We start from the raw sequence: 72,089 nt of genomic DNA on the forward strand, positions 1-72,089 counted from the left end.
AACAGCTCTTAAATCCATCTTTTCATCATCAACCCATCGAGTATCACAAAAAGGAAGAGGAAATTGATTACTTTCGGTCACAACAGTAAATTCTTGTCTGGCAGTAAATTCCAGTCTGACAAGAAAATCATGGGATTTATAAAGAGCTTTTAAAACCTTTTTAATATCCCAGTCTGCTTTGTTTTCCCCAGTTTTGAATGATAGATGAATCGAATGAAGGCCATAAGATCCAGTTGGAATTAGTTTGTTAATGACATTTTTGGCACGACAGTAACTTAGAGTTGAAGGCCCAATTTGCATTTGGGCCATCCATAGATACTTGAATAAGTTTGGTTTTATTCAAAGATTTCAGACCCAATAAAAAATTATGCAAAAGATCTCTACTTCGACTATGTCCAATAAAGGTTGAGTCTAGGTAACGAGTACAAACACGGTTTAAAACACTATCCCAATAATTAACAACAAGATCCATCTGCTCCATTTAAACAACCGAGCCAAGACTTTCATCGAAAGAAACAGTATAAAAGTCTTACTTAGCTATATCTCTAATAAGAACTGATTGAAAATAAGGAGCTATTTCAAAATTTATATAATATGAGCACTTGTTTTTTTAAAGAAAGAACTTTTCAGCTACAGCACCGTCAGGAAACATTGACTTAAACAAAATCGAAAGTCTATCACTAGAACGAAAAGAAAATGATGCACTGTGGACTAGAGTGACAGCCAGGGTAAATTGTTCCCAAGGTCTAATTTTTTTTTTCAAATAGCTAGATATACATTAGTAAACACCATTTATGGTATTTAGAACTTCTGGGGGGTTGGAAAAAGTAAAAAAATTGTTGTTTAAAAATCAAGTTTTTTAAATCATAAAAATGTTTATAAATTTTCGACAAACTGCTGAAAATTCGCGAAACTGATAAATTGTGTAAAGTGTGCTGTTTGTCTGACACAGTTTGGTAAAGTCATTTAAAAACAAGTCCAACAACACCAGGGGAGGGGAGCCCATGGGGCACTGGCCCTTTCCACCCACCCCATCAACTTTTTTTCTAAAGGACCATTTTTATTTTATTTTTTAGAATTTTCTACTTATAGAGGACTTTTTTTAGAAATTGGCAATAGTGCCTCTCCACTTCAAAAATTCAAGATAATTACTGCAATTGAAGCAATGATTAAAACTTTTGTCAGGAACCAGTAAAGAGTTCAGTTTAGAGGGAACCAACTATCCTAAAAGTATATAATAACAACGCCAATAAAGAAGATATCCACAATAAAGTGTGTTTTAGTAATCTACGTATATAGTTTATTTTTTTTAATTATAACCTAATAATACATTTTAATCTAATAAATAGTTCTACTTTATTGACGTTCATACATTTTCTTAACTAAAAATATGGAAACTAAAAAAACTAAAAGTTTCATAATAACATGAGTATGTTATTGAAAAAATGCAGTTTTTTAAATAAACTTAAATGTATATTAAAATTCATTTGTACGCCAATGTTTATTGATACATAGTATAAACATGATATAGATTTAGACATTTAAGTATATTTTATATGTATGAACATGTATTGCACAAGTTATACATTAGACGAGTATACATATACAAAATACTTAAGTTTTTTAAAGTATGTCATACTTAACTGTACATTTAAGTGTGATGAGATTACATAGCATGGATAGACTATGTAATCTCATCACATAATATACATTGAGACATTTAAGTACTGTATATGTATGTATATGTATAAACATGTATCGTATAAACATATATTGTATAAGTTATACATTGCACGTACTTACATATACAATATGCTTGAGTTTTTTAATGAATGTCATACTTAACTGAACATTTGAGTGTGGTGAGATTACACAGAATAAGTAGGCTAAAACTTATTGTAACCTTTGTTAGCTTATTGAGCCTCTGAAATTACAAAATGTAAAGTATTGTATTCTATTTGATTTTAAATGCACAAGTGTTCAGAATAAGTAGTTATCCTGGATAGTAAAGTAGCTTATGTTGTGAGGGATCCTGCATTATGTAGCCTGACAAGAAGAGAACTCTCAACTCATTAGATTAACACTGCAGTAACTTTCCCGTTGTTGGAATTTAAAGATGCCACATATTAAAAATATTATAAATATAAGACTTTTTTTAAAAGCGGAAGATCCTGAAACTCATCTTGAGGAGTATCTAGTTCCTATTCCTGAGCTCAGTATTCTAATGTAAATAATAAACTTGCAGTGCTATTCCTTAGCTTACTGCCTTTGTTTGAGAAGTGGTTAAACATAAAATGAATAATGTTTTAAGGATAACAAGGTGTAGTATTTTATGGAAACAATGCAAGCACGTACCTAAAATAGATGGATATACTTGAGAGAGATATTAGTAATAATGAAAAATATAACTTTTTTCTAGTTTTAAACTTTCTTAGAAAGTTTAAATGCTCTTTAAAAAGCATACATAAACAATATACTTAAATGTCTCAATCGATATCATACTTATACTATAAGGATATGTATATCAATAAACATTTGCACATATATACAAATGTATTTGAATATACATTGAGAAAGCTGTAAGTTTTTTTTAAAGGTTTCATAATAACACATACATGTTATTATGAAACCTTTGGTTTTCCTTACTCCATATTTTTAGTTAGGAAAATGTATGTACGTCAATAAAAAAACAGTATTTATTAAAAAGTAACAATATAAAAAAAAAAAATACAAAACATAGAATTTTATTGTGGAGATCCTTACTCTCCAGTATCCCAGGTACTTCATCTTAGTTTTATTACCAATAAGACCAAGATAAAGTAACTGGGGCACTGCAGATAAATAAGATCAATAATAAAGTCTGAGATGATGTAAATGATATACCTGGTCAGGGGCGGATCTAGGATTTAATTCTCCTTTGGCAATTTTTTTGTGAAAAAATAGCCATCAGAAAAAAATTATTGGAAAGAGAGCTTTAAGATTTTTTCAGATTTTTATTTTGAAGATTTGCTAATAATTGCAAACAAACAAAAATATAGGCAAAAGTTTTTATACATGAAATTGACTTTAGAGTATCAGACACATTGTTTGGAATGGGATAATTAATGGTAGTCTAGTATATCTCCCAAAAACCACACTCTGCTTCTAAAGCTAATGGATTTCATGACACCATAAGGCAAAGAAATTATTTTATTAGAGATAATACGCAAGCCGTGGAACAAAGTTAAATTGTCATTGCCAAACCTATCAGAAAGAGCTAAATCTAAGTGATCAACTACAGGGATTGTTAAAACGCGTTTAAAATATTCTGATGTATTCTCTGCTGGATGATTATCGCAGTGGATTTGCCTCCCAACAGCTCTTCTTCGACATTCATCAACCTCAATTTGTTCAGCAATAACTTTGGCATCAAGATAACACTTATCATGAAAATTATCAATTTTGTTTTTAAAAGCCTTAGTTCTATTAGGCAAACAGAAAATAAGATCTATACAGGTTTGAATATCTAAACTGCTAGATTGTAACATCTTAGTAAGTACATGTTTTTCATCAAAAATAGCTCTAGTCACAACCAAAGAAACAATAAATTCAAAGGTAGTAATCAATTTAAATAAATGTAGCTGTTGGGAGTCTGCCCCGAACTTATTTCTGTCATTGCTTATAGCTTCAAGGGAATAAACTTTCAAGCCACCTAGTTTGACAAACATCTCTTAGTTTTTTTGTTTTTTTTAATCAAGACAGTGTTCTGAAATAATTGTCTCGAGGATAGAATTTCTTTTTATAGAAAAATTAAAATAATAAGAAACCTCTTTTATGTGGTTCATTACATTACAGAGAAATCGAACTTCGCAAGAATTACACACAGCTAGATTAAATCGATAGCTAAAACAATGAGTGTATAAAGCCTTGTTGTTTAACTTTAAAATTCGTGCAGCAACTCCCTTTTTTGTTCCAGCTACATCTAAAGCACAGTCATAACCTTGGCCTTGACAATTAGTAATATCTAAACCTAGGGATGCAATGGTGTCTAAAATGTTAACAGATAAACTTTCCCCATCTAAACCATTGTTGTTGTGTATCAATTTAAGTCTTCAACATTGTTATTACGACTGTCAACATACGCAACACTAAAGGCATTTGTGATTTGTTTGAAACATCAATAGCTTCATTTGATAAAATAGAAAAAAATTTGGCAGTCTTTTATCTTTTGTAAACAATTTTATCAGAAATTATCTCACCACAACAGAATATTAATTCATCCTGCATAGTTTTTGAAAGATATAATACATTTTTCTTGTGGTTTTTTAGATGATTTTCTAATTCAGTATCATTGCCTCTAACACGATAATTAAGAATCTCCATGAAGTTTCCAACATTACAAGAGGTACTATATTGCTAAACTTCTGAGTGATACTGAGAATCATCATTATGACCTCTTAGAGCAAGTTCTTGACGGCCACACAAAATAATAGTATTAATTATCGGCCCAAGTATTTTTTTATTCTCAGATATCTTTGCAAGGGTGTTTTGATCTATGATATCATGAATATGTTTTGTATCACCAGCAGCTTGCCTCATAACATCATTAAAAAGACTCTGCGTTTGAGAATACAAACCATTTATGTTCGGATTACAATGGCGTTTTAAGGCTGGGAAAGCATCATTAAAATTTTTAAGTGGTTCTTTAAACAACACTGAAACTTTGTAATTCTTTGTTGGAAAATCATCTCCAAATAATACACATGGCAAGCAAAATCCACCATTTAATTTTTTAGAATAACAAAGCAAAGAAAATGTCTTTAGCTATTTCATTGAAAAATTTCTATTGTTTTTGCCTTGTGGAAAATTGAAAGAATTATCTGGGATAAACACATTCTTTACTAAATGAAGAATTTTTTGACGAAACATTTTGTTACATTGTAACTCTCTTCGTTGTTCTCGAAAATTTGCAACATCAAACTCGTCAAAAGATTTATTAACAAAGTCAATTGAACATTCAACATTAGGTACAATCAAACATTTAATGGCATCACCACTGAAATTATCTTTGGCAGACAAATCTAATTCAGATGTTGTTGAAGCATTAGTAGCTCCTTTAGAGGATAAAAAATTCAAAAACAGTTGCTTTTTTTCCTTTGTTAGAGTTTCATCAAATTTTATTAATTTGGCTGGTATCATAATAGAAAAAAAATTTTTTTTACGTGACTCTTTAAAATCATAAACATATAATGTTCTGTCGAATAGGTAACTTACCTATTCGACAGAACATTATATGTATTACTTTGTTTGTTGTTGGCTTCAACTCGTTAACCCTTGGTTTTAATAACCTATTAAATGCAAAAACAAAAACGATCAAGTTCAAATTCAGGATAATGACAAAAAATTTGTAAAATTGACAACAAATGAAAGACCTAAGATACACATAAAAGATGACCATTGATTTTCAAAGCAATTATTAATTGGTTTGGACCGAACGCATTGTTTATTTTTAGTGAGATCTTGATCAACAAAAGTTTTAGACAACATCATCTTTAAAATGTTATTATAAGAAAAAAAATTATATTTACCACTGTTAATTATATTATTAAATATTGGATGTTTTGAATAAAAATCAGCATTAACAAACAATTCCATTAACGTGAGAACCCTTAAAATATCAACTAATGAATTATTTCCTACAATAACTAATGATACTGAGCTGTAGAGACAGTTACCAGATGAAGTTGATCTAAAATGAATTTAAAAATTTATTTTTACAATTAAAAATTACAATACTTACATATATATATCATATATATATATATATCATATCATATATATCATACATATATCATACATTATATGTGGCTTTATTATTACGGATTTCTTGATATATATATATATATATATATATATATATATATATATATATTTATATATATATAATTTAATTTATTATTGCTCTGTTCTTTAAGAACATTAAGCACTCTATTTGTAGAGTACATTAACATATATATATATATATTTATATATATATATATATATATATATATATATATATATATATATATATATATATATATATATATATATATATATATATATATATATGTATATATATATATATATATATATATATATATATATATATATATATATATATATATATATATATATATATATATATATATATATATATATATATATATATATATATGTATATATATATATATATATATATATATATATATATATATAAATATTAGACATCTTAATTTAGAAATTCAAAAAGAGCAAAAACCCTAACCTAATCTGGCCAATTTATTTAATTTCCAGACTATTCTCATAAATTATAACCCAATCGACCAAATTTTAATTTAAGCCACCATATTTTCTTTATTTCCAGACTTTTTAAGCCTAAACTAAAACCCAACCGGCCAAATTTTAACCCAATCAGGCTAACTTTTATAATTTCCAAACTTTTTAGGCCTCAGATTAGGCGAAATTTGTTTCGCCTTATGCATGAAAAAGCCATTCGCCTTATCATAGTTTTTAACACTATCGCTCATTTTCACGGTTTGCAACCTTGTTGTTTGCCAACTTTGTGAAACCGTAAAGAATAAAAAATTCTGAAGTTTCAAAAATGTAAAGTAAGATACACTTTAATTATAATACAATACTTCTCCTTAGGCGGCCGCCTAATCCGCCGTACTGTAGATCCGCCACTGCTGGTGATATAATAAGACCAATAAAGTCTGAGATGATGTAAATGATATACCTGTTGATGATGAAAGATGGAGAATCTGGGGATAGACCAATAATATTGGTTTACTGTAATATATTTTTAGGATTGTGGCTACCTCTAAACTTCACTAGTTCCAGACAAAGATTTTAATTGTTTCAATTGCAGTTGTATTTTTTTGAGTTTTAAATGACTTTATCAAACTGTGTGAGACAAACAGCACACATTTTATATAAACAGCCCGTAATTGTTTACGCAATTTATCAGTTTTGCGGATTTTGTCAAAAATTTATAAACATTTTTATGAGGAGGCTGAATAAGTGCGAATTTCATAACTGCGAATCTGCATAAGTGCGAAGCAGTTGCAAAGACTGGCATAAGTGCGAACTGGCACAAGCGCGAACTGGCATAAGTGCGCCGAAAGAATTTGCAAACAATGGCATAAGTGCGAATTGACATAAGTGCGAACTGGCATAAGTGCGAACTGGCAGAAGTGCGAACTTGCCAATTCGCCACTTATGCCAATTTGCACTTATGCCAATGTTTGCAAATTCTTTTGGCGCACTTATGCTAATTCGCGCTTGTGCCAGTTCGCACTTATGCCAGTTTTTGCAATTGGTTCGCACTTATGCCAGTTCGCACTTTTGCCAATGTTTGCAAATTCTTTCGGCGCACTTATGCCAGTTCGCACTTGTGCCAGTTCGCACTTATGCCAGTTTTTGCAATTGTTTCGCACTTATGGCAGTTTTTGCAATTGTTTCGCACTTATGGCAGTTCGCACTTATGCCAGTTCGCACTTATGCCAATGTTTGCAAATTCTTTTGGCGCACTTATGCCGGTTCGCGCTTGTGCTAGTTCGCACTTATGCCAGTTTTTGCAAGTGATTCGCACTTATGCCAGTTCGCGCTTGTGCCAGTTCGCACTTATGCCAGTCGCACTTATGCTGATTCGCAGTTATGAAATTCGCACTTATTCAGTCGCACTTATTCAGTCGTTTTATGATATAAAAACTTGATTTTTAAACAACAATTTTTTTACTTTTTCCACCCCCAAAAGTTCTAAATACCATAAATGGTGTTTAATAATGTATATCTAACTATTGGAAACTGGTGGTCACTCTGGTCCACTAAGGATGAAAAAACATTTTTAAGTGTCCATCTGATCTTTGCATCAATAACCGAATCTGACACAACATACGACTGAAGAGTGGAAACTTGAACTGTGTTTTCTGACAAAGTGGTTGTTACAACATGGATATTTTTTGACACATCGGTGTCGTTTTTAAGTAAAAAGACAAAACTCTAAATTTGGCTGAGGTATTTGTATCTCCACACATTAACCAAGCTTTATATTCTGGTATTTTATTCATCAAAATATGTTGAATTTATTATTTAATTTACTTAAACTTGTTCTAGTCTAAAGAAAATAAAAACAACTGACTAATAACATCAAATGGTAAGTACTAGTTAGTTACTAAAACCTAGCTACTAATCAAGCTCAAAAGAAAAACTGCTTTTCTAGAGTTCAAATGAGTGTTAAAAAAAAAGCTCATAATTAAAGAGCTTCTAAAATTAGATAAGTAATAAAAACCCTGATTATTTCTAAAATTTGACCTATTTTCTCTGATTTATTTGAAGACATCTAAATTCCTTCACTTTTCCCTGATCTGGTAGACACCCTGATACACAGGGGCGCCCAAAGCATTTTTTGATCTTTGAGATAGCAAACGTTCAGACATGGAGTAAACTCCAAACATTTAAATGTTTATACTTATGTCAAATAAGGATGCTTTGCAAAAAATTGCGATGATTGAAGCTTGGGAACAAAAAAGCCCCAAAAATTTAGCCTCACCTGCCCCAAACGTGAGAGCAACAAGTTGATGAAATATTTTTTGTATTATTTTCAACTAGACTTATATTCATCGATAAATTTTAAATTTCATAGTAAAATATTTTAGCGTTCAAAAATTATGACCATATTAAGTTTAAACCCCCCTCAATTTGAGGGGGTTGCAAATTTTATATTGTCATAATTTTTGAACTCTGAGAGATAATACTATGAAACTTAAAATTTATCGATGAATATAAGTCTATTTGAAAATAATACAAAAAATATTTCATCAACTTGTTGCTCTCACGTTTTGGGCAGGTGAGGCTAAATTTTTGGGGCTTTTTTGTTCCCAAGCTCGAATCATCGCAATTTTTTGCAAAGCATCCTTATTTGACATAAGTATAAACATATAAATGTTTGGAGTTTGCTCCATGTCTGGAAGTTAGCTATCTCAAAGACCAAAAAATGGTTTGGGCGCCCCTGTTTATACATACAAAACTTCTCATAAAATTAATAACTTATTTGTTTTATATACCACCATAATCTTTATGTAATAAAAAGGTGATGTCTTTTTTAACCTTTTTATCTAGTATTTTAACAATGCCTTTGAACAGTAGATAAAATAAAATCGAAAAAAAAAATCGATTACATGAAGTTTGCTTATATTGTCGGCCATTTTAGAATCTTTTTCCAGCTTTTTTTATGCTGCCCTCTTGCAGTAAACACAATTTATTAATATATTTTTTATCTTTATTAAATAAAATTTTAATATTGACAAATTTTAGCAAAAATTTATGTTGGATAACAACTCTCAAAAATGCCCGCCTAAACTAACAAAAAAATTACAAAACAATTAAAGTTGAAAAAAGTTTGATGTCGTGTAATCTGCACGATGCAATTACAGTTTACTATTTTTATTGTTTTACAGGGTTATTCCATAATTAAAACCACTTTATTCCATAATTAAAACCACTTTATTTCATAATTAAAACCACTTTATTCCATAATTAAAATCACTTTATTCCATAATTAAAACCACTTTATTTTAAAATATATAAACTTAAAAAAATTGCCCAAGTATGATACAAGAAAGAAAGACCCGAATTGAAATTACTAACGAAACGATTAAAAATGTTAAAAGATATTTAGATCTTGAAAAATCTAATAAAGAAATTCAAGAATTAACCAACTTATCCTACATTTGTGTACGTAAATTAATTAAAAAAATCAATGATGGCTTAACAGATAAAGAAATATTAGGTGCCAAAAGAGGGCCAAAATCTAAGGATAACATTATAATAAAAAATGAAATAGCCACATATTTAAATAATGACATGTTCAGCAAGAAATTGTAGAAAATTTAAATAATATTGGAATCAATCGATCACAAAGTTATGTAAGTAAAATTAAAAAAAAAAAGGGATATACTAGAAAGAGGCTAACTAAAGTACCAATTGAAAGAAATTCTCCGAGAATTTTAGACGCCAGGCAATTATTTGCAGGAGAATTAGCAAACTATAATTATGACCAATTAGTATATTTCGATGAAACAGGTTTTAACCTGCACACACTTCTAATTATGGATATTCATTGGTAAATCAAAAAGCATATGTTACTGTCCCAGCCAGCAAAGGTCCCACTGTAAAGGTGTAAATATTAGCTTGATGATGGTTATTAATATTAATTGAATAGTTTCTTATGAGTTAAATGATGGTACTTATAATTCAAAAAGATTTAAAAATTTTATTACACAAAATCTTAATCCATATTTCAGAAGCAATCCAAATCACGTTCTTATCATGGATAATTGTAAATTTCATCACAGCAGAGATGTGTTGAGATTATTAAATGAAAATCGGATTATATTCAAGTGTTTACCTAGCTATTCTCCCCAATTGAATTGAATAGAGGAAGTTTTTGGTAAAATAAAAACAATTTATAAGAGAAAGAAACCATTGGCAAAAACAAGAAACACGATAAAAGATCGCGTTAGCTATCTACTAGACACCCGCTCAGGTAGTTTTGCTAATTTTTACGAGCATCTTAGGCAATATTTATTGTTGGCGTTGTTTAGAAATCCTTTCATTTAAAAATAAATATTGAACTTGAAAAATTTATGGAAAATGTTTTTTATAATTTTTCATAATTTATTTGTTTCATTAAATAAAGTATTTATAATCTTGTAATAAAATGGTTTTAATTATGGAATAAAGTGATTTTAATTATGGAATATAGTGGTTTTAATTATGGAATAAAGTGGTTTAGATTGAGGAATAAAGTGGTTTTAATTATGGAATAACCCCGTAAATGCGAAATGAGGCATGTCTAAATTCACTTCTTTACGGAACACACATTTTTTTTATGTGTTCCACATATAAAAATATGTGAACCACAACATAAATGTATGTTTGTGTAAATTACAATATCATGAAAGAAAAAAAAATTTCATAAATATGTGGAACACACATATTTTTATTTGTGTTCCACATAAAAAGAAGTGAATTGAGACAATTGGTGAAATTATGTTTTAATTTAAACAATTAGTGTAATTAACTGTGTTAAGTGAGTCATTGAGTGCAATTATCTGTGTTACTTGAGACAATTAGTTTATGAGTACGTTTACTTCAAGAACAAATATTTTGGTGTGTTAATATAATAACAGACCAAAAAAAGGTTATTTTATTTACCTATAAAGAAAAAGAAATAGTTCATAATAGATCCCAATTATTTTATTTAAAGTAGAATAAAATGAACATAGATAAATATTTAATTGTATATAATTACAAAAAAAAAATTTTAATTTTAAAAACTATTATTTTAACTAATAAATTTTTTTATTAAAAAAGTATTTTCAGAAAGTTTCAAACATATCATTGTTTGGGGAAATCGAGATCTTTGTTAGTTGAACTTGTAACAAAACATGATTGCTGTTATAAAAAACAAAAAAAGTTTGTCTTTTAAACTTAAGTTATGAAAACAAGATAAAAAGAAACGTAAGTAGGGCGATATCCATAAAGTAGGCCAACACAACTTTTCCCGATAAAATTTTTATATTATATATATATATATACATATATATATATATATATATATATATATATATATATATATATATATATATATATATATATATATATATATATATATATATATATATATATATATATATACATACATATATATATATATATATATATATATACATATATATATATATTTATAATACTATACCTCTGTATGTATATATATACATGTGTATATATATATATATATATATATATATATATATATATATATATATATATATATATATATATATATGTGTGTGTGTGTGTATATATATATATATATATATATATATATATATATATATATATGTGTGTGTGAGTGTGTATATATATATATATATATATATATATATATATATATATGTGTGTGTGTGTGTGTGTGTATATATATATATATATATATATGTGTGTGTGTGTGTGTATATATATATATACATACACATATATATATATTGAAATATAATATAAATGTAAACAGTAGATATTTTTTATTATCAATTGTACAATATGTAATAAATATATATTATTATTTTCTATTGCATATATATTTTTTTTATAAATATAAAAATGTAAAAGAACTATTCTTATAACTCTTCTGGTCCTGCATCGAAAAAATCTTGACAAAAATTATGGATGAGCTTTCGGGATAACTTCTCCATTGTGTTTGCAGCAAAAGTTGCCCTCAATAAAGACTTTTCCATATTTTCTGAAGCCTTGATAAACAAAATTGTTTACTTAAAACTCTTATTTAATTTTGATTAAAACTTTTAATAAACAAAATTGTTTACTTAAAAGTGAATCTATGGTAAATCTCTCCAATAAGGGTTTTAAAAAAGCAATTAAAAAAAAGAATCCTAATAAATCAAAGATGTAATTAGTTCAACTTTGAACTTACATTTGTTCCCATTAAATCATTATTTAAATTGTTTTTATATACTTGACTCAGAGTCAAATTGGGGCTAAATAAACAAAATTATAAGATTAAATAACAATGATAAAAAAAATCCTTTATAACATTTTTTTTAAAATAAAATAATTGCTGGAAAAAAAAAAGACAAAAGAATTTTAACTTTAACTTACGATTCTGCTTTAAAGTTGGAAGTGATGCAAAACGTACAAGACTGTTTATTGTGGTTTAAATCGGATTGTCGTGTTTCACCATTTTGAAAATAGCTGTTAAAGTTAAAAGTGTTTTGCATTTGCAAATCCTTTGATGTAAAGAAATGATCACATATACATTGATCTTCAAAACAAGAATGAAAAGTTTGTATTCCTACAGATTTCTTTTTTTTTTCGTCTAACTTCTGAAGTATTTTAAATTCTTCTTCTCTTTCATTTCCTTGTCTAATAAACTTAAACAGACCACCGTCAAATTTGTCTGCAAGTTTATCAATTTTTTCACTTAGCTTATTTAATTCTGTCTGTTGTTCAAAAATATTATTAAGCAATTGTTTACTTGAAAATGAGTTTAAATTGTCACAAGAGATTTTATCTAAATGTAAACTTTGTTCCCCTTTAATTTTAAAGACTTTTGAAGAAGGAAAATTAGACATAGGTAATGGAGAATAAAATGATTGTTGGTCACTGTCGGTTGAACATACTTCATCTTCATCTGAATATTCACAATTCAAATATTTATGTACTGTTTTCTTCATGCTTTGAACAATACAGTAAATCTCATTGATTTGGTTTTGAAGTTTCTTTAATGGTGACCTGAAACACATAAAAAATTATTCAATATTCAAAATAAGATTTAAATGTAAGTAATATAATTACAAATAAAACTCATGACAGTTTTAAAAAGTCAGAACATTTTAAACTACAAAAGCCATCAAAAAAGTGGTAAAAAAGGTGAATGTCAATTATATTGAGCATTGAACTTTTTATTTAAATCCAAACAAACTTAACTCTTATGTGTAAATTAAAAATAAAGTATATGCTAAAATTTACTTGCAACTGACAACTTAATTATGCAGAAATATCAACAACCATTAGTTTATTTTATGACAATTTTATAGAAAATTTTATGTTTTTCATCTGAAAAGAGTAAAATCGTCATGCCTTTTTTTTAAGAAAAGCAAGGATATGTTTGCATCTGTCCAACTTTTGTTAGCAGCAGTGAGTAATGGTTTAGCAGTTTAAGCCAATTACCTAGCTCCAACATCATCTTTTAAGAGTGTTTTCAATATGTATGTTTATCATGTTCATGTTCTCCATGTTCATTTCCTTTGATATCTTCTTGGTTGATAACAAGCTGGCTTTGACAACCATTATTGCTGCTGGTGTTCTTTTAGATCTTGGTCTTCCACTGCCTTTTTTTGAAAACAAGCTTGAACACAAAAAAATGTTGCTCTATGTACACCAAGAACTTCGGTAACTTGATTGGGTGGACTTCCAAAACTAAGAAGTTCAAAGAAATTTAAACCTTCAAAGAAATCGAATCAGCACTTTATCTATTTATAGAATTCAAAAAATCTTGGAAGTTTTATCAGGGCTCTAAACAAATTTTAATTCAACAGTCGCATTTTTTTTGGCTTACCCAGTAGACTAATTGTGAGACACAAGGGTAAAAAAAAAATAGCTATTAAAGATACAACAGGTTGCTCAAGAATGTGTAAAAACAATGGAAAGAACTCTTTATTGAGGAGCTAAACAATACAACAATTTGTCACTTTTTTATTTATTCAGCAAAAGATTATTTTTAAAAAAGGTTATTGCTTTAAACAACTCTTAAAAAACTATTTAAGTTAACATTTTAAACACTTATTAATATCAATATATCAACTGACTATTTTAATTTGCTATCCTAACATGTTTTCCATATTGCAAGGGACACATAAATAAAATAAAAAAACACTGTACCTTAAAATAGATAAAGCTAATTAAGTATCTAAAAATACAAGGAAAATGGCAGCAAGTGTGGTGATTTGAATAGCAGTGTAAAATAATCAACAAAACCAAATTTATCAACTTAAAGGTGGCGCTAACTGCAGAAGCTTATTAATGGTCTCAAAACAATTTGCAAACAAGGAGCCACGCCTTTAAAAGCAGCAGAGAGAATTTTGAAAGGCAATCAAAGGTCAATATTTTTACAAATCAAGTAGTTTTAAACTTGAACTCATCTGCTCATGTTTTGCTCGGAATGAATATTTTAGACTGTTATTAAAATTTCTTATTTATGGCTGGTAAATAATAAGTATGCTATTAAAATTTCTTATTTATGGTTGGTAAATAATAAGTATGCTATTAAAATTTCTTATTTATGGTTGGTAAATAATAAGTATGCTATTAAAATTTCTTATTTATGGTTGGTAAATAATAAGTATGCTATTAAAATTTCTTATTTATGGTCTGTAAATAATAAGTATGCTATTAAAATTTCTTATTTATGGTCTGTAAATAATAAGTATGCTATTAAAATTTCTTATTTATGGTTGGTAAATAATAAGTATGCTATTAAAATTTCTTATTTATGGTTGGTAAATAATAAGCTATTAACTTGTTTTGTAACCTGATAACTCATAATAATTTTATATGATGCTTTGATTGTAAACACATTGCATTTGTTTCCACCATTTCCATGTATTTGCTCATTTGGCTGAAGCATCAAAATCTGTCCGTAGTTGTTCAAAAATGAAAACAAACTTGTCAAAACTGATCTTGTATAGTTTTTATTAACTTATTGTCATCAATAAAGACCCAAAGTGAACACTCAAAAACATCTGGCATTACATTTATGAACTGTGTAATCAATAATAGACCAAGAATAGATCTTAAGGTACACGACTCATACTTTTTTTTCTAATTAGAGTAGTAACTGTCAACAAAAACTCTTTGGTTTTGTTTCAAAAGGAATTCTTTTAGCCAGCTCTCTAATTTACCTTTAAAACCATAAATTTTTAATTTGAGAATCCATGTTTCATGACAAAATGCATCAAAAGTATAGGCAAAATCTCTCTCTCTCTCGCTCTCTCTCTCTCACTCTCTCTCTCTCTCTCTTTCTCTCTCTCTCTCTCTCTCTCTCTCTCTCTCTCTCTCTCTCTCTATATATATATATATATATATATATATATATATATATATATATATATATATATATATATATATATATATATATATATATACACTTGTGAAAATGCTGCGATTCAGTGCCCCACATTGAGCTAAAAGCTGTTTTCACTAACATTAGTCTATAACTTTTGGATGGAAAGTGCTATGGGGTTGATTAAAGACTTTTTGGAAAGGTTTTTATGTGTAAATTTTGGAAGAACTATATTTAGGTATAATTTAAAAAAACAAAATATTGAAAATTATTTTGTTTTCTTATAGGTTATAACAAAAATACATATAAATGTTTATCAATATGTGTGTACATTTTGTAATACAAAGGTAACATAGGTACATCAATCACAAAAACAATAAAAATTAACAAAAGAAGTACTAAAATACATAATTTATTCATATGTTAACATTTCAAAATGTGTCATCTTCAGATACAATGTTATAAGAGATATTTTGTTTATGACAATATTTATCAGAATGTCCTCATTCATACCAAAATTTGCAGAATGATTTTGAGTTGTGTCTCTTGTCAAAAAAACTTTGATCAGATGATATCTACATTCAGTTAATGGTGTCTGCTAAATTGACAATTTAGGAGTTTTTTCTTGAGAGTCTAGTATGTATCAATCTTTTATTTTGTTATTACCTTTTAACCCTGAATCATAAAGATTTCCCAAACCACTTTCCTCGTTATTCAAAATTAGCTCCCAAGTATGACCAATCAGTTTGTGAAGTGATTGTGTTATACTGATCCATGGTCCAGGTAAATCTACTTTTGTAACTTGATAAATAGGAATAAATAAAAATTTGTACAATAACTTTTATATTGATCCACATAAATTTTTCTTTATGAGGAAAATACTCAAAGAATTACTGAGAGCACTAATTCATCTTTTTGAAATGTTGCATGATATTTTTTTTTTTTATGGCCAATTATGGCTATCTAACATTTTGGTTCATATTTGGATGGGTCAATAGTAGTAGGTGACTGGGGTTGATATTTGACTGGGGCTGCATAAACATTTATAAATCCTTAAGCATATTTTTTTAATTCAAAATTCAAGTTATATTTTGTATATATATAACAATATATAAACATCATTATGATCATCATAATCATCAATAATATTATGATGATGATGACAATGATAACAATCATAATCATCATCATGATCATTATTGTCAACAGCATACAAGAGGAAGGCTAAAGCCTGATAATGATGATCATGATGATGATCATGATGATAATCATGATGATCATGATGACGATGATCATGATGATAATCATGATGACCATGATGATGATGATCATAATGATAACTATGATGATGATCATGATGATGATCATGATGATGATCATGATGATGATCATGATGATGATCATGATGATGAATATGATGATGATCATAATGATGATCATGATGATGATCATGATGATGATCATGATGATGATCATGATGATGATCATGATGATGATCATGATGATGATCATGATGATGATCATGATGATGATCATGATGATGATCATTAATGGCAAGGTTATTTGATCATGAGAATAACTTTCAAAGAAAGCAGAAGATGCAGATAATGAATAACAAAGCCAGGATTTAGTATTGAGCATCTATGATCTTTTAAGTTTCAAACCTTATGCAATTGTAAATAAACTTTTACTGCAGTATCAGTCTTGAAAATCACAACCATTTTACTATGGTATCAATTATAACAGTAACCGTCAATTTAGTACAGTATCATTCTTGGCAGACAGCATCATCATGGTTTTGAAACCTTCAAAACTATTATCCAGATGTTGGCATTCTTAACTACCTCAGTTCATAAATAAAACCACATTACATTAGTAATGTTTTCATACCATTGTGCTATCAGGGTAAGATCTTAAAGAACTGTGTTTGGATCTTTATTATAAACAATATAAAAAAATTAAAGTGTTAAACATGAAAATGACTAAAAATACATCAAACCAATATATGTTGTGATTTATCAAGCAAAAACTTATTATTAGTTTTATAATTGAAATCTTTGTTTGTGGAATTAGTTATTGTTTGAAGTGACAATAGCATTTTTTTTTTGGAATGTTTTAAAGCGAAAGGAAGAGTTAGTACCTAAAAGTTGAAATTTTAATAAATTAAATTTTAGTTGAAATTAATAAAACTCAAATCCTTACTCTGGTTTAATAACTCCTTCATCATACTCTTCAGTTGATTGATCATTAACATCTGAAAAAACAATTGTTATATGTAATTGCTTTTAAATGTTAAAACATCTACTACTTATTTAAACATTCAGTTCATGATTATTACAACAAATATGGTTTTTTTTAGTTTTATTTAGTTTATAACCTCAAATTAGTTTTTTTCATTTATGGCAGCAAAACAAATAAAATTAAAATATGAATGAAAAATAAAACTATTGTTGAAAACTAAAACTATAGATAAAAAATAGAATGCTTCAAAATACTAAAAATAAAAAAATTACATGATAAATCGCTTTCTAAAAATAGTGAATCTGACATTGGTTTTCTTTTTTTTTTTGTAACTTTATATGTTTTTACTTTTTTTCCATGTTGTTTGGCATAAATAAAGTCTTTCAAAAAACATAAACGCACTTGAAAATCTTTGTCAATTCCATTTTCTTTAAATAAATTGCTTGAACTGTCTAGTTTTTTAGTACTGGGTGTATTATCAATCAATGTTCCCAAAATTTTACCATTATGATTATTCAGCTCACTTTCAATAAAACCACTATCTTCTGTATTGTTTAAAGGATTTAAAATGATAGAACTTTTTTTAGCATAACATTTCATTTCATTATGATGATCAGTTTTAAAATCTGTAGATAATGAACATTTCCTTGAGTTCACAACTGAATCAGATGTTTTGCGCAAACTAAAATCAATAAATAACAATAACAGTAGTACAATCTAAAATGAATAAAAAAAAAAGAAAACTCAAGTTATATAAAAGCACATAAAGTTTGTTAATAATAATAGCTTTTTTATCTAATGGATCTTTTTTATTGTTTTATCTTTAAAAAAGTTATATGAAGCAACTTAAACAGAAAAATCATAAAATCAAAATATTTTATAAAAATAAAAATTTTATAACATCAAATAAAGAAAAATAACAAAATTGTATAAATTATTTAGTTTAACTGACAAAACTGACAGAAATTGATTTTGAGCCGATAAGAATCTTTTTTACAAGTTATTGATGAATTTGTAACAGTTTAACAAAATTAAAAGAAATAATAAGCTATTTGTCATAACTCATTAATGTATAAAAATATTGAATAACTAAAGTTACAATATTAAGAAAATTATTAAGCTATATTCTTAATAAAATACCTACTTTATATATATACAGATAAGCAGTTATAATAAAAACAAACCTACAATAAATTTTAATACATTAGGTTTACAATAAATTAATGAATAAAAAAGTATTAAATAAAGTATATATATACCTTAAAGTAAATATCTGTTAATTATGTTATTGATAGTTATAATCACAAAAAATAATTCAATAAAAACAATTATTAATATTAAAATTTACTATTATTAATACACACATTTATGAACAATTATTGATATTCCATACAAATAATAGTCAACAATATGTAACTGTAATATTTATACCCATTATTGATTATAATATAATTATTATTGATTATTATATAATTATAAGTCGAATATTTTGTGATTATTATTTAATTCAAAAACAACTTTAATAAATTATATAAATAGTTAACTAATTATAAATGACACAAATTAGAACATAAATACTTATTACTAATTCCACACCTAAAATAAAACACACTTATTGTAAAAAATACACTTACTGTGAAATGCACTTACTGTGAAACATTAGCAGCCTCATTACTATCTACTGGACGTAAACTCTGCGAAAGATATCTTGCATCAACTATACCATCTAACATTTTATAATCTTTGTTATTATTATTAAATGACGACATACCAGTCACAGATATCTTCTCAGATGATGTCTTTTCAGATTTTGATGAACAAGACTAAATTCAATTTTGTTATTGTTACTTTGATCTTGACAGGAAAATAAATTGAATGCCCTTTTCATAAATAATATAAAAATTGTTTCATAACAACAAAACACTTTAGCTCAAACTTAAGTACTTAAAATAACTTAAAGTTTATGAATCTTTTAAGAACATTATTTAGAGGTTAAAAATCATTTTAAATTAGCCTTAAAATGTTCTAACTGTTTGTTCTTGAATTTTCAAACCACCAAAATTTTTTTGCCAAAATCCAGTTTAATCATTTTTTCAAACTTTGTTTTTTTTACTTTTGGCTGTTGCCTGTAAATTTATTCCTTTTTTTTTTTAATTTATAAATTACTTTTCTTTTAAATATATTATTTTTTAAATATATAAAAACATTAAAAAAAAAAAATCTAAACACTTATACTTAACTTATTGTGTAAAATCATTTTCATACAAATTATATATAACATAGTTTTAACTGTTTTTGCACTGTGAAAAGGAGAGAATTAGCTTAAATTACAAAGGCAAAACTTAACTTAATCTACTCTAATTCTACAAGGCAAAACTAAATTAGGTTAAATCTACTACAAAAGTAATTCAAACAAATTAAGCAAACTTAAAAATATAAGGGACATATAAGGGTGGGTCGAATACTTTCTTTTTATCAAGTTGGGAAGCTGTAACATGAAAAAAGTTGCTCATTAATATCCTGATTCTGAAAAGTGTAATTTTTTACCAAACAGATAGTCTTCCACTCCCAACTTTCACTTTAATAAATAACAAATTTTTGTATTGTAAGCCAGAGATTCTTGTAAATATTTATACATAGGAACAACGTATTTTGTTATTCAAAAATATTGCAAGATAATGCTATAATAGTCATGATGCTAAAGTTTTTTAATAGTAAGTTTTTTATCAATATAACATATTTGAAATGCTATTAAAGTTGTGCAGAATAATATTTTTTTGATTGATAGCAAAGCTGATTTCCTTTGTTGTATTATCAATCCTAGATAATTCCAACCATGACGCTTTGCTTTGTATTATGATGCCATGTCTGGCTTTGTGGCTTTAAAACTTTGGAACTGGCTGCAGTTATATCTTTAATTGCCCTTTTTTCAGCTTATGAATGGCACAGTATATGAGACACTATAATTGGTTGGACATAAGTAAGTTGCTCATTAGAAAGGTGGGACAGCAGTGGTGGTAATATAACAGTACATTGTTTCCGATCAATCATTTTTGCTGCTAAATTCAGAAAAATGTTGTTCTTGTAATGTTCGTATTCCATCCCTTGCAACATTTAGACGTGCTTCAATGATTTTATCAACTGCAAGCCTACAAATCATTTGATCGCAATCAAATGCAAGCAGCCAGCAAAATATTTTCTGGATGTAGGAAGTAGCAATTGTTTTTCAGTACAGGCAAAATAACCAACTAATCTGCTTTATCCAGTTCCTGGTATAATTGCAAGAAATAAAATAAATTTTTGGCACCACTTTTACAAGTAGAGTTGCACTTGATGCAGAACCATAAAGGATCATAAACATTAATTATAAACCTTGTTATTCTTGTTATTCTAAAGACTTGGAAGAAACATCTTTTGACATATATAAATGCAAAATGTGGTCGGCTTTTGTTAACCATCTTGAATGATTTAAACATTCTGATTGACAAAATGATTTAAACATTCTGCTTTGAAAAAATTGGATATCTAGACTTCATTTATGACCAGCTTGTACAGCTAAGCATGCCTTTAAGAATTACAATTGATCCCAGCTTAGGTTTTTTTTAATATTTCCATCAGTATCCTAACCCTCGGAATCAGGAAAATTGAGGTCGGCAATAATTTCCCGACCTCAATCTTTTAGAGGTCGGCATCAGGTTGGCAAAAATTATTTGATACAAAGGTCTAACCGTAAAACATAGAAACGAGGTCAGCAATTTTTTGCCGACCTCAAACACTTTCAGGTCGGCAGTTAGGTCGGCATTGCCGAATGCCGACCCTAATTCCGAGGGTTGGTATCCCCAATCTTTTCTGATACTGGTAAGAAATTAGCTATAGGCAACTCTTTGGGATCATAGTCGAGAACTGATGTAATTACACCTGAGAAAAACAAAGGACCTGTAGTAGTTCCACCATCCACTGTTGTAAAGTATTTTATAAAAGGAAGCTCATTAAAATGTAGCAAGCACATAAGCCATTGCAAGGGCCTTCCTAAACTCTCTTCCAACTTTCTGATGATTCGATTTCTTTTTCCGCTATTATTATTTGTGTCATCACATACTAAAGCTGAAAGGCTTTCTGTTAAACTTGTATCTCTTATAACTGACAGAATCTCTTTTACAACATCATGTGAGTAACTACTATTAGGTACAACAATCTCCAGGTAAAGATACAACAACATAATGTTCTTCCTTGACAGTTCTTGGGCACCCTGAAGAATTTACCAGCATCCTGCCTTTCATCAAAACCAATACATAGTAGTTTCTGTCTGTCATCATTATGCTCAACATTAATATTCTTTCTCCAAAAAATCCTTTGACATCACAATTTTGTAAGATCAATCACTGTTGCTGAAGAAAGCATATTCAGATCTTTCAAAACTGCACTTACGATAAGGCATGCATCATGGTTACTAACTTTACAGAGATCAACTGCTTTACATAATTCCTTGTATTTGTTCATGTTCTGGACCAAAGAACAATCATCGTCTTTATCACTTGCTGAGTCACCATCAAGTAATTTAAACTCGTTGCAAGTGTCAGTTTTTTTCTGACTCACTTTCCTTTCTGGAAGAAGAAACATTTCTCACTTTCATTTCTGTCCCCAGATTAAATGAATATTCTTCTCTATATTTGGTTGAAACATGCTTTTTTTTCTGTCTTATTTCGAGTTTTTTAGTTGTTTCTTTGTCAATCCCACCTATCACCAATTCCCTGATATTTTTTGGTCAATTTAAAAACTTCCGTCAATAGCAGGGGATTTTCTTTTCTAACTGGGATTCACAATCAGTTTTTTCTCTCACATCCAGCAACATTTACAAGTACAAACATCAAATAGTTTTTGAAAAGAACTATCATTATTGTTTAACTGACGTTCCTTTAATTTGCGATATTCTTCAAGTTTATGTGTCTTTGAAATAAGCCTTTGTATACTAACTGCAATACTCTGTAAATCAATAGATGGATTAATTGCTTTTGTATAAATATCTTTCACTTCAATAGCTAACATTTTTACTGTTTTCAACATTAATTTAGGTTCAATGTCATCAGTCTTGAGGCTCCAGCACACTACGCATTGCAAAGCTCCAGCACACTTTGCGTTGCGAAGCTCCAGCACACTATGCATTGCAAAGCAGAAATAGAATTTGTTTAGGTCAGTTATGCCAACAGTTAGATCGGCATTGCCGAAAACTGACCCAAATTCCGAGGGCTGCAGGACAAAATTTAAACTCTTGAGCTCTAACTGCAGATCTCCTGCTTTGTAAGCAAGAGCTCTGACATTGCACCATGATTTTTTTAAACGATAAAAAGATAAACCACATATTAAACACCTTTTAAATATAGAATGTTTTGACTAAATAAACAAACAAGCAGTTTTCAAAAATATTTATAAAAAAAAAATTGATGTAAAAATAAGCTCACTCCTATTAAGGAGACCCAAAAACTGGGTACTAATTGGGTAAAAACTGGGGTGAAGTACAAACTTCATAATTTCAGCAACTATAGATTATTACATACGTACCACATTTAATTGCTCTTCAACTTTTTCATCTCCATTTATTGCACATGCTCCTTTCCCATTCCTAAAATCAACGCATCATTACATGAAACATTTAAAATATTTAATATATTTAAAAAATAAAATGAATAATTTTAGCATGCAATTCTCTACAAACCAGTTATCATGTTTAATCTTGCATAAGATACTTATCATGTTTAATCTTGCATAAGATACTCACACAGACAGCTCTAATGTAAAAAGTTACTTATGTTATGGTAAAATTGTTTTAAGGTTAGGGATCGGGACAAACAAATCTCAAATATCTCTAAACAATAACTCAAATATCTCTACACATTACAGTAACATGCAATACAAATTACTTTTTTAGAAAATCATTTTACTTATGCTAAACCTTTTCTAAGAAACATGATGGCTCTTTAATATTTATCTGATGTTTTCAAAATCATGCAATATATCTTTTAACACCAGTTAAAAAGATTTTCAAAATTTTTTTTCTTAAAACCAATAAAATACTAAATTTACAGGAAGATTTTATAAACCTTTCTGTATATCAGAACTAACAAGATTCTCCATTTCCTATAGCAGTCTGATGCTCTGAAACTATTTTATAAGTCTGAGTTGTTAACTTGAAGCCAATGCAGCACAAAAATTCAAGTTTGCTATAACTGAAATTATTGTTTCTACTGTTAATAAAGATTCATTACTTGATTTTTATTCTTGTTGTGGAAACCAAATATATACAACATTAAATAACTACTTGACATAAAATGAAAAAAACTATGTTTCTGTAACAAAATAATTTGCATTAAAAAAAAAAAACTGTATTATGCAAATTTTGTTGAGTGATGTATGTATATTGACATAATTTTATAAACCTGAATCAATCCTTAGAGATGGTATATATAAAAAATTACTTTATTAGAAAAAAAAAATTTCATTTAAAAAAATATAACATATCGATAAAACACTTAAAAAGATATATATATTTTAAATCAAAATAATAAACTATTTAATATAAGAAAAATATTTTGATATTTTATCTAATATACAAAATTATTAAAAACAATTTTGTTATAATTATATTAATGCTAGTCTTTATTGTAGAAATTGTCTTTATTACACACTGTGTCATATTTCAACCCTCAGGTTGTACTTTATCCAACTTAAAAAAAAATATATGCCATCATATAGATATTTATTAGAAAATTAAAAATTAAACAATTTAAAAATCTAAGGGTACATTTTTAAACTGGTAGGGGGGGTTAACCATTTATGCTAAAAATCAAATGTCAATTCTGTCATAAAAAGATCAAATGTTAATTCTGAATAATTATTATTTAGATTGATTGGATTTCCAAGAAGCGCAAGTCTGATTTATTACAATTGAAATTGATGAGAGCTTTTCTACCTCTCCAGAAAACATATTAAAGATCTGCTCTAAATGTCTGTCAATAATAGATAATATATACAGAAGATTTTTGAATATTACATAATATTGGTATAGTCAAATTATCATCAACAACATATATTTAGGTCATGGCTTAGAGCCCGTATGCTGCAAATCAACTGCTGTAAAAAATCTTACATCATTGGCATTAGAACAAGGTATGCACAGTGCAGATCAAGTGGCTTCTTCAATAATCAAGGAAATAATGAACATAGAACAAGTAAATTCAAGTGATTTATTTTATTTAGCCACCTGCGGAAAACCTCTGATAATAAGAATTGGTCATCCTGAGAACAAAGGAGACAGAGATCAAATCCAACAAATCTCTTTGAAACATTCAAGCAACTTCGAATAAATCTTGATCTTTCAAACAAAGGAAATAGAAAATTGATTTTTACTCTCAACAAGGCCACAAGAAAGAGAGTTATTCAGTCAGAAGTGACAAAGTTACTGTCAGATCTTGAATTAACTGTAAAAAATTATTACAGTGTTCAGTTCATGAAATTTGAAGTTGGGGATAAAAAGGTTGATAGAAACCTGGTTTTTGTTAAAGATTCTTCCAACTTTGTTATGAGCATTATAAGTGAGAGTGCGTTAAATCCTTTAAATACCATTGTACAAATTTCAATTGATAGAGGTGGAGGTTCATTGAAAACAATTGTTAACATCTTTGATGCAAATGAAATTGAAGTCAACAGTAATAATATAAAAAACAGATGTAAACGTCAGGGATCATACGAATGTATGGGGTCTGGTGTGCAACTTATGCACTTTATTGCTATTGCTGAAGATATTCCTGAAACATTTCAGAATTTAAAAGAAATTTTAGATATTATCCAACTAGATAGCCTGGATTTTCATATTGCATAGTATTTAAACTTGGCTAACATGATTATGGACTTATCTGGCCATGGTGGCATCCATGCATGTTTATATTGTAAAAATGAAAAGACTATAAGTGTAGGAATTCTAAGAACATTTGGAAGCTTTGATCTTCATCTTTCAGAGTTTCAGCAGGAGAAAAAAAAGAAACAGCACAGCTGTATAAAAATGTTATACGAAAAAGGCTTATTCATCTTGATGAAGATCCTGAAGTTAGACTGATAAACAAAATTTCTCCATCATCATTACATATATTTATGGGTTTAATTAATGTTCTCAGCAACCTAGTTTATACTCTCTGGCCAAACTTTAATCAGTGGCTGTCTGGAAAATACATTCTCAGACATGGCTATCATGGAGGAGGGTTTGGTGGAGTGAACTGTAACAAGATATTGAACAACCTTCAAGAGGTGGCATTCCTAAATGATTATCGACAGCTAATACCTATTATTATATGTTTCAAAGATTTAAAGTGTGTTGTGGATAACTGCTTTTGTGATATCCTTAGTCCCAATCTCAATCATTCTATTGCTAGATTAAAAGACTCATTTAATCGCCTAATAGAATTTTCAAAACACTATAATTACACCTTACCCATAACATGGAAGGTCCGCATCATGTAAGCCCAAATTGCTCTTTTTTGTGAAGAAAATCAATGTAGTCTAGTCAGATTTGCAGAACAAACTGGAAAAGCAATTCACTCCAAGTTTAAACCAACTTGGGCAAGATACAAAAGAAACGTAAGTCACAAAGACCATGGAGAGCTTGCATAAGGCAGTTTCAGACTTCTCATCAAGAACAATACCAATTAACTTTATAAATGCCATGTAGTAACTCAATTAAATAAAGATCTGTCAGAGTATTTAGCTTTATAGAATTTTCTATAAATTTAAATTATAGAAACTGAAAAATATCAAAATATATGTTGATTCTAGTTTTACAAATTTGGAGATGATAAAATACATTATGAAAATTTTATAAACTTGTTGCAAAATTTTATAACAATGGAAATTTTGCTAAAATTTGCTTTTTCAAAAGATAGAACGATTTGAAAAAATCCCTTAAGAGTAAAGTTAGCTTTTGTTTTTTGGCAATCGAGAGTTAACTGCTTTTGATAATAAATGAACAGAAGTAAAAAATTTCAGTCTTAATAACTATTGCGCAGATTTAATTTTTGAATGAATGAACTTTTGATCTTTAGATTGCTATTTTAGTTTGCGTGAGGAAAACGAAAAAACGTAAACTGTTTCAGAAAGTTGTGTTTCTTTTCCATATTCTTTTTGACTTTTAAAATAATAAAAATAACAATTACAATAATTTAATAAAAGTTTATTAAGTTCTGTTTAAAAAATCCATAGTAAGTGTAACTTATTTATTAAACGTAATTTTTTAAATTATACTTAATGATTAAAAAACATAACATTTTTAAAATTATGTTTACCATAATTATCTCTTCTTTAATTATCTTTAATTTAAAAGGCGCCTTAAAATCACTTTAAAAACGATTAACCATCAGTAAAAGTTAAATGTTTATACCAAAATTTTAAAATTAAAATAAAATACATTTATTAAATGCTTATGTTTTTTATTCAAACAGTTATTCCAATACAAGACGTAAAACTATTTTGTTAATTTTACAAATATTACGCGATTTAATAAAAATCGTTTAAAGTATTTAAACATTTAATTACTAATTATTTAAAACATTAACTACTAAAATTAAATTTACTAAAATATAATATAAAAACATCAACTCCCCCTGGCCTTACCAGAAAAAAAGCGGCATCCCCAAATAAACTCTGGGTTCTTCACTGCATTGAAAGCTTAAAATTTAAGCTATGCAATTAACATGTTTATTTTTACAAAATGTTTTCTAAAATTTTAAATCAACAAAACCTTTAATTTTTTGGACATTTGAAATTATTTTTAACTTGATTAAAAATAATATGAAATTCTTGTTAAAATGAAAACAACTTGTTAAACTTCATTATTTTCTTGTGATAATTATGTTTTCAATGTTATTCTATTTAAAAAACTATTATTTTTTCAAGTAGTCAAAAGTGTTAAAAACGAAATAAATTTTTTTTTTTAATTTTTCTTTTTTGATTTTCCCCCAATTTTAACAATTTGCAAAAGAATACACAATTAATTCGCATTTTCAAGCATTTCTGACCACTGTAAGACATGGAGACATTATAGAATATAAAAAATCAAGAAATTGAAAATTAAATACTCACTTTTCTAACATTCCATATAAACTTTCATGCAACTCTTCAAGTCTTAAACCAATCTTGTAAAGCTAGAAAATATATTAAAAACTTTTTCTTTGGCATATAATAAAAAAGTTTTTATTTGTTAAAAACTTTTTTAAACTGAGTTTTCATGAGTTATAAATATTTTTATAATTTATAATTTTATAAATTTTTTTCACGTAGAAGCTAATGTGTTGTTGTTTGATTGTAATGGTAATAAGTATTGGTTAATAACCAATGATAATCATGGTAACAAAACAACATAACCAACGATAACCATTTGTTATCATTGTTATCGGATTAAAATGAGTAAATAAATATTAAAACAAAAAAAAGTTTGGGAAATTTTTTTAAAAGACCATGTGAAATCTATAAAAAAAACCCACATTTATATCATTAAACAGAACATAGATAGGTATTTACCCATCACTTTATTCAATTAGCATATTTGTTATGTTGAAAATGTTGCTAAGAAGGTCTTAATTCAAACTCAATTTTCTTTCTCAGAAAGAAAATTGAGTTTGAATTAAGACCTTCTTTTTTAATTTTAATTTCAATTTTAGGGTTTAGGCCAAAATTAGCAAACTGTGAGCTGACAATGCTTAATTCGGATGATCCTATGAATTTTTTGACTAGTAATCAACAGAGGCTGATGAGATGAGAGGTTGGGACAGGTCTGCCTGACTATCAATAAGTCTTTATAATATTTTTATTTAAAATTATTATTTTAAATTTAGAATTAATATACATTATTTCACATAAATATTTCATATTATTTCACATAAATATTGTTAAGTATGTTCTTATAACTTCCTTATTCAAATATCATAAATTCAGATTATGTATACATAAAATTATACATGGATATATATATGGATATATATATATATATATATATATATATATATATATATATATATATATATATATATATATATATATATATATGGATATATATATATATATATATATTATATATATATATATATATATATATATATATATATATATATATATATATATATATATATATATATATATATGGATATATATATATATATATATATATATTTAAAATGGATATATATATATATATATATATATATATATATATATTAAATTTGTTGTAAAAAAACTAAAATTGCTCAGAACCAAGACAACTGAAACTTTTCTAGTATACTTTACCCCTGTAATCCATACCCCTGTGTTTATTTTTTCTTAATCGAATTTAAATTTTATATTTATAAACATATCGTAAAACAATAATATGACTTTTAAAGGATTTGTTACTGCTCTTTACAGCAAAAGAGATTTATGCCTAAAAAATTGAAGATAAAAAATGCAAATGCAAAAAATTAACTTGTTTTCTTCAAAAATGCATATCAAACAATATAATTCTGAAATCGTTTAAAACAAAAAGGCCATTACATTCCAAAAATGTGGAAAATATAATAAATATAGAAAAAAAATTATTAGTTCATGCTTGAAACAAAGCAAAAGAAAGATTATATTTAAGTAAGAAGTTAATTGATGAATTAAATCTATATCTTCAATCTCAAACAAGATCGAATGATTATGAGGTAATAATATAACAAACAAATCTAAGAATTACCATTATTATTAGTTTAAAAAAACTGAAATAAAGGAAAAATACTATAAATTGTAAAATGACATCAAGTATAAAATCGATTCTTTCTAATCGAATTTTAAAACCAACTAAACTAAATTTAACAAATTATAATCTAGATAATCAAGACAATCTAGATAATCTAGATAATCAAGATAATCTAGATAATCGAGATAATCGAGATAATCGAGATTAAATGGAAAGATAGCAAAACTACTGAACTACTTAATTTTGGTCAAAAATTTACATACATTACAAAAATTTACAAATTTAACATACATTACAAAAGAATATCCCTTATATAGACATAATCACTAATTTTGAAGCCGATTCTTCAAAATTAGTTAACAAAAATAATTAAACAAAACAACAACGTTTTTCTTTTTAAAACTTAAACTATTTTAGATATAAGACCAATTTTCTTGAAATTTTTATTATATTTTATTATAATTCCAATTCCAATTCAATTCCAAAATGACAAACCGAACATTTTATTTAATTTCTAAATGAGATTATTAAAACAAAAATGAAAAAATGAACATTTAAATTAAATTCTAAATAAAATAAAAAATAAATAAAAAAGGAAAATCAAACATTTTATTTAAAGTCTCCATTATAGCAAAATATAGAATGAAATTCAAAAAAAAATAATTAAAATAAAATGCTGCAACTGTTTTTTTGTTTTACAAGGTTTATGAGCAGCCAATATGCCACTAATTTTAGCCTAATTAGTGTATTATTTTCGCACATCATGTCCTTATATACACCATAGGAATTTTCTGGTGGTTTAAAAACTAATAATAAAATGTACCAAAGAAAAGTTTTGATTGTCAAGCTTCATTATCAAGATTCTCTTTATATTTTTTGAATAACCTTAATGTATAAACAGTCTAAGAAATTAGGCTAAAGCAGGTGCAATTAATATTAAAGCAAATCTACTACAGCAAAAAAGAAAATTTTATTTATATTATTATTCTTTATCTGAAATTATGCAAAATATGACAATTATGCAAAATATGACAATTATGCAAAATATGACAAATAGCAATTTTAAATTTGGCATTTGCAGGTTGGTAGCTATACATTCTGATCACTTGATTTTTTAAAATACAGAGTATTAATAGAGACACTTTTTCAGACAAAAAAAGAAAAAAATTCATGACATTTTACACAACAAAACAAACATCTATCTTACCTCAAACTCTAAATTATTTAATTCATCTATATTTTCAACCAAACTAATAAAAAAAAAAAAAAAAAAGTCTTTAATAAAATAAGGCACAAACAGAAGACCTGACGAGGTAAAAAATGTAGGTCTTTTGTCATTTTTCAATATTTCTCCATATTTTTATTTTATATTATATTTTAGCATGTGTTTAATTAAAATTAAATAAGCACACAGAGTGTCAGCTTAGAACCAAGAGGCTGTTTGTCTACATTTATATTATATGTATATAGATATATTTATATAGATATATTTATATACATTTGCTTTATACACAAGAAGTTCTGAGTTTGATTCCCACCACATCACTGGTAGTACCTTGTTCAACTTTTTTCTCAGTGCAACGAAAAAGTTAAACATGGTACTACCAGTGATGTGGTAGGAATCAAAAGTAAAAGTATAACAGATATAATTATATATATGTTTTATATATCCATATATATATATACATATGTATGTATATATATATACATATATATATATATATATATATATATATATATATATATATATATATATATATATATATATATATATATATATATATATATATATATATATATATATATATATATATATATATATACAGTGGTGTACACTGGAGTTTTAGATGTTTGAGTTTTGACACTTACAGGCATTGTGCAAACTCCAAACTTTGGTATGCTTATGGTTATATCAAAAAAAAGAATGTTTTGCAAAGAATTGGGGTGATTGGAGCTTGGGAACAAAAAAACTCTAATTTTTGGGCCCACCGAGCCCTTAATGTGGGAGCAACAAGTTTATAAAGTATTTTCTTTACTATTTTTGTCTAAATTTATATTCATCAAGAAATTTCAAATTTTATGCAATAATCTCTTATTTTTCAAAAACTATGACCATATAAAGTTTTAACTCCCCCTTAATTTGAGGGGGCTGTAAACATTGCAGGGTCATAAAAACTGAACACTAAGAGACTATTGCATGAAACTTGAAATTTGTTGATGAATATGAATTTAGACAAAAATAGTAAAGAAAATACTTTATAAACTTGTTGCTCCCACATTAAGGGCTGGGTGGGCCCAAAAATTAGAGTTTTTTTGTTCCCAAGCTCCAATCACCCCAATTCTTTGCAAAACATTATTTTTTGATATAACCATAAACATACAAAAGTTTGGAGTTTGCACAATGCCTGTAAGTGTCAAAACTCAAACATCTAAAAATCCAATGTACACCACTGATATATATATATATATATATATATATATATATATATATATATATATATATATATATATAAATATATATATATATATATAAATATATATATATATATATATATACATATATACATATATACATATATATATATATATATATATATATATATATATATATATATATATATATATATATATATATATATATTAGGCCTCGAAAATAAGAATATTGCGATTGCTTTCCTGACCATCGTGATTAGTTTTTCATTTCAAAAAAACAAATCGCGAAAATTTTCATCAAAAAATTTTCGCGATTTGTTTTTTTCTTCTTCTAAATAGCTTTTCTTTTAGATTTTTAATTTTTAAATTTTATTGTGATTTTGTAATTTTAAATTTTAATTTATTTAAAGTTTTTGTTTTTTAGTAAATTTTAATCCATAAAGTAACATCACGCTAAATTTAACTTTTAAATAAAAGTAACAGATATTTTTGCTTTCTTTTGTTCCTCTCTTGCGCAGAGACTTTTGTTCATTGTAAAGCGCTTTTTTATTTTAATTACTTAAACTTAATTGCTTAATTCTATTTTAAAGCTAAAATTTAATGTGATGTAATATCAATAAACTTCACACTAAATTTATCTAAAAAGTTAATCATATTAACAAATAAGTTAAGTTACTAAATTCAACCAATAAATATAGTTAATATGCCCAAACATTCCTAAACTGAGTTTTGTTCATGTTTCTATTGTTACTTAAAATGCTTTTAACCAGAAATTATTTTAACAAGAAATTTTGGATAGAATATGAAAAATGCAATACCATTTTTTAAATATTTTTATAATATTTAAAGCAACACCAAGGTATACATTTTCTAAAAATACCCAACTTTAATTTTAAGATTTTATTTAAAATAAAATCAATTTGAACAACAGAATTTTACTATTCTAAAATTCTCATGTTCACATAATCTTGAATTTAAAACTGGAAATTTTAAAAAATTTGTGAAGAGTTTGAAACAATTCAAAAAAAGAATTTTAGCCTAAAAATTTTGAACATTTTTAATGTTCTTATACAATTATTGTAAACTAAATTTAATGAAAACTGTTGCGATGTTTGTAATAACAGATTTTTTAAAAAAAGAAAATATACAAACAGAAATAAAAATGAAAGATTCAATAAAAGTATCAAAAATGTTCAAATTCAGAAAAAGTAATATCAAAATACTTTCAGATTTAAAAAAAAAAAAAAAGAATTAAAAAAAGAGATTTTCGAATCTTAACAAATTTATAATAAATGTAAGAGAAAAAAGGATGAAAAGTTAATTTCTTAAGCTAAAATCTCAAGGGCTTTATTCCAACGATAAACGAAAGAAAAAAAGTTAATTGATTGAAAAGTGAATTTCTTAAGCCGAATTTTCAAGGGCTTCATTCGAATATTGCTCATTCATTATAAGCTCTTTTTATGGCTATCTTTTTTATGCTGTTCAAATGAGAAATGCAATTCAAACAGCTTTTTAGTGATTAAAAAACACTTCATTAATATATTTACTTATTCTAAATTTGATCAAAAAATGGATTCAAATAAGTATCATAGGAGTAAACTATCCACAGTAAAGAAGTGGGAGAGACATTTTAATTGCAAGTTGGATTATGATTTAAATAGGCTTGATGTAATTAGATTACAAAGCAGCCTATGTAAAAAATTTGAAAAGCGTATAAATCAAACAAAGTTGTTTTCTATGACCTGGATCAAACCAGGTACAATATCAATAAAAAAAGACTCCCTGGCATCACATATAAACAGTGCAAATCATAAAGAGGTAATTTGAATTCATAGACAAACAACATTAAGTTTGGCATCAATTTCTGGGCATGCTATTAATAATAATCTAATTGGGTGCAGTTTGCGTAAAATGGCCACAACAGACACTGAATCCTTACGGAAAAAGTTAATATTGCATATAACTTGGTAAAACAAAAGCCCCTTTACAGATTATCCTCATTTGATTGCATTAAGGAAAAAAAATGGGGTCCATAATTTAGGAAATTCTTATGGTACCGACCGTGCAGCTTCAACATTTACAGACTACATTGGCACCATAACTTGTAAAAAATTAATTGAATGCTTAAAAAGTTGTAGATTTTACTGCACTCTCAGTGACAGAAGCACAGATTCAGGTGTATGTGAACAGGAATTAGTTTATATTCTTTATTTTAATCTTTTGCAAGAGTTGGCATTTACTGGTGTTTATAAACATCTATTAGGTGTAAACCTTGATGGAGCAAACGTTAATCTGGGAATTTATGCTGGTTTAGGTGCATAAAGGAAGGTTCACCTTGGCTGGAAGTCATACACTGCTTTAACCATTGACTTGAACTAGCATTAAAAGACGCATTCAAGAGATTAAATTCCTTTAAAACTATTATTACAACTCTATTATTTGTATCAAAATTCATCAAAGCGTTGCCATGAACTACAAGGATTAGTCGAAGCCTGGGGTAATAGCGTTCCAAAACCAACAAAAGCTTGCGGAACTCAATGGATTGATCACAAGTACAGAGCAATGAAAATTGCTTTATAAAATTATGGTGTGTTTATAACACATATTGAATCATTAGCTACAACAGACTCCCAAGTATCAAAAAGAGCAGAGTTAAAAGGATTTTTAAAGAGGTGGAAAAATGCGACAGTCTCTATTCATAAGTCAATATATCTCAATGTTTTATCTCCCCTGAGGCGTTTGAGTTTAAGTTTTCAAAGCAATATTCACGATCCAGTAAAAGAGTTAAAGAATTAAAAGTTTGAAATTAAATTAAACCGGTAAAAGAGTTCAAGAATTTACATGGACAAAGTCGTAACATTCTTGATATATTTGAACTATTTTTAATTTGTCCATTTACAAATGCGAAGGAAGAAGGAATGTTTTCCTGTATGAATAGAGTAAAAAATGACTGGAGAAGCTGTCTAGCGTGAGATCATTTGGAATCTCTACTTCAGATAAGTGAATTCAGATTGACAAATTTGAACCATATGCTGCTATGGACAAATGGTATAATGATAAAGTAAGACGTTTGTTCGCAAATTGTCATCCATATCCGGAAAAAAGAAAAAAGGTTTCTGGAAATTCTAACATAGATGCAGCAACAGTAAAAATTTCAGATTTAGAAGGTAGTGTAAGCGAGGAAGATATTTTATTTAAGTTGCTAACATTTATAACAGTTAAATATTTTTTAAATTTAGTAAAAGCATAATTATTTTTTGCTTCTTAGAAACAGTTAAAAAGTAGAAACATTCCATACCAAACATTAAACGAGTGAACAGAATACTATATTATAAATAACTTATATTAAAATAATTTAATTTTTAAAACTGTTTTTTCAAAAAAAATCTGAAATATAAATATTTATTTAGATAATTTATATAAGATAGATTTATATAAGACTCTATACTTATAAAAAAATAATTTGTCGTGTTAAAGCCAATTATTTTTTTTTGCTTTATTTATAGCAAAAAAAATTTAATGAAAACATCAACTTAAAAACCAATCAAATGAAAAAATTAATTATCAATAAGCAATTATGCTAAATATCTAATAAATTTACTCTTTTCGTTTTTTTTTATTTGATTTACTCATTTGGTCTATTGATTGTGCAGGTTCTTGGGAAAATATGAAGTTAAACGTTTTATGACAATAATTTAAGTATCATGTTACAACAATCAAACAAAATTAATTAAAAACTTTTAGCAATATCAATATTATTTTACAATATTACTTTTAAAGTAATACCGTTTTTAGTATTATTTAAATAATCTCTAAAAGTAATAAATAAGCTTCTTGCGCATTACACTATAACAACTCTATTATAAACACCTGCAAAAGGAGAATATTATGAGAAGGGCACGAAAAATTGTTTTTTTTTAATAAATGTTGATGTTTGTTTCTTTATTTATTGACAAACATCTAATTTAAGAAGTATGACAAACAACAGGGAAGACAATGCGGGGGATGGGGAATGGGGGAGGCACATGCCCCTCCCCCCCCCTCTTTTTTTTCTAAATTTATTTTTTTTAACCAAAGTTCTAGATATATAGGACCTTTTTTTAGAAATAGATGGTTGTGCACCTCCACTTCGAAATTCGTGTTGTCGGCCATTAATAAGCCAGTTAAGGGAGTTAGATTTTCAAATAACTTTTATTCTAGTTAATAAGATATATAATAATTAGATATATCAAAGTTGCTTATTGAATTTTATCAATTTTTTATTAATTCAAAACAATTTTTCACACATTTGCAAAGTGCGTGCAAATTAATGATAACTAATATGCAATAACCTTATGACTGTAAGCTGTTATTCATTAATACAAAATGGTGAATTTTTCTCAATTTAGTTTGTTAAATCTATTTACTTATAAAAAAAAACGGAAAAACTTGAAGAAATTTAAATAAAAGCGAACTAAAAATAAAATAAAAGCTGTTTTGACATTTCTTTTTTAAAACATTTTAAAATAATAATATAATATTAAGTATTTAATAAGTTATTATATTAAGTTATTATTAAATACCTAATATGATATTATTATATTTATAATATTAAGTATTTAATAAAAAATATATCATATTATTGGTGTTGTTAAACGCACAGTAAAAAATGAAAACTATAATGAACATAATAGTTCTATATATTCTATTAAACTATGTATATATTTCTGCAAACTTACAAAATTTTTCAAAACTTTAAAAAGGGCAAGTAAACATTACTTTAATTTAAAGATAATAAGAAAATTAAAAAAAAGTTTCAGCATGGTTTCTTTTAAAATAATTGCAAATGTATTCATTTTTAACTAAAATTTCCCATTCTTTTGTAAACGCATGTAAAAACCATGCTAAAACATAACTACTTTCTTCAGTTGCATACTTAATTGTTAAACTTAAAAGCAATGCCATTGAAGAAAGTATTACCACGGTTTCTCTTAATGTTGTTGAAAATGCGTTTTAAATTTTAAAACTTATTGTTTTTTATTAATAATTATGTTTTTTTACAATAAATAAGAAACTATCAATCACATAATTATTTGGAAAAAAAAATTGCTGAAATTATGCGCTCGTTTATAAAAATTTTAAGCGAACGCCAACATTTGCTTAAGTAAAAGTAAGGAAGCGTGATGTTCGTTTTTCTGTCTTTCCTTTAACAAATGTTCGCACATTCATCAATTTATTGTGCCCTGATAAGATATTATTAACATGTAATATTTTATTAGAAAATACTAATTACGAAATAAAGTACAAAAGATACGATTTGTACTAGCTTAACTCCCCTTACCGTTCAGTAGGAAATCATTGGGGAGGGGAGAATAAAAATCGTTGGGGATGTATTTGGAATAAAAATTCCAAAAAAAATTTTCGTGATTAGATTTTTTAGCGTTAATTCCAGCCCTATATATATATATATATATATATATATATATATATATATATATATATATATATATATATATATATATATATATATATATATATATATATATATATATATATATATATATATATATTTATATATATATATATATATATATATATATATATATATATGTATATATGTAAAATAAATATAAAATATGTATATATATATATATGTAAAATATATATATATATATATATATATATATATGTAAAATATATTTATATGTAAAATATATATATACATATATGTAAAATATATATATATGTAAAATATATATATATATATGTAAAATATATATATCAGCCTTAAAAATTAAGAAACATGAGGTTGGCAAAAATTTCTAACCTTAAACTGTTTGGCAATTTTCTGCAATTTTGATCAAATCATTTTTTGTAACAAATCATGTGGTTTTGATTACTACATATGATAAGTTACTTTAAAACAATAAGGACTAAGGGTGGGAGTAAAGGTTAGTTTTAGTCAAACTTACATACCTATTGAAAATATTAATTTATATATATATACATACAAATATTTTCAATAGGTATTTATTACAATTACGGACAAACAAATGCCAGAATTCAAAAATCAAACGAAAAATAAATGCAAAACGAATGAATTCTCAATAAAACAATCAGATGTTCAAGAAAAGCTTGAAAACATGGTCAAATTGAAATCCAAAGGTTACAACAAAGTGCTTTTGCTGTGCTACTCTCACTTATATTCCAAAACTCTTTTGCTGAAAGTCAAATAACTGAATTATGTAGAAAGTTAAATGTCACACCAATTTTTTAAAAAGGAGCAAACAAAAAAAACTAACTATAGGCGGTATCTCTCACATCTGTCCCTTGCAAAGTATATCCTAATATAGAATTGCATCAAAAATAACTTAATCACCAAAGATCAGCACGAGTTTCTTCTGAAGCAAAACTGTGCCACTAATTTATTAAATGCAAGAGACATACCAACAAACACAATTCCCTTAGGTTATGTCTTCAACATCATCTATACTGACTTTGCTAAGGAGTTTGACAAAGAACCTCACCAACTGCTTCTACATAAGCTTAAAGCATACAACATATGTAGAACTCTACTCATGTCGATAGCTAACTGGCTAGCAAATAGACAATAGAGGATAACAATCAGTAATCATAAATCAGATCGGAAGAAAGTCACAAGTGGTGTTCCACAGGGTTCAGTGCTTAGACCTCTATTAATTATACTTTATTTAAACAATCAGCCAAACAATATAGCACATCGAATTAAGATATGTGCTGATAAAAGAAAGATTTTAGATGTAATAAAGAGAAAGGGAGATGCTGTAATGTTACAAAATGACATAGACCAAGTAGTAGTGATCTGGGAATAATTGTTTCTCATGATTTAAAAGTAAAATATCAAGTAGAAGCAGCAGCAGCAAGAGCCAATTGCATGTTAAGCACTTTCAAAAAACCATGGAAAAGCCGGGCCTTTTCCATGCTGAACCTCTTGAACACTGTATATATCTGACAGCAACTTGAGTTTACCGTTCAAACCTCGTCTCCAGATCTACAAGAGATATATGTATGCTAGAGTGTATTCAACAAAGAACGACAAAAAAAATCACAGAAATCAAGCGTAAGTCATATGATGGGGAGCTCCTTATAATCTTGGACTCACAACTCTTGAGAAAAAATTAATCAAGGTGATTTGATTCAGCAATTTAAAATCATTCGTGGTATTAAAAAAATGGAATTTGCTGTACCATAGGTGTACGCACCATTAACATTAAATTACTACCAACGACGGTACAATAGATGATTGACTAATAAAATAGTAAAAAATTGCAAAGAGAGGAACCATTTCTTCACTAATTTAATAGTAAATGCATGGAATGCACATTAATGGCAAAAAAAACAAATAATAAACACAGCGCATGTCTTTAGGCTGTCAGCATAGCAGTGCCTGGTGTCGCACTACTTCATTAGAATTTTATATTTAATTTTTTATTGTATTAAATATTTAATATAAATTTCTAATTTCTGAATAAACAGATACAAATTCATATATAAAAATTTTAAATAAAGTTATAAAACTTTATAACTTTTTTTAGATTAAACTTTAAATAAATTAATTGCTAAATCAACAGCTAATTAAATAAGGATTTTTGTTTCAGAATTGACATTTTTTAAATTCATCTATAGGTCTTAAATTTTATTTAATATTCTTTTAGTGTTTGAAAGTTGTTACTATGTGAAATTTACAATTCCTTCTTTTTTATTTTATGGAGGTAGGAAGGGATGGAACTCAACTTTGTCTTGAAGCCTTTAAAGTCTAGTGTTGGTTTACCCTTAGAGGGATTTGTGATTGACACAAATCCCTTCCAGGGTAAACCAACACTAAAAAAGACAGAACTCAATATTAAAAGCCAATGTAGGAGGAATAGAATGAAACTTACTGATCGAAAAACAAGTTTTTGAAGAAAAAAATTAAATAACTGTTTTAATTGATATATATATATATATATATATATATATATATATATATATATATATATATATATATATACACATATATATATATATATATATATATATATATATATATATATATATATATATATATATATATATATTTTCACATTTAGACATTGTGAAAACTACAAATTTGATTATGTTCTTGCTTATGTCAAATAAAAATGTTTTGCAAAAAATTATGACAATTGGAGACTTAAATCAAAAATACCCCCAGAAAGTTTGCAGCCCAACCCCAAATGTCAGGGTGATGAGTTTATACAAAATATTCTAAATTAATATCTTCAAGCTTTCAATTTTTTATGTTTTATTTGCTATGTAGAGATTAGAAAATACCAAAGCTTCAAATTTTTAAATAATTAAGTTTCGAAGTAATTAAGCTTGAATTAAATAAATTTGAAATTTTAATTTTTGCTAAATTCTTTGTAGTGAAAAACTTTTAAATTAAAATAAAAACATATATTAATTTTATGCTTTTATTTTTTATTCATTTTATCATTTTTATTTTTTATTCATTTTATCATTCATTAAGACTTTTATTTTTTTAATTTAGTTTTATATATTTTTTTTAGTTTTTATTTCTCTTTCCAGTTTATAATTTGTTTATTTTTAATTTTAGTTTAAGTTTACATTTAACATTTATTCAGCGTGTTTTTTAAATGCGCTAACTGAATACAAGCAAATACCCATGGCCTATTTGTTAAAACAAAATATTATATGAGTAATCATGTGAGGCGTGTAACTGCAGGTGTCTCCTGAAAAGGCTTGTATCTAATATTTAATTTAAATTCATCAACAGCTTTTTAATTATACTATTAAAGGTGAAATTTAAAACCTGTTGATGAATTTTACTATTAAAGATAAATATTTACTAATTATTACTATGTAATTTATTATAATTACTATTATTTATTATAATTACTATTATTTATTTTACATATAATTACTATTATTTATTATAATTACTATTATTTATTATAATTACTATTATTTATTATAATTACTACTAATAATTACTAATAATGAAAATTTACTATTAAAGATAAAATTTAAAACCTGTTGATGAATTTAAATTAAGTATAAGATATAATATAAATATATATAAGATATAAGAATAAGAGACGCTTGCTGCTGCATGCCTTATATGATAATATAAGGCGTGCTCATATAATAATTTGTTTATAATAATTTGTTATTTATATAATATATATTTATATATACTTATTTATATATACTTATATATTATATATATATATATATATATATATATATATATATATATATATATATATATATATATATATATATATATATATATATATATATATATAATTTAGAGCCCCTATAGTATTAATTATAAAATATATTGAATGACGCGATATTCAATTCAGAATAAAATAACACTATTATTTTATATAACCATGTTATATTTATTATACAGTGTTCTCATACTTTTTTTTTACTGATAACAGTTTTTCTTATTAAGCACTAGTTAACTTTTATAAGTAAACCAGTATTTAATAAGAAACTGTTATTTTTAGCAAAATTAATTTTTTCTAAATTAGTTTTCAGATTCAAGCTATGTAAAATATAAAAATAAAAAGTTTGAAGTAATCTTAAAATAAATCTTGTAACTTTTTTTTGGCATATTTTTATGTAAACAAATGTAAAAATAATTTTTTTTTTAAATAAATAACACGAGATTAAGGTTTTAAGAATGTTCTTGCAAATAAAGTTTGTTTATCTAAAAATAATACATAAAATTTTTTTTTTTTTTGTTGTTTATATACATTACTATTCTTTTATAAAAATAAAATAAAATCTTAAATTTTATATTTATTTTAATGCTCCTTTTTTCCTAAAAAAAAATAAATAATATAAAATAAATAAATAATAGTTAAACCTTGTCTTACTTTTTCTTTTATTTGGACCTGTTTTAATTGCATATAGACATTAAAAACATTATTATGTAGATAAACAAACTGATGTTTTACAAGTGTCTAATATTAAGACAAAAATACCTTTGAAAAGATTATATACAATTAGATAAACTTACAAATTGCTTGACTCTTCTTTTTTGTTAAAAAACTGCAGTTCATTCAACATGATAGTGTAATCTTTTTTGACAATCTCAAATACTTCTAGTAATTCAAAATCATTGTCAAAAAGACTTTGAAGAATACCATTATGAATACATTGAACATTTTCTTCTAAGTTTTTTACACGCCTTACTAACAATTGAAAAGTTTCTAAAAAATCTGCATCTTTACAAGTTATAGAAGATCTTGGGAGTGAATATGTTCGAAGCAAACACTTATTTTCTTTTTGTGGTAGTTGCAGTACAGATTTGGATAGGTTTGAATCCTTTATAACATTAGTGTTATTGTTTATTTTTATACGATAAGTATCAATTGTATTTTCTGCCTCGGCATGTTTTCTAAGCAAATTATCATATTTATTTTGTAATGCTGAGTAACACTGCCCTATTTCTTTTTGTTTTTTAACTTCTCGTACTAAACATTCTTTGATTTTTTCAATATTATCAGGAATGGAATGAGAAAACCAACTACCAGCATTGCTTATACTTGAATTTTTACTTGATCCTGACAAAAACATTAGATGTCTAATCTAAAATATTTATCAGAAATAGTTTAATGCTTTGTTTGACTTGATAATATTTGATTTTAAAAATTAAAGAAATTTTATAAATTTTTTAATTGCTTTCACTCACTTTTTAGAGAGCTTCACAGTATTAATTTTATTCTCACATATTATTATATTATTACATCATATATTTTTTGAACGAATTTTATGTAAAATTTTAAGTTCAGACAAATAAATAAATAATTACTATTTACTTTTTGTATCCGTTTTTAAACTTATTATTTTTATCCGCTTTATCTTTTTTATTCAAAACTCTGCAAAAAAATCAGAGCGTGATTTCCCCATAGTTACCACGTGCTTTTAGCACTATGGCGATAATTTTTTATTTCATTATTTTTGTTACCACATAAAATGCTTCAAAATGTTATTAATTTTTATCAATTGAACAAAAAAAAATTAAGTTATACGATATATTATAAATAGAGTTATAAATATATTATAAAGAGTTTCTTACGGAGTCATTAACCAAAAAGTCTACTTTTAGCACGAAATCTTGTTTATATATCACTTAATTAAATCTTATTTATCGCTTTCAAGAAATCCTAAATGCAAAAGCAGGTGGAAAAAATATCATGTTGTTTTTCACGATCTTTTTCCTTTATCAAGTGGATATTCAAAATTTTTCAATGGACGTTGTTAATGTATTTTTGTTAACGTTCTTTTAAAAACATATTGTTCTTACGTTTTCATCATGTTTTAAAATATGGTTAATTACACCATATGACCGCATCCGTCAACTGCATCCACTCGTACGTCAAAAGCAAACAAGAAATATACGATCTCATCCGTCAACTTGAAACAACTAATAGTCAAACTACAACAGATTCTAAAGTAATCTGCAACACTCTAAACGAGTATTTCCAATCAGTTTTCGAAATTGAGCCGCTAGAGTATATACCAACATTCAACCCTCGTTCCACTTGCATAAACCAACCGACTACACTCGCATCATACGAATCCGTCAAAGAAAAACTTTTGGACCTGAACAAAACCAAATCAATGGGCTTCAACGACATTCACCCACGTGTCCTGAAATACTGTGCTGCAGGCTTTGCTATCCCACTAAGCATTATATTCTCTGAATCGTTTAAAGCTGGCAAAGTACCGTCTCGATGGAAAAAAGCCGAAATTACTACTATCTTCAAAAAAGGCTGCAAACTATCGAACCCCTCAAACTATCAACCTATCTTACGCATTTCTGTCCCTTGCAAAGTAATGGAAAGCTTTTTACACAAACATATTACTGACCACTTAAATAAAAATAAACTCATTAGCTCTGTTCAAAATGGGTTTCGAAAGGGAAAAGGTTGCGTCACAAACCTACTTGAAACTTGCGTCATCCTGGCTGAAGCTACCCGCAAAGGTTACCCAACCGATATCATATTCACAGACTTTGCTAAAGCATTCGAAAAAGTTCCGCACCGTCGTCTGCTGCATAAGCTGAAATCTTACGGAGCGTCCGACAACTTGCACGATTGGATCAAGAGCTGGCTAACCGACCATCTACAATGCATAACCATTGGTAACAATAAGTCCGATTAGAAAATAGCCTCTAGCGGTGTTCCACAAAAATCTGTTCTTGGACCACTCCTGTTCCTTATCTACATTAACAATTTGCTCGACAAAATATAACACCAATTTAAAATGTATGCAGATGACTGGAAAATAATCGGAATTATAGAATCAAACCACGACATCATAAAACTCCTAGCCGACATCAACAAAGCAGTGAAGTAGTTGCACACATGGCTCATGTCATTTAATGTCAACAAGGGCAAAATCATGCACATTGGGCGCAGCAATAACAAAAAATCGACTGCAATTTATACAATGAATAATCTGGACGGCCAATTGCACCAGCTATCATGCACGTCATCTGAACGAAACCTAGGCGTTTTTATGGCTAGCGATCTAAAAATAAAGTATGCACGGCTGCTTCAGCTGGCAACTGAAAGCTTGGCAAGCTCAAGAAGGCTTTTAAAGGTCAAAGCTCTGCATTATGACGCACACTATATATTTCGTACATTTGCCCACACCTAGAATTTGCAGTACAAGCCACCGTTTTTAGCTCAAGACATAGCCAAACTTGAGCAAGTTTAACACCAAGCCACAAAAAAAATTGCCACCCTAAAACACCTTCTGTATACTCAAAGACTATCAAGCCTTAACCTGACAACACTAACTGAACAACGAGAAAGAGGATACCTTATCAATCAATATAAAATTATGAACAAAATCAATTAAGTTAATTTTCAGGTTAATTTTCCAAGTTAATTTTCCCTTAACTTTAACCAAACACGGACTCTTCAAAGTACAGTCTTCGGCCGCGTGGACTCACTAAACAACTAAAAGCTCAACTTGCCCGAACTGCGCTGAAAGAAAATACTTTTTCACCAACGGAGTTGTAAAATTATGGATTTCTTTAACCCAAAATGCGGTAGACCCAAAGAACTTGAACAACTTCAAATACGAAATTTCTTAGGGGTCTTCCACAAAATATATAAAACACGTACGCAGGTATGGAGGGAGTTTTGTTACCCAAAAACGTAAAAATGCGTTTAAGGGGAGGGAGTGGGGGAAAAGCAGCAACTATGTACGTGGTTTGACTATCACTAGTTCTCGATTTTTCTTAAATTAAGTAATTTTTTTTTTTAACAAAAGCATTAAATCTTAAAAGCTTAAAAAATCAATATTGCGTTAAGTAACATAAAAATGTCAAAATAATTAAAGGCTTTTTTTTTATTATCATTTTAAAAAATTTCTGCATACGGAAGAGAGGGAGGTTGATTTTGTAATAAATAATTTGTACGTTCTTAGAGAGAGAGAGAGTGAGAGAGAGAAAGGGGGGGAAGGGCGTTGATAGCATTTTGGTGCATACAAGGGAGAGGGGGTCCTAAACCAGTCGTTTTACTGCGTAAGTACTTTATGGATGCCCCCTTATAACTAAAATTTTTTCTGAAGCAATTGTTCGAAGCAATGTTTCGGTGTCTTTATAAAAGTAATTAGTTTTTATATTTATAACAATAACAAAGTAAATGTAATCATGTACTGTAGGAGAATTTGGGGCACAGTGGTTCGGATTCCTTAATTTTTTAAATTTAGAATAAGTTAAAAATGTATTTCATTTTTTTCAAAAAGAAAGGATTAAGATATATGTCCTTCATGATAATAAATCACAAAACCCAAATATTTATTATCTAACGGCTCATAGAATGGTTTAAAGTGAGTGATGTTACGTTATTCACTGTGCCCCAGTACTGGGACACAGTGAATCAATGAACACAGCTGTGAATTAATGATAGTGAATAGGGGCATAGCCAAATAACTATGAGTCTGAGGAAGTAAAGACACTGTTCACTATATGTTTTGGCATACTTTTATTAATTAGATTAGTATAAAATCGAAAAAATAGACATTTTGAAACTTCAGAAGAAAATGAAAGAATTTTATTGATAACAAAACTTATAAAAATGTTGAAAAATTATTCAAAAATTATTATTCATAACTTAAAACTAATAAATTCATTTTCATGTGTTAAGAGTGCATGAGTTTAATCTTCAAGATCATAAATGGGGCATAGTGAATCAATCTATTCACTGTACCCCGATTCACTTTGCCCCACTTTAACAAATTTAAAAATTTGTGCGGCCGTGGCGCAGTGGTTAGAGCGCTTGCTTTATAAGCAGGAGATCCAGGTTCGAAACGAGCTTTGGACATATTTTCGCGTCTCGGTAAGGAAGGAGGCGTGAACTTTCTGGTTAAATGCACTTCCGCGGTGCCCTGTGACAAGACCATTAGGACTTCTTGGGGCACCTAAAAATTAAAAAAAAAAAAAAATTAAGTTTAAGTCTAATTTCTTGGGACACTTGTGTTATTAAAAGAAAAGCTAAATTACTAAAAGAAAGCATAAATACCAATAATCCGAATGAAAAACTTCAACTTTTAAAATTATTTCAATCATGATCTCTATAAAAAACATAAGGAAGGTAAAAAAATTTACTTTAGTTAGCTAAAAACAAAAACTACCTACGGAAAACCGGTAGTCAAAAATTATGTGGTAACAACTATAACTAAAGATGGCTGTCATATGAACACTTAAAATGATTACAGTATCAAGATGAACAAAATTTTAATCTTTGAGAAAATGCTTCTTATTCACTGTGCCCCTCGATCCTTTGTACCCCAACTTCCCCTATATGTAAGAAGAAAAAAAACCTCTATATTAAACTAAAGACAAAAAAAACCGAGTTTATTATCTCTGGTAAAAGTTCATTTACCATTACCTATAATGCACTTGTTTTTAATTTTAACTATAGTGCTTTTGTTTTTAACTTTAATTTGAAAACAATCTTTTGAATTCTGGAACATCAGAGAACAAAGAATGATAATAAAAACGTGGTGGAAAAAGGTATTCCAAAAAATAAATTACACTTCAGACTAATTGTATAAATTATTTAGTCTTATACACTTGTTTTTTTTACCTGTAATTTGATATTTTTGTAATCCTAGATTTAATTTGATATTTCTGTAATAATAGATGAAATTTATCATTCTCATCAAAATAAAATTTCTCTGTATTTTCCAATCTCATCAGCCATGTATTTGTAACACCGTTGTTCATAATGTTCATAAGAAGTTGATTAAAAGATTAAACAAAGAAATTGAATCTAAAATCATTCTTGTACTACTTTGTCACTGCTCTGTTCTTTAAGAATATTAAGCACTCTATTTTTAAAATATACTAACATAATTTATATTTAAATATAGGAAGTATTTTAGGGCTCCCTCAGAGACCCTTAAAATTGACCACTCTGCAAAGAAATGGCTAAAAAGTAAAAATAATTTTTAATTTAATTTAATAATAACAACAGTAGACTATGTAAAAAGTATATACTAACCCCTTAACTGTGGCGTAGATTTAAAAATTACATTCTTCTATTACGGCAAAATATATTTGATTAGGATTATTTCAAGTTGTTAACTTTTTTTTCGTATAGTGCGCCGTAAATTGTAAAAGTTTTATTTAAAAAAAAAGTTTCATTAAACGGAATAATCCGTCAGACAAACAGAGAGCTATACTTTCCAGTGACTGATATATCTGTCAGACACAGTTAAGAGACTAAGGATAAGTCCATTACAAGTTTAAATTTATTCCTTTTTTAAATATTCATCAGTTCTTGTAAGCTTGCTGATGTTTTGTGTTGCTCAACAAATTCTTTTTTTTTTTATCTTTAGTTGTGCTATTGAACTTCTCAATGAGGGTTACATTTAGTTATTAATGCATGTTAGTTTGGCGTTTGTTATATGGCAACATTATTTTCCATCTAGTCCTTTTGAAGAACACTTGAGATTCTTAAATCTCTGCAAAACGAGACAGCAAGTCTTTTAAGAAGTGTTCAAATATTATGTTATCAACAAGTTACATAGAAGTAGTAAAAATATTGCAACAGTGGCTATGTTCAAATTGAGGTACCAAGAATGCCGAGCCATGGTATTAAACCAGTCTTACTTATAGCTGTGTCAGCATAGTTTTTTATTCTGTTGATCATCTGTATGTCATTATTGGGTGCATTCACAGTTGTTTTGCATTAAAACCATACTTGAATGCAGACTAAAAATAAAAGTCTATTTAGAGTAGGGATGGTTAATGTTTTAGGGTATTTTTGTTTCCAGGCTCTAATCACCTGCTCAATCACTTACTCAATCACAAATTTCTTAATCTACTTAAATCATTGCTTAGCGACAGCTCGGGTTATACGTATATTACACACTGGCGTAGCAAAACATTTTTGGCCAGTAGACATACGTGGCCCGGGTGCCTAATTTTTGTTTCTCTGGAATAACAACTTTTACTAAAAAAAATCAAAAATCTTTTTAAATATCTTTTTAAATATATCTTGAGGCTTCTAAAGCTTGCGGCCCTGAGCCTAGTTGCTCGCGGGACCGTAAGTTTTGCTTACACTGCCTTTGCTATAGTTAGGTCACTGATACTACACTCAGATAAATTTATTTACATAAATAGTTCTAAATTTTACATGTCCATTTAAAATATCGTAGTTCTTAAAACCAGTACCGGATTAGGACTTGCAGGGTCTGGGGATATTTTTTAGCAGGTTGACATTTTTCTTATTAAAGTGACGAAAACACCTTACAAAAATAAAGCATCCTCTTAAAAATTTCGGAGCTTCTAAATCTGCGGGACATGGGGTTGTAGCCCCCGTAATCCAGGACAGGTTTAAACTTTCCCTCCTTGGTTTTTCAATAATTTTTATGCAAAAGATCTGTAAAAAGAACTAACAATTATGCCAATTATGCCTTTTAAATAGTCTACCCTTTCTGAGTTTCCCATGGGTATACGCATTTTCTGCACACTGCCATATTTCAGCTTTGTCTGAATTTTTCTGAATTTCAGCTTTGATGAAACTTTTTTGCATTACTATAGTACAAGATCCCTTCAAAGTTATTGTTGAATATAAGTAAATTTACTTATTTTGTATAGATTACTTTTAATTTACTTTACAAATTACATAAAATGTAAGCTTATGTAGTTTAAATTTTATTTTATATAATTTATTTAATAAAAACTTGTTATTACTTTTAAAATAAAAAATTTCTACTTAAAAAACATTGTTTTATTTGAAAATTTAATTTACATTTGGTAGCATATTACTTTTTTGTAGTTTACTTTCGTATGCAAGTTTTTTAACATAATTTTTTTTTTAATTAGTTGCTTTTATAGGTAAATGTAAATTACAGTTTGAGGAACTTTTATATTATGTAATGTAATTTTCAAAAGTAATTAACTTTTAAATGTAAAAGTAAAATAGCTTTTACACGTGACTTACTTTTAAATGTAAAAGTAAACCTTGATAAAAGTGGCTCTTTTACTAACTTTTTTTTACTTACACGAGTTAATTTTTATCAAAAAGTAAAATACATGAGTAATTTAAAACGTTTAATGTAAATTTACATGTGCGTGTAAGTAATTGATTTTTTTGAAACGACTTTTAAAATGTAAGTTTTTTTACTTTCAAAATTAAGTTACGTAAAAGAAGATTACATCAAAAAGTTATGTAAAAGAAAATTACATCAAAAAGTAATTAACTTTTAATTTAATAATAATAATCAACCAAACAGTGGCGGAACTACTGGACGCAGGACCCTGCGTTGCGGGGGGGCCTACCAGCTATAGGGGCCCTCATATAAAAAAAATTATACTCTCAATAATATTTATACTATAAAACTCTTTTCCGCAGGTATAGTGGGCCCTAAAATATAAAACTTGGATAAAAAAAATGTCATCCATCGTATTAAAATATAATGTTCAAAAATTTATTTTTGTATTGGAGTGCGTAGTTTACATTTAAACGAAAAGTTGTAACCTTTTTAAAATTGCATACGCAATTGAGAAATAAAGTACGATTATCAGCTGCGAACTGCCAGATGTTATTGTATAGTTAATTTTTATACCGTTATGTTGTGTTTGTGTATGAATTAGACAATTAGACTGAATTCGGTAAAAGTAATAATTTGTTGCGTATAAATTTTTTTTAAACTGTAAGAAGTTCTTCAATTTATAAGTTCTTAGTTGCATATTCAATATTTTTGAAATATAAACAATATTATTTGTTATGTCGTTGCATATCAAGGATAATGATTCTATAATCCTTGCTGCATATACAAATTAACTTTTAAATGTATGTTCTCATTTTCAATTTTATATTAAATTTTCCGTTGTATTAAGTTAATTTTTCATTTCTTATTTTATCTGAATTACTAGTCTCCAATTTATTTAATCGTGTTACGAATAATAAAGTATTGTTGCACGAGAGTTTATTACTTCACTGATATATTTAATAAAAGGTAATTTATAAATTTGTAATAATTTAGATTTTGACTCATAATAATGGAAAAGAAATTAAGTAGTACAAGCGGTGCAGCAAAAAGAAGAAAGTTAAAAGAAACAAAAGCTACTTTAGCTAAATTGCCGAAGCTAACAACGTTTTTGAAACCAATCGAAAAGCGAGCGGAAACGGAAGTGGAAAGTCAAAACTCTGCAGAAGTGGTATGTATAAATCAGTCAGTAGAACATGATGATATCGAAGAAAACATTGCTACTGGTAATAAAAATGTGAACAAAGAAGATGTGAATAGGTCTCCGAGAAACCACCGAAATGAAGACAAGGAAGATTCAAACTCTGATACGAATGACGCCATTGAACAAATTAATTTAGAAAAATCAAGTGAATTATTTTCTACTGACATTGCGAATTTTCATGGTAAAATACTAACAAAAGATATTAAGAAAATAATTGTATTATCGGAATCGTGTCGGCCAAAAGGTCCTTTTATACGCGACCCCTTGCAAGAAAACCGTAGGTTTTCCAAGGAATATTTTAAAACTACCACAAAATATGGATCTATAGAAAGAATGTGGCTTTACTATTCCCCAAAACTTGATGCCGTTTATTGCGAGCCTTGTTGGCTTTTCTCAGAAGAACGAAAAGCAAAGGATAACTGGCGTGAGCATGGTGTCAGAGATTGGCGTGGTCTTTCTAAAAAAATTAAAATTCACGAAAATAGTCAACAACATATATTTGCTTGTTGCATTTATGAAAAATGGCGACATAATGAAACAATTGATAAAAATATAGAAGAACAAATACGATACCAATCAAATTTTTGGGTGCAAGTCTTAGAGCGGATAGTAAATATAACATTAGCACTTTGTAAAAATTCTTTGGCTTTTCGTGGTCATCGTGAATCATTTGACAATGAATATAATGGTAATTTTTTAACCCAAGTTCAACTTTTAGCTAAATATGATAATGTTATGAAGCAAGTTTTGAGTATGCCAAATGGATCTATAAAATATTAAAGCCATCAAATTCAAAATGAAGTCATACATTGCCTTGCAACGCATTTAAAAGCCACTCTTACTGCTGATATTAATAGTTCACCTTTTTATTCAATTATAATGGATACAACACAAGATATTACTAAAAGAGATCAGCTCAGTCAAGTATTTAGATACGTAAAAATTATTAAAAATGAAAAAGATGAAGCCACATCAATTGAAATTTAAGAAGTTTTCTTGGGATTCACGGAAATATATAACCACACTGCTGCTGGACTACATGAAGAAATTTTAAATCTGTTAGAAAAACATCATATAAAATTAAGTAACTGCAGGGGTCAAGGTTATGATGGTGCGAACGTCATGAGTGGGATATACAATGGGGTTCAGGCCCTTTTTAAGAAAAATCAACCCAATGCTATGTATATGCATTGCGCAGCTCATAATTTAAATTTTGTTATTAACGATGCGGTTAAATGTTGTGTTGAAGTTGCTTCATTTTTTGTAATGCTAAAAGATGTGTAATCATTTTTCGGAAATAGCATAAACAGGTGGGATCTACTATCCAAATATACAGGAGAATCACAAATAACATTAAAAAGGTTAAATCCAACGCGATGGGCAGGACGATATACTTCTCTTTTCGCCGTTAAAATTCGCTTTCTTGATATAATGAAAGCTCTTTCCGAGATATCAATAACAAGTACAAAACGTGAAGAATGCGAAGAAGCAGTACGAATACAAAAAAATATGAGCAGTTTCGAATTTGTTTTTTTATGCGTGCTTTTGTCTAAAATCCTTTATGAGGTACATATACCATCAAAATTGCTGCAAACTAAAAATTTAAATCTTACGACAGCTTCAGGTTCTCTAGAAAATGCCAGCAAAAATTTAAAACAATATAGAAAGATGTTTGATTCAGCAAAACTTGAAGCGGTAGAAATAGCGACTACGTGGCAGATTCCTGCAATATTTTTTCAAAAAAGAAGAAAAATTGTGAAAAGGCATTTTGACGAATTATCTACAGATCACCGTTTTGATAGTAGTGAGGAAGTTTTTCGCATCAATATTTTTATAAAAATTTTGGACGTCGTTATCAACCAACTCGACAATAGATTTAAAGGAATGCAAGAAGTGGTACAATTATTTTCCTGCATCCATCCAAATAAATTAATGGTAATGAAAGAACGTGAGATCATAAGCTGTGCAGAAGCCATTCAGAGAAAATATAGTGAAGATATAACAACTAAATTTCCGCTGCAAATGGTTATGGTAAAGTCAATGCTACACGATGAAATATCAAAAATATCATCTATACGTGAATTGGCTGACCTTTTAATAGTAAAATTGTCAACTATAGCTGCAAGCGTTCCACAAGTGATAACAGCATTGTTATTGTTTCTTACATTACCTGTTACTGTTGCATCAGCTGAACGTTCTTTTTCAAAACTTAAAATAATAAAACATTATTTACGAAATACCATTGGTAAAGAACGTTTAAGCGACCTTTCAATAGTTTCTATTGAGGCAAAAGCGGCTGGAAAAATGGAAATGAAAAACATCATTACCGATTTTGCCAATATGAAATCAAGGAGGAAAGTTTTCACTATTTAAGTTCGGTTAAGTTTTAGTTTCGTTTTGAAGTTATTTTTATCTTTATTTAATTTTTTGTTTTTAAATATGATATATGAAATAAATATCTATTTAATATGTGAAGCTTTATTTTTTTTAAAAAAAACATTTTTTTGCGGGGGGGCCCAAATTTTGAAGTTCCGCCACTGCAACCAAACAAATGAAAATTTTTACATTATAAATAGAAAACTAGATTAAATGCTATTCGTTTTTGATTCCTTTTCTTATTACTTAGCCATATATCTTTTATTGTCATAGAATGCTACCGGTTTTTGCATCCATTTAAAACAAACATGACATTCATTTAAAACAACCATGACATTTATTTAAACATCGTGATAATCAATTAAAACAATTGTGGTTTTCAAATAAAACATTTAGCGCATGCGCAATCTCAACATTCTATATTATTCAAAAAAAAAAAAAGGTTTTATTTTAATATATATTTTTATTTATTTTTTATTCAATTTTTTAAAATTATCTAAAATTTTATTTTATTTAAAATATAATGTTTATTTTCCAATTAGGGGAGAGTCGCCCATTATGGACCGTCCCCTTTTATGGACCACCGATGAAACAAATAAATGCGATTTTATTTTTAAATTTTGGAAACGTAGCATTAAAGAGTGACTTCCGTTCAGTTAAATCGCATTTCAATGATGGCGGTCAGCAAGATTACTTCAAAAAGGTAAGTTAGTATTTTATTTGGTTATTTTTTTCTAAAAGTACACTCGCTTTTTTTTGTGTGTCATTCTACAAATAAATGAACCAGGACAATGCTTCTATGCTAAATGGAAAGCTTTTTTATTTCATTTCTTACTAAATACAAGCGTGTTGCTCCAAATGACATCGTTTTGGTTTTATTTAGTAAAATTAGATGCCCATGTGGTTCTCCCAATATGGACCAACTGCTGTCCCTAAAATGGACCAGTGGTTCAAGATGGGAAACTGTAGTCCATATTGGGGAACATAAGTTCTTATTCTCTTGGATGTTATTATTTTATCATAGGCTATTAATAAATTAAATTATCTTAATCTTATGTTTTATTTTAACCTTTGATTATTATTAGTATTTGAAATTTGACTAGACTATAGCCAGACTATAGAATCTATAATAGATTATAATTATTTAGTTATAGTAATTATAGATCTACTAAGTATTTACTATTACTATAATTGACCTATTAAATTTAAATTAGATAATTATGTAATAATATAAGTTAAGATATAATTATAAGGCTAAGGGTCTAAAAATAATTAAGAATCATTATTAATGTTATAGTATTATTATAGTTATAGGCTATAGGCCTAATGATTAAAATTAAATTAATAATAATAATAATAGCCTATTATTAATAATAAATAATGATAAATATTTATTAAGTATTATATTTGTAGTGGTAGATTGTAGTGGGTAAATTTAGACAAATTTATTTTTAAAATTTTGCCCTGTCCTACAATTTATTTCAATCTTTTTTTTTTAATCAGGGGCTGCTGGACTAATGATGATCTTCAACGTGCTATTGAGGCGTACAGAAATGGTGATATTGGCTTGAACAAATGTGCAGCCACATACGGCACCCCCAAAGCAACTCTAAAGAGGCATTTTAATAATGCTAACAAGTTTGCTAACGGCTTTAAAAAGCTAGGCAGAAGTACTATCCTTCCTGCGGATGTTGAGCTAGAAATACACAATCTAGTTTTAAAATTGGAGGCCATGTTTTTCGGAATGTCGAGGAAAGATTTAATGACTCTGGCATTTGAAGTTGCAGAACACAAGGGTTTAAATCACCCATTCAATAAGGACAAAGGTCAAGCTGGGAAAAAGTGGTATTACAAATTTTTAACCAGGTTCCCTGACCTCTGCCTCCGCCAACCACAAGCTACTTCCATGTCGCGAGCCAGCGGCTTCAACCTGGGGGATGTTGACAGGTTTTTTAATTTACTAGAAAATTTAATAAAAGATCATTGCCTCAAGGCCAATAACATTTACAATATTGATGAATCTGGTATTTCAACCGTGCAAAAGAAATGCCAGCGCGTGCTTGGCCTAAAAGGCAAAAAACAGATAGGTAGCATAGCCAGTGTAGAAAGGGGTGTTAACACAACAGTTGTCTGTTGCGTAAATGCTGGTGCAACACATTATGTTCCACCAATGATTATATTCAAAAGAAAACGGGTTCCTGATGAACTGGGAGATGGTGCACCAGAAGGCAGCATTGTAACATGTTCTGATTCAGGATGGATAAATTCTGAACTTTTCGTACAGTGGATGAGAATGTTCATCAGTCATGTGAAGCCAACAAAAGATGATAAGGTTTTACTTATTTTAGATGGCCACAAATCCCATACTAAAAATCTTGAGGCCATTCAGCTTGCCATTGAAAACAATGTCATAATGTTGTCACTTCCGCCTCACACAACACACAAACTGCAGCCTCTGGATAAAGCTTTTTTTAAGCCCCTTCAAGTCTACTACGACCAGGAGGTGGAAAAATGGCTGAGACTAAATCCAGGACGTTCAGTGAGTTCATATCAGGTGGCCCATCTTTTTCATCTGGCATATGCAAAGGCTGCTACCATGTCAACAGCAATTAATGGTTTTGCATCGTGTGGAATTTGGCCATGCTCACGAGATGTTTTTAAACCTCAGGATTATGCGCCATCATTCGCTTCTCAAGCAGGAGACCGCGAGACCATGCTGTCTTCACCACTTACATCAGGGACATTACCAGCACAAGCCCAGGAAGCTTCGATACCAGCATTGGTATGTGTAGCTAGACCAGCACAAGACCAGGAGGGTGTGCCACCACTTCCAGGCATAATGGATGAGATGGTTCCAAAACCAACAACTTATGTGACCCACCCAGTGTCACTGGCTGTTGAAACGTCCCATTCCAAAACAGTTCTGCCACAGGTGCTGGAAAATTTTTTGCTCATCCCAATTTACTCTGATGGGAAATGTTTTTTTAGGTCAGTTGTTGTGTGCACAACACCAAATCTTCAGTCAGCTCAGGGATTAAACGGCAAGCTGGTCAGTCCACTGCTTCATCTGAAGGAAACTGCTATGGCTGACTCACTTCGTAATCAGCTTGTTAGCCATTTGATATCTAATTTGGAAATATTGTCTGTTGACATGCACGGGAATGCCTTAAATGCTGACCAACCCCAGCATCTTCACTTTAACTTGTTAGAAGAGCGTATTGCTCACATTGCCAAACCAGACTCGTTTGTGGGAGAATGGGAGATAAATCAGATCTCCTGTCTTCTGAAAACAAAAATTGTGATTCACAATGCAAAAAGGAATGTGCTGATGTATGGTGAAGAACATAGTGGTAACCCCATCACAGTGAAGTACACCATGTTTGAAAATAACTCTCGGCACTATGAGGCACTAATTTTTTACATCCGGGCTTTGTCTCCAATTCAGAGACTGGTCCCTGTTCTTTCCCCAAAGGGTGCAGGCAAAAGGAAGTGTCGCAAAGAACAGTCAGAAATTCTTACTTCAAGTCCATATAAAAAGCTGTTCCTACAGGAAAGTTCAAAAACAAACACAAAAGTTAAAAAGTCCAAAAACACAAAAATAATTAAAGAAAAAGTAGTAAAGAAATGTAAGAAACCCAAAATGAATTCAACAACTAGTACCAGTATTTTAAATGAAAGTTCATGGCTTTGTTTTATGCGTGGAGAATGTAACATAGAAAATATGATATGTTGTCGATCCTGCAAAAGATGGGCACATGAAGCATGCGCAGGAACTTCAGATTGTGACTTTATTTGTGAACTTTGTAAATAAATTTTGAAATATTATTACGCATCAGTATTCATGTTTTTGTGTGTGCTAAATGTTAAAATAGTAAAACACTTTATAAATAAAACTGAGTGTATGCATACATGTGCATGAGACTGGTAGAATTAGAATCAAATAAATGGTGGCTGGCTTAAACTTAATAACTTTTTTTTTTTTTTTACAAAAAGGACATCTAAAAACCTGTTAAAAATAAGAAGCTTACATACTCTTGAGTATTTATATTCTAATAATTCTGTCTTTAGTGTGTATATAATTTGTTTAAATGACCAAGTCAAACCGTTTATAACTAGTCCATAATAGGAACCTCAAAATACTCTTACGTTTTTGACACATTTTATAATTATTAATAAATCAACCACTACAAGCTTCATATAATATGTTCAGCTGAAGGTAAGAAGTGGTTTACAGTATAAAAGTTAAGTATATATATATATATATATATATATATATATATATATATATATATATATATATATATATATATATATATATATATATATATGTATATATATATATATATATATATATATATATATATATATATATATATATATATATATATATATATATATGTATATATGTATATATATATGTATATATATATATATATATATATTATATATATATATATATATATATATATATATATATGTATATATATATATATACACATATATATGTGTGTGTGTGTGTGTGTGTGTGTGTGTGTGTGTGTGTGTGTGTGTGTGTGTGTGTGTGTGTGTGTGTGCGTGTGTTTGTTAATAAAGTAGATTCTAATAATTAAAAACCTTTATAAATGTTCTTCCAAAAATTAGGAATATAGCAAAACTATATAAATATTTTTCATTTTTTTACAGTTAAGTATGGTGTATCATAAAAAAAGAAAAACCGATAGACCACCAAGAGGTAAAGTTAATGAAAATGAAATGCGAACAGCTGTTAATGCAGTTCTTAATGGTTGTACAGTTTATCGTGTATCTAAAGAGAGGGGAATCAATTTAATGACACTTAAGAGATATGTAAGGAAATGTCAATTAAATCCAAGTACAGTCTGCAAACCTAACTTCATTACCATGCAAATCTTTACCAACGAAGAAGAAACATCTTTATCAGACTATCTTTTAAGGGCTTCAAAACTTCACTATGGATTGTCAACCAAAACAACACGAAAACTTGCCTATGAATTTGCAATGACTCTTTCTAAGCGCATTCCTAAATCCTGGAAAATTTTACAAATTGCTGGGAAACAGTGGCTTCGTGGTTTTATGTTACGTAGGAATGAGTTATCTTTACGAAATCCAGAAGCTACTAGTATGGCACGAGCAACTGCTTTTAATCGTTATACAGTCGGAGAATTTTTCACCAATCTAAAAGATGTTCGTCTGCGACACAAATTTCAGCCACAAAACATATATAATGTTGATGAGACAGGTCTTACAACCGTTCAAAAACCAGTTAAAGTAATTGCTGAAAAAGGAGATAAACAAGTTGGAAGGATAACTTCAGCAGAAAGAGGGACATTGGTAACAGTTTGTTGTGCAGTTAATGCAATAGGAAACTCAATCCCTCCATTTTTTATTTTTCCAAGAGTTCATTTCAAAGGAAGTATGTTAAATGGTGGTCCACCTGGATGTGTTGGGGTTGCAAACCCATCTGGCTGGATTAATTGTGCAATGTTTTTCGAGTGGATGAAACATTTTATTCAAAATGTGAAATGTTTACCAGCTAATCCAGTGCTTTTACTTCTTGACAACCATGAGAGCCATGTTTCAATTGTGTGTTTAGATTTAGCTAAAAAAAAATGGCATAACTATGCTGTCCTTTCCACCACATTGTAGTCACAAGCTGCAGCCATTAGATCGGTCAGTTTATGGGCCTTTGAAACGTTATTACAATACAGCCTGTGATGATTGGGTTGTATCTAATCCAAGACCGATGACCATATATGATATAGCTGCAGTTGTAAGGAAAGCTTATGCACAAGCTTTTACTTTGTCTAACATTTCTGCAGGATTTGCTGTGGCAGGAATTGAACCCTTTAATCCTAACATATTTTCTGATAATGAGTTTTTGGCTTCATATGTAACAGATCGTCCAGAACCTATTACTGCTAACCCATCTCCAGGTGTTATTGATCCAGTTTCTGCTATTGTTCATGTTCAGCTTTTAATCAATCATTGATGTCAAGTCTGTCATCAAGGCCAGCTTGTAGTGTATTGCCAATTCAGCCTATATCTGACCCTGTAAGTCAACTATCCAGTGTTTCTATTAATATCTCTCATCAAGCAAGTCTAGAAAAAATTAGGCCATTTCCAAAAGCTGGATCAAGGAAGTTCATTAAAGGACGTAAACGTCAGCGTATCCGAATACTCACAGACATCCCTGTTCGAAATGAACTAAATAGGCTTCAGGAAATGAAAAAAAAGTCTCAGTCAAAAAAGAAAAAATATGAAAAGCGAAATAAGATCTTCATGACAAGGAAAAGAAAACTTGATCTTGAAAGTAATGAAAAAAAACAACGTCGAGTCTCAGTAAAAAATAACATTTTTTCCATTGATTTTTTCTTTTAAGAAAGATAAATTTGTAGTAAAATTAATAATAACTTTATTGGTATTTATTATAGACATACTTTTGACGACTTAAAAATAATTCTTACACATTTATGGTATAAGTTTGATCTCAGAACATGTATACACACATAGGATCAAGGGTGCATATAGGTAAGATCATGGGAGCATACTGGTATGCACCCATGATCCCAATTGAGGGTTCTTATTTTTTATAATTTTAAATCTACTTAAAATATTCTGGTAAAAAAAAGATTATTGAATTATAATAAGGTATAAAATTTGCTATTATGTACTGTTACTTTAGAGATCGAAATGAAAACATATATTCAGTAAATTGGCCTGATAGATTTTTAGGATCATGGGTGCATACTCTCCCCTACGGGAGGAGACATAAACATCCTTGTTAAATGTACTTCCGTGGTACTCTATGATAAGACCATTAGGTCACTTTAGAGAATAAAATACCGCCAATTACATTAAATGTTAGAAAATAATTTTTTAACTGTTTTGCTGTAGAGCTGCGCGGAAGAGCATTTAAGGAGAAATTTCATGCTACCATTTATACCTAGACAAAGCATCAAACCTTAGACCTCTTAATTATACGCTAGCGCTCCACGGCTGATTAAATTCAGCTCTGATTTAAATCAACAAAAAATAAAATACATACCGGAAAAGACGTAGTTATAAAGTCGATCGAAAAAGCAGTAGGTCGAAAATTCAGTAGGTTGAAAATGTAAAAGGCTTAAAAATTAATTAGTAGTAAATACGAAAAATCAAAAGTTGTAGGTGGAAAATCAAAATTGTCATAGTTATTTATTAGTTGGCCACCAGTTATTCTCCTCAGAGTTTTATTTTGGTATTTCAAGAGCGAAAGTTATTTCAAAAAATGGTATAGTTAGCTTTTTTAGAGATAGGAAAGATTTGCTTTTTTTCAATGGTTGAGATAATAACTTTTTACTTAAGGTGGAAAACCCCTCAGAAATATGAAATTTTTGAAAAAAAAATTTATTTTCTTGTTTTGTGCAAAATTTATTAGAGGTTCACAATCTGAAAACCATTTTTGAAAACTTGCTATAGATCTTCATTAAAATAGATTTTATTGAACCCTAGTATTTTAAGCTTCCTTAACAACCGCCATAGCAACGGCACTATTTTTTACCTTAACTAAAAAATAGTCCAAAATCCAATTTTTTCATATGAAGAATATATCTTATCAAGTGAATTGTATTTTCCATTGTTCAAAACAACTTTAGTATAAAAACAGTTACTGGAAAGCTCATAAATATATCATAAATCTTCTACAATGACGAAGGCATGCAGAGTTAAACAAAGAACAAAAAATAATAAAAGGAAAAAAATTTTCAATGTAAAAAAAAAGTTAGTTGTAAATAATGTTGATATGGATGTAAATATGGAATCAAATATTGTAGATATGAACATAAATGTTACTACAAGTGTTGCAGATGTAAATATAAATATGGAGAAACCAGTTGATTTTAACTTTATTAATTCTAATGAAATATGTGCTTCTGCTAAAAAAAAAAAAAAAATTTCGTCATCAAGACCAAAGTTATCTAGTAATATAGTTACTGGATACCGTTTTATAGATTTAGAAATACTAAATTCTGTAATTTCTACCCTTATATGTCCAGTATGTATGTCATCTAAGTTGTTTCTCTCTGAAAATGAAAACAAGAGAAAAGGTCTAGCGTCTTGTCTTTATGTTAACTGCTGTGTATGTGATTATTCAAGAGAATTTTATACCTCAACATTGAATATACAAAAAAGTTTTGATGTTTATACCAGGGCTGTATATGCTATGAGATCATGTGGTCAAGGCTATTCTGGATTCTCAAGATTTGTCTCATTAATGGACATGCCTAAGCCAATGACTGCTAATAATTATAATAAAATTGTTATAAAACTAACTAATGCAGTAAAATTTGTAGCTGAAGACACTATGATGGATGCTGCTCAAGAATTAAAAGACTTGAAGAGTAATCTTGTTTTAAATTCTACTCCCGGCCATGTGCCCAATGTTGTTGATGTTGCAGTATCATGTGATGGCACTTGGCAGCGACAAGGCTATTCTTCAAACAATGGCGTTGTTTCTGTTATTTCGATGGAAACAGGCAAAGTAATAGATGTTGAAGCTATGAACAAGTTAAGTATACAATTTGTTTGTTTTTTAAGTTTGCATATATGCATATATATTATATGCTTATGTGCATATATATGTTTGTCTGTGTGTATATAAACGCCCACCTGATTTGATATATATGTATACACAATACATATATATATATATAAATATATATATATAAATATATATATATATATATATATATATATATATATATATATATATATATATATATATATATAAATACATATATATACATATATTTATATATATATATATATATATATATATATTTATTATTACATACTATATTATATATATATATATATTACATATTATAAAAGATTGGTATTTTTTTAAATATTGAAATCTATTTGATGTTACATACTTCAGATTTTAATGTTTTTCTCAAAATATAGGTATGTAAAGCATGTTTTCATAAAGAACATCTAAAGAAAGAAAACCCATTAGCCTATGAAAAATGGCATGATAAACATAAATTTGCTTTTAATTACCAAGGACTACCTGGTGGAATGGAGCCAGAGGGAGCCCGCAGAATATGGAGTAGATCTATTGAAAAATATAATCTAAGATATACTGATTTCTATGGTGATGGAGATAGCAAAGGTTATGATGCTGTAAAAAATGTTTATCAAGGTGTTCTTATAAATAAACTTGAATATGTTGGCCATGTGCAAAAAAGAGTTGGAACGCGTTTACGTAATTTAAAAAAAAAAGAAAAAGGTCTTGGTGGTCGTGGAAAATTGACCGATACAACTATCGATCGTCTCCAAAATTATTATGGCATTGCAATTCACTAAAACAAAAATAATTTAAATGCTATGAAATCTGCTGTAAAAGCTACACTTTATCATGTTGCTTCATCAAAAAATGAAAATTTACATTTTCCTCACTGTCAAAAAGGTTCAGATAGTTGGTGTCGGTATAATCGTGACAAAGCAAACCATACCTCAACATATAGACCTGGTCCTGGCTTTCCAATATCTATTGTTTGGAAACTTAAGCCAATTTATGATGAATTAAGTAGTGATATTCTTTAAAAAAAATGTCTGCATGGCCTAACCCAAAATAACAATGAGTCTTTTAACATGACAATATGGGAGCGTATACCAAAAGGCCATTATGTCTCACTTACATATCTTCAATTTGGCACTTTTGATGCAGTTGCCTATTTTAACATTGGTAGACAAGCTAGTGTTTTAGTTTTAGAAAAAATGAATTTAAGACCTGGAAAGTATTTGTTAGAAGGATGTAGAAAAATTAATCAAAAGCGATTATACTTAGCCATATATAAAAACACAGAACGAGCAAAGAAACGCAGACAAGTAATTCGTGGTAAAAAGAAGAGTCGATATGACAAATTTATTGAAAAAGAGCAAAACCCATATCAAACTGGTGCATTTTAAGATTTAACTTTTTTTATTATATATAGATTTGCATATTTATTTACACTATTTTGAAATTTTTTATGTTAGCATTTTTAAAAGCTGTTTTTCTCAGATGAAGAGTTTTTAAGACGCCGGCCAGCATATCTAAATAACTAAAAGTGGTGTTAAGTTAAAATTTTAAGTATGAATTTGTTTGATTGTCTTCTGTGATTTAAACGTGACAGATTTTTTTAAAAATTGAATCCAGTCTTTAAATAGGTCAACAAATTCATAAAATTTGGTCAAATTTTTTACATGTACTTCGGTCCAATATATAAGCCTATTAAAAATTATTATGAAAAATTTGCTTTGCTCATATCACAAAACTACCTTGTTAGAACAAGTATGCAAAAAAGATTTTGTTAAAACTGTGTACATCTTTAGATACGATGGCCGGGGTCTTTCAATATTTTGGTGTTTTTGGCACCTGCTACAGCTACCATTTTACCCCAAAAAATTTTTTTTTTGTTTTTTTCAGTTAATTTTGTAATTTACTTTATGTATATGAAGTTAAATTTATAAAATGTCGATATTTACTCAAAAAAAATTTTTCAGGGGTTTTCCACCTTAAGTAAATTCCTTGAAGAATTTGAAAAACATTTTATTTTATTTTTGTGATTATTTTTTTGTTATTTTGAGTTTCGTTAAAAAAAGCTCATCTTAGGAAACTGGTTTCCTAAGATGAGATAACTGAGTGTGCTGAAAATAACGCAATTTTTGGTATAAAGATTTTTTGTTAAATGAACTATTCATTTATATTTTTTAAGAGGAAAGATTAAATTATGATAATCAGCAAAAATAAATATCCTAATATTTCGGCTGGAAAAAAACAATACAATGTTAACATGCTCAACATACGCAACCTTCTTCTATAATTTTTTGAAAACTATTGTAGCAGTTAATGTCCTTGTAGATACCAAAAATATTATATCGCGTCATATTACCATAACAAAATACTTGATTGAAATAGCAATAAAAAATAAATAAATAGCGCGCTCAAACGAAGAGTGACTTGAATAGCTTAGAAATTATGCCCCTCCCCCCCTGTCAAAGTTACATTTAGCCACTAACCTAATTCAGCTCAACAAAAAAAGCAATAAAAAAGTCAATGATTATTTAGCAGCCTCTATTAGCACTAATGCGGCAGGGAGCCCGCCTCTACACTACTGGTATACTCGCATGTTGACTATATTTGCAACTAATTATAATAAAATTACTTTTATCATATACGTGAAAAAAAATCCTTTCCCGATACCCCACCACAAACACCGCCCACATACATCAGAGTATTATCTGAAGCATTACCAAGAAGTGCCCTCAAACAGGCAATGGATTCGAATACGCTAATTATCTCAAAATTTATGTTAAATCCACATGAAATGACTGTTCTTTGAGGAAGTAAATAATATAACTTTTATTTTACTTACACAGCAAAGTGTAAAATTTCAAAGAAAAAATTTACTTTTATTTGTAATTGTAAATAACAATTTTTTTCAAATTACTTTTACTAAGTTGTTTTCGCTAATTAGATACTTTTATACGTAAAAGTAATTTGTTGTTATGATGTAGTTTTATTTTACTTTGTAAAGTAAGCGTTATGTTTTTTAAATATATTTACGAAAGTTTACTTCATAAATAACTTTTTTTTATTTTTAAAAAGTAAATTACATTTCGACGTAAATTTTTTACATACTTACAACCAAAATTACTTTTCAAAGTAATTTACTTTACTCAACTTAACATTAAAAGTAAGTTACATTTACAAGTAAAAGTAAAAATGCAAATAACTTTTACTTGTAAAAGTAAATTACTTTTTCAAGTAACAGTTACTCATTTAAAATACTTAACTTAAGTAATTAAGTTTTACACGTTGTATAATTTGTGTAAAAAAAAAAACGAATTACTTTTAAATGTAAGTAAATTATATACTTTAAAATGAGTTATGTAAAGTAATTTACGCGTAAAAATAATTCGCGTTTTTACATCAAAATAAGTAAAAATGCCTCCATAGTAAACAGCTTTTTCATGTGACTTACTTTTACATGTAAAAGTAAATTACTTTTTGATGTAATCTTTTTTTACATAATTTACTTTTGAAAGTAAAAAAACTTACATTGTAAAGTAAAAGTCGCTTCAAAAAAAAATTACTTACAGAGAAATGTAAATTTACATTTAACGTTTAAAATTACTTATGTAATTTACTTTTTGATAAAAATTAACTAAGTAAAAAAAAAGTAAGTAAAAGAGCCATACCTATGCTGCAGCAAATTTCTCATACACTTGGCGGAGTTTCTGTCACTTTCTCCTTCAGCAGGATCATCAGGAAAAAGGAGAAACTGGCAGTAGAATATTAAGTTAGATAAGTGTTTTTTACTAATTTAATGCTGCTCTGTTCTTTAAGATCATTGGGCACTCTTTTTGTAAAGTATACTTACATATTTGACATATAGTATACTAACATATTTATAAAGTATACTAACATATTTGACAATATAAAGTATACTAACACTGACAATATAAAGTATACTAACATATTTGACAATATCAGTGTATTTTACAATACACATGATTGTGTTTGTGTGTGAGTTACTAAATAAACAACGAGCTTATTTAGTAACTAACAGAGAAATGTACAGTGCTCCATTATAAGCCCAAATAAAAAAAACTACTCTAAATGGCTATATAAATACTAGTATTCTAACAAAAAATAATAATAATAATGACTGCTAAATGCTGTTACAGAGTGTGATTAAAAATCATATAAAATAGTTATAATTATAAAGACTATTAGTCTATTCTTCGGAGTGTCTTTTCTTCTTCTTTTTTTTCTTTTTCTCTATATAATAAAACCAGTCTATTATTTAATTAGTATTTATAATACTTAAACGAAAAAAAAAATCAGCTACCATGTAATTGAGAATAAAGCAAAGAAAAAAAATACCTTTATTAGAGGTTTCCTCTTCAATCTGCAACAAAAAATTTTTTTTATAGGTAATAGTAATTTAGTCATAAGTTTAATTTTTAAGACCTAGTGGCGGATTTAGCATAGGGCGTTGGTGGGGTTGGGGCGCCCTCTAAAATATTAAGTATTAAAAATAAGTTTCTTTTTCCCCCGCGCCCCCTAAAGTTTTTTATTACAAAATTCTGCGTTGATTGTAAACGGAAATAGAAAACTAGGCAACAACAAACCATCGTTTTCAAACTTTAACAACAAACATCCCTTACAAATATACCCGTATTTATGGTAAAAAACAAAAAAGTAAGCAACAACAAACCATCTGCTTTACAAACTTGCTCGCATTTACGAAAAACCCGTATGGTACCCCTCCCTACGTGACACCTACTCACGCCGGCCCTACTCTTAAAGATGTGTATGCATCAATATCTCCAGCAATAACGACTAAACTACAAATAAAAGATGTTTATCTATTCTTAATTGAGAAATAAATGACATAATTTTTTCCGAACTTGTCTGTATTCTGAAAAATTTTCAAAAATTATCTGTGATCAACAATAACAAAAGAATGTCATTCTGTATTAAGGACTGGCAAATATTCGTTAAAAATTCGGCAAAAATTCGGATAACAAAGTTTAATAAAAGTTCAGTTACGAAAAAAAGTTCAGTTACGAAGTTCGACTTAGACTTCGGTGCCGAATTTGAAATAAAAATTTGGTTTTCAGTTTAATTTGGTAACAATTCGTCAGCCGAGAATCAAGAGGGAGTATGTCCACATTTTATGTTTTTTCTGTTAATTATCAATAAATATTCAACAATCAATGGACTATGTGTCCAATATATTTAGTCTAATGAATGATACAACTTTTTAAAGTATTTAAAAAATTAGTCCAGGATTACCACTATTAAAACTGAGGCTAAAAATGAAGACTTTAAGGAGAATTAAGGATATATTTTCCCAATTTATAAGGAGATTTGGTCGCGAACGCCAACTTTTTCAAGAAAAATATAAGGAGAATGAAGGAGAAAATGATTACTTTAAAAACAGAATTGTTTTTTTTTCAATAAATATTAATTATAAATAGATAAGCTATTATAATATACTATACATATACATATACACACACACACACATATATACATATACACACACACACACATATATATATATATATATATATATATATATATATATATATATATATATATATATATATATATATATATATATATAACATTAAAAAAGTTCATTTTCTTTTTAACAAGCTTCTTTTTATCAACATAAAGCTTTTCAAGAGACTCTAGTTTTTCAAAGGCAGCTCTTTTTAATGCATTAGATTTTGATATGTCAGCTTTAATGTCATCTAATTACAAAGGGAATCATTAAATAATGACATTTCATTTAGTATTATATGAACTAGAAATTAGTAAAAGAAAAACAAGGACGGCCTAATTTCAAATTTCAAAACTTGACCTAAAATATATGTAACACCACTAGATTAAAAAATATTATACTTAAGTCTTTGATTTCCATGTACATGGAAATTTGATTTCCATGTACATGGAAATCTAAAAAAAAAAAAATCTAAAAATTGATTTTTAAACCAAAAAATTAAAAATAATTAAACATGTTAATTAAAAAAAAGATAAGCTAAAAGTTAAGGATATATTTCTAATAATATATAAGAACAATTAAAAAAAAAAAATAAAGCAAAAAAAACTATTTTATTATTTTGTAGAACCATATTTCTATTGTAATCATTGATTTACTCTCTTTGGTATTGAATTTACAAGACTTGATATATTGATATCTGATATCATTGTTTTCTCCTTTAAATATATCGATTGAGGGAAGAAGGCATTATCAATATTCTAAAATTTCAATATATCTTTCAAAATTAATCCGACCTTTAAATAATCAATAGCATACAACTCCTGTATAGTTCATGCAGGGCCAAATGCCTACATGTGCTACTACTTTGCTTGGTTTGCTTTAATGTAAAATTGAATATGCAATATTTAACTTTTTTTTCAAATTGTTTTTTTGACAATGAGATAGTCCTTGGTTTTAAAGAAAAATAGATTCGTAACGTGTTTTTTCATAGGTTGTCAACCGTGATTTAGGAGTTTCATGCTGTATTTTTTTATAGCTCATTTTGTAACTCTTTTATTATTTGATTTATTTATATTTTTATTAGTAATATTTCAAACAACAAAAACAAAAATTTAGAGTTAGTAAATGCTGATAAAAATAAAAGCAAAATTATAAAAGAAAATCATCAAATAAAGCACCAAGCCTCAACTTTTAACCAACATTAAAAAAATGAAAATTATAAAGTAAATGTTTTAAAATTATATATAATTAGTAATATAAAGTAATATTTGAGGAAACAACATGTCAATTAAATAGTAAAGACTTTACTTATTAATTAGCACTAATAAAATATTGAAAAAATTAAACAGTTTTCAAAATAATTTCAATCAAACAGGTGTTTTAAAAAAAAAAAAAAAGTGGGCTCTCTCTACATATATAAATATATATTTATATATATATATATTAGGGTGCATCACAAAAAAACAATTAAAAAAAAATTGATTTTGACACGTAACTTTGTTCTATATATTAAAAACAATGATTTTCAAAAATTTTAGAATAAGAAATATTTTAGAGGTCCCTCAACACCCTTGAATATTTGACTGGTCCCTAATATTCAACAAAATATAGTTTTTCAAAAGTAGGTCAAAAGATGGGTCTAAAATTGAGCCAAACTTTAAAAAAATTTCAAAAATAAGCATCATTTAGAAAAAAAAATTATATAGAACACAATTAGGTGTCAGACAAAATCAATTTTTTTAAATTGTTGTTTTGTGATGCACCCTAATATATATATATATATATATATATATATATATATATATATATATATATATATATATTATATTTAAGTAATTCACCTCCCCAAGGCCAAGAAGGCCACTACATACGAGAAGGCTAATTGTGGTTATAACCCTCTCCCAACTCTTTAACTCCGAAACACGAACCTTAACAAACAAGGCCGCCGCACGGAGAAACAAGTTGATATATATATATATATATATATATATATATATATATATATATGTATATATATATATATATATATATATATATATATATATATATATATATATATATATATATATATATATATATATATATATATATATATAGGTGTAGGATTTCAAATCATCAATGAAGTAAATATTTGCTTCTCTATTGATAAGTATAATCTATATACTTTAATAAAATTTCCTTAAAGATAATGATAGAAAATAAGGAGAAATTAAGGAGAGCAGTTATATTTGAACTTTTTTTAAGGTTATTTAAGGACTTTTAAGGAGTTTTTTTTTTTAAGGATATTTAAGGTTTTAAGGAGGAGTGGGAACCCTGTAGTCGGACATTCTGGCAATAAGTCTTTTAAAAGTTCAAATTAAATTTTAAAATTTGATTTTCTCGGAAACACAAAAAATGGACATACAGCATCTTGGTTCTCGGCTGACTAATTGCAAAATTTAATTTCACTTCCAGTTAAATTTAAAAATTGTTAATTTTTATTAATTAAATAAATAACAAAATTTAAAATATATAATATTTTTAAAATATATAATATATTATAAATAAAGGTGTCTTACAGAATCATTAGTCTTTTTAAGCACGGAATCTTACTTTTTTTTTTTTTTTTTTATCACTTACTAAATCTTATTCATCCCTTTCAAAAAATTCTTAAAGTAAAAGCAGGTGATTATTTTGGATATTATTCTTAGCAGACTTTTTGCTTTATAAAATTGACGTTCAAAATTTTTCAATGAAAATTGTTTTCTTACTTTAGTTAATGTTCATTTAAAAACGTTACTAGTTGCAAAGATTGCATAACTTTATTTCTCATTATGGCTGCATTTTTTTGATTTACATTTCAGACACGGTTTAGTTGTATTAAAGTAAGAAAAATGTTGAACTTAACTCAATACCCTAAAGAATTCCACTAACGATGCCAGTTGGGCTCGATAATTAATTTCCAACCTTAACTTAACATTTATTTGCAAAAAATGCACTAATTCAATTAATCAACTTAGCTTTATATTAAATAAAGCAAGATTAACAAATAATTTAGAATGAGATACATAATCAAATGTCTTTTGAAAGTCAATACAACATTCTATTGTTAAATGTTCGTCTAATCTAATATTGTAATCATTTACATATTCTAGAAGAAATGTACAAGTAGAACGTCTCTTGAGGAAACCATGTTGATTATGGACTATTAGGTTATGGTGAGTTAAACATTTAATTATATCCGAGTTAATCATTCTTTCCATTTGCGCAACAACAAGTGCATGTGAGTGAAATCGGTCTGAAATTATTAGGGTCGGATGCCGCTCCTTTTTTAAAAATTGGTGAAATAAAAGCCATTGCTGAGCCAGATAAAGCTAAATACTCTACAATTTAGCTCAAAGCTAGCATCAAATATAAATGAAAGTGGAACACATAAAACAAGAGCTAACTTTTTTAGAAGAATATTCGGTATTTTGCCAGGGCCACTAGATCAACTGGATTTGAGCCCAAATAAAGTTGAATCGCTATCTCAACAGAAAAATTAATGGTCTCAATGTATATAGCGTCGTTAACAGAACTTTTAATATTTGGTAAGTACTTGTTATCTTCCGTAAAAATATTTCCTAAGCGTTTGTTAAACACATTAGCAGTGTTTATATTGTTTGAAGTTAACTCAAAATTGTTGTTTTTGTTATTTATAGGATAGCTCCTTTTATGATTATTTAGTTTAATGTTAATATAGTTAAAGAACTTACTAGTTTTATTGTCATCAACTAGTTTGAATGTAGTTTTTTTTGGTAAACAAAGTTTGCTTACATTTCCTGGCGTATATGATGTAAGCTATTTTGAGTGGATTAGTTTTTGTAATGGAGTATCTTTTCCGTAAAAATTATTTATGACTTTTTTTTTTTGGTAAAGATACCTCTTTTTACTATGATATATTTTTCATACAGAAACAAAGCGGTCAATCTTAATCCAAAAATGATTAAAGAAAATGTTCAAATAACTGTCAATAGTAAAAACAAAACAAATGAATGACATCATAAAAAGATTCATAATTTTTTCCAGACTGGAATTTATCATTAACATTTAAAGAAAAACAGACTGTAGAAAACTTTTCAGTCAATTTTTGGTAAGTTAAAATCACAAACAAAAACAAACTGAAAGACTAGTAGCACAAATCATTTATAATCGATATCTTAGAGACCAGATAGTCAGAGTCTTTTTTGGATAAGAAAGATAACACTGATAAACAAATAAAATTTTATTGTGCAAATCTTGTTAATTAGGTGGTTTTTTAAAACAAATTAAATATGCTGATTTCAAATATGCAAACCATTTTTCACCATCACGTCAAGTTGTAAAGATATTTGGGTTCAAATCTTTAGTATTTAAGGAAAGTCTTTAATATTGTCAAAAATAAAGTTATTCAAAAGTATGTCAACCTGGATCTCAAAAGAAGCCTATTTTCATAGAGATTTCAAAAATGGTATTTGTTTGTAATAAAATAAGTACTTTTTGTATTATTGCTCAGAAACATTTTGTTAAAATTTTTTTAACAAAAAGTCTTAAGCATTTTTTCACATATTTTTTTTTGTCAATAAATTTTAAGTAAAAATATTTATCTTTTCTAAAATCTCTATGAAAATACGCTTCTTTTGAGACCCAGGTTGACATACTTTTGAATAACTTTTTTTTCGACAATATTAGGGACTTTACCTTATATACTAAAGATTTGAACCCAAATATCTTTACAACTTGACGCGATGGTGAAAAATGGTTTGCATATTTGAAATCAGCATATTTAATTTGTTTTAAAAAACCACCTAGTTAACAAGATATGCACAATAA

At 27.8% G+C, this 72,089-nt stretch overlaps 5 protein-coding genes across 7 annotated transcripts in view; 3 read left to right on the plus strand and 2 right to left on the minus strand.

The window, feature by feature from the left end:
• Positions 1-12,076: 12,076 nt before the first annotated feature.
• LOC105848339 (uncharacterized) lies at positions 12,077-43,015 on the minus strand. Of its 2 annotated transcripts, none has more exons than XM_065791591.1 (11): positions 42,923-43,015; positions 42,121-42,692; positions 30,865-30,907; positions 28,028-28,089; positions 23,462-23,522; positions 19,553-19,725; positions 18,175-18,584; positions 17,864-17,915; positions 12,700-13,332; positions 12,515-12,578; positions 12,077-12,332 (listed from the first exon to the last, which is right to left on the minus strand). In XM_065791591.1, exons 2-11 carry the CDS (start codon positions 42,678-42,680, stop codon positions 12,204-12,206), a joined length of 2,187 nt encoding a protein of 728 aa, XP_065647663.1. In that variant the 5' UTR covers positions 42,681-42,692; positions 42,923-43,015; the 3' UTR covers positions 12,077-12,203. The 2 variants fall into 2 exon arrangements, with proteins under 2 accessions (XP_065647663.1, XP_065647662.1); XM_065791590.1 differs by having other exon boundaries at positions 42,796-42,986.
• Positions 43,016-50,634: 7,619 nt separating this feature from the next.
• LOC136076202 (uncharacterized) lies at positions 50,635-51,606 on the plus strand. The gene has a single exon (XM_065789676.1). The coding sequence runs from the start codon at positions 50,635-50,637 to the stop codon at positions 51,604-51,606; it is 972 nt and encodes a 323-aa protein (XP_065645748.1).
• Positions 51,607-52,257: 651 nt separating this feature from the next.
• Positions 52,258-53,199, plus strand: LOC136076203 (zinc finger MYM-type protein 1-like). The gene has a single exon (XM_065789677.1). The coding sequence runs from the start codon at positions 52,258-52,260 to the stop codon at positions 53,197-53,199; it is 942 nt and encodes a 313-aa protein (XP_065645749.1).
• Positions 53,200-57,891: 4,692 nt separating this feature from the next.
• Positions 57,892-58,866, plus strand: LOC136076204 (uncharacterized). The gene has a single exon (XM_065789678.1). The coding sequence runs from the start codon at positions 57,892-57,894 to the stop codon at positions 58,864-58,866; it is 975 nt and encodes a 324-aa protein (XP_065645750.1).
• Positions 58,867-65,864: 6,998 nt separating this feature from the next.
• The window catches only part of LOC136077077 (DNA-directed RNA polymerase I subunit RPA43-like), a 16,237-nt gene continuing 10,012 nt past the window's right edge, over positions 65,865-72,089 (minus strand). Inside the window, exons 4-5 of one of the 2 annotated variants that reach the window (XM_065791593.1) lie at positions 66,131-66,155; positions 65,865-66,025 (exon numbers count right to left, since the gene is read on the minus strand). In XM_065791593.1, coding sequence (XP_065647665.1) covers positions 65,982-66,025; positions 66,131-66,155 — 69 coding nt within the window. In that variant the 3' untranslated portion in view covers positions 65,865-65,981. Of the gene's footprint in view, positions 66,044-66,130; positions 66,156-72,089 lie in introns of both variants that reach the window. The other variant, XM_065791592.1, reaches the window with a different exon arrangement.

The sequence above is a fragment of the Hydra vulgaris genome, chromosome 02 (assembly GCF_038396675.1).
Source record: "Hydra vulgaris chromosome 02, alternate assembly HydraT2T_AEP".
Classification (NCBI taxonomy): domain Eukaryota; kingdom Metazoa; phylum Cnidaria; class Hydrozoa; order Anthoathecata; family Hydridae; genus Hydra; species Hydra vulgaris.

Coding starts and splice junctions, on each gene's coding strand:
- LOC136076204 (XM_065789678.1), top strand. CDS start 57,892: ATGGTGTATCATAAAAAAAGAAAAACCGATAGACCACCAAGAGGTAAA.
- LOC105848339 (XM_065791591.1), bottom strand. CDS start 42,680: ATGTTTTTGTCAGGATCAAGTAAAAATTCAAGTATAAGCAATGCTGGT. Junction 23,523..28,027: donor TTATATGGAATGTTAGAAAA/GTGAGTATTTAA, acceptor CGTTGATTTTAG/GAATGGGAAAGGAGCATGTG. Junction 12,579..12,699: donor TCCAACTTTAAAGCAGAATC/GTAAGTTAAAGT, acceptor TTGTTTATTTAG/CCCCAATTTGACTCTGAGTC.
- LOC136076203 (XM_065789677.1), top strand. CDS start 52,258: ATGAAAGCTCTTTCCGAGATATCAATAACAAGTACAAAACGTGAAGAA.
- LOC136076202 (XM_065789676.1), top strand. CDS start 50,635: ATGGAAAAGAAATTAAGTAGTACAAGCGGTGCAGCAAAAAGAAGAAAG.